The 72089-nt window shown below is 39.0% G+C and overlaps 1 protein-coding gene across 1 annotated transcript; it reads left to right on the top strand.

The window, feature by feature from the left end:
* The first annotated feature begins 18607 nt into the window (after nt 1-18607).
* LOC110209846 (all-trans-retinol dehydrogenase [NAD(+)] ADH7-like) lies at nt 18608-47728 on the top strand. The gene is made up of 9 exons (XM_020988572.2): nt 18608-18726; nt 22817-22918; nt 28185-28323; nt 30784-30871; nt 30957-31173; nt 35665-35925; nt 39837-39972; nt 45158-45296; nt 47121-47728. The coding sequence occupies exons 1-9, from the start codon at nt 18709-18711 to the stop codon at nt 47143-47145; spliced, it is 1125 nt and encodes a 374-aa protein (XP_020844231.1). The 5' UTR covers nt 18608-18708; the 3' UTR covers nt 47146-47728.
* Nucleotides 47729-72089: the final 24361 nt, after the last annotated feature.

The raw sequence follows: 72089 nt of genomic DNA on the forward strand, positions 1-72089 counted from the left end.
GCCAAGCTTGTTCTTGTTAATTTTGCAACATTCTTTCTTTGCACTTTCGTTATTGTGGTCATTGTGAATATTGTTTTCCTGGCTCTGCTTAATTCACTTTGCATCAGTTAATACAAGTGTCTTCATGCTTCTCTGTATGTATCATATCCATATTTTTTTTTTTTTTTTTGGTGAGGTAAGTGACTTGCCCAGGGTCACACAGCTAGTGTCAAGTGTCTGAGGCTGGATTTGAACTCAGGTCCTCCTGACTCCAAGGCCGGAGCTCTATCCGCTGCACCACCTAGCTGTCTCCATATTCATAATTCCTAATGACACTTATTGTTCCATTATATTAACATACCAATAATTTTTTAAACCATTTCTCTATCAATAGGCATTTACTTTGTTTCTAATTCTTTACTGCCACATTACGTCTAGTCCCTCTTTCCTGTCCTTTACATTAAAAATGCTACTGTAAATATTTGAGTGTATATGGAGCCTTTCTTTTTGTCAATAAACTTCTTGGGGTGTATGCCTAGCAATGGACTCTCAGAGTCGAAGAGTCTGAGTATTTTAGTCACTTTATTTGCATAACTCTAAAGTATTATACAAAATAATTGTACCACTTCATAGCTCCATCAACAATGTACTTGCATGTGCCTTCTTTCCATAATCCTCCCGATATTGATTATTTCTGTACTTTGTCCTCTCTTCCAGTTTGCAAGATATAAGTAGAACCACACATTTCTTATGTTATTAGTGATTTGGAATATATAGTTTGCCATTTTTGAAGAGATGTTTATTTATATCATTTGACCATTAACTGATTGGAGAATGGCTTTTGCTTTTATGTATTTCTAATAATTGTCTATATTCTCAGATATCAAATTTTTATCACATGTATTTATACAAAGACTTTTCCCCCAACCAGTTACAACCCTTCTTATACTAGAATAGTTTAGTTTATGAGTTCTGTTGCTTCTGATTCTGCCTTATCTTGTCTATTCCATTGATCTACTTCTCTACTTTAAAAAATCTAATCCCAAATGGTTTTGATGATTGCTGCTTTAAGAAGTGTTATTTCTCCTTCAATACTACTTTTTTTCATTATTTCACTTGACATTTTAGAGATTTTGTTCCAAATGAGTTTTGTTACTATTTATGAAATTCCATAAAGTATCCCTTTGATTGATTAGCATTAAAGATTAGCATTTGATTATCATTAAAACTGTAAATTAACTTTGGTTATCATTTTTTATTAGATTCAAGTGTACCATGTGTCAATATGTTAATCATCAACTTCCCAGGAGAGTATAGTAGGAATTATGAATTATTGTGTTATGTCTTTGTCAATATTCACTTTGGATTTTTTTTTTATTTTAAACATTTCTCTGTGTGTGTGTCTGTATGTGTGTATGTCTATGTGTGTGTGTGTGTGTGTGTGTGTGTGTGTGTGTGTGTGCGCATGGATGTGTAGGAAGTAAATAACTATGCCATACCTAATCTATACTATACCTTGAGTATTTTTCTAATTCCTTTTTTTAAAATTGAAACTCAGCAGCCAAACCTAAACTTATAAAAGTTATTTTGGAGAGTCTGAGGTGGAGAGAAGGGAATTTTAAGAGCCAGATACTATGAGCAAAGAGCCTGCTCCTTCTCTTTAGAGGCAAGGTTCTCCCAAGACTGATCCCAGCTCCACGTTTATGTTTAATGCTAGGGTGCTTAGCAAGAGATTGCATTGCCAGCCTCTTGCCTTAGCTGTGATCTGTTGTCATAATTTATTTCCTTAATATTGCTTTTGTTATCTCTGCTAAGAGAATAAACAGATAAGCTTACCACTGACCTCTGGCACATATGGGTTATAGTCCATGTTTAGACTATTTGCAGATAAGTATTTCATGATGAGAGGCATGATAATGGCAAAGAAAGCATTTGGTATGGTTTTTCCTCTCTTTGCTCCAGGATTTATTCTTCAAAAACCTACCCATAGATCCCAATGCCTCATGTATCTATGCATATGGAATCATTACTTTGACATTATTTACAGGGATGAGTCTGGCTGATCATTAGCCGTTACAGGTATTTTCTCCTTCACTCCTAACTGATTCTTAGATTCATAGAATCTTAGATAGGCAAGAAACATCACATATTATTTAGTCCAACCCCTCTCCAGATCATAAATCCTATCCAGGCTCTTCTTGAAGTCCTCCAGAGATAGAGAGTGATAGAGAGTTCACAATGCCATCCCCACCTTTCTCTCCCTCCTCTGCAACCATCAGTTTACTGTTATTTCTTTTTCTACCTTTTTTTTTGAGGCAATCAGGGTTAAATGACTTGCCCAGGGTCACACAGCTAGTAAGTGCCTGAGGTCAGATTTCAACTCAGGTCCTCCTGACTCCAGCGTTGATGCTCTATCCACTGTACCACCTAGTTGCCCTGCTGTAATTTTCAACAGCTTTGATTGTTAAGAGAAAAGCAATGGAGTATGGTGGAAAGAACCAGCCTCAGATTTAGGAAGACCTTAGTTCACAAGTCCTGCTTTTGACCCAGGCTACTCTCCAAGAACATAAGAACAGATGCCATCCACATTAGTAGGAGTTCTCTCACCAGAAATTCTCCACACCAATAAAATCACAGGTTTGATCCAAAGAATATGTTAGGAAGCCTTCCTTCCTTCCTTCCTTCCTTCCTTCCTTCCTTCCTTCCTTCCTTCCTTCCTTCCTTCCTCTCTGTCTCTGTCTCTGTCTCTCTCTCTCTGTCTCTCTCTCTCTCTCTGTAATTTCTGCTTTCTGATTCTACATTTGCCATCTGAAGAACCCAGCAGAATGTGAAAGGAAATCTGAGAGAAAGGGATGCTGGATTTGAGAGAATGTGGATTCAAATATCATCTCTGTTATATGTGTGACCTTGGGCAGGTAACTTAATTCCTTCTGGGCCTCAATTTCCTCATCTGCTAAATGTCAAGGTTGGATTACTTGATGAGCCAGAACACAAATCTGTGCTCCAGTGATCCTAGTTCTGTAATATGACCCAATGATACTGACTCTAATCTCTCTTCCAACATATTAATCCTTCACATATTTGAAGGCTGCTGTCTTCAGCAGCAATGGCTCCCCCCCTTCCCCCAATCCCTGGCAACTTTCTTTTTTTCCAAGACAAACAACCCTAGTTCCTTTAATATATGACAATCCGGTGTGAATTGAATTGAGTAGTAAGAACACTGGTCTTGGAATCAGAAGAACTGAGTCAAGTGCTGACTATTATATTTACTAGCTGTGTAACTTTGAGCAAGTCATTTAATATTTCTAAGTCTATTTGCTTGCCTATGAAAGTGAGGTAATAACATTTTTGTTACCCCCTTTGAAGGATTTTGGTAAGGAAAATGTTTTGGAAGCCATTAAATGGAATATTATTTTGAAATATTATAATGTACCCTTCACAAATTATTAATAAATTTTGTTTCACGCATTATAAAAAACCCCCAGTGTACTCCTGGTTGAATTTCACTACAATGTGCTATCTCTCAAAATGGATAATCAAAAGAATGTTAAAAAGTTATTGTGACTGATAGTACAGATAACCTTAAGGTTTAATAGTCTTCTACCCCTTAAAAGACCCTTTATTGTTTGTTCTGGAAGAAGACCATGACTTGAGGAAGGTGATGCTGTGACTTGCAAATGAATTGGATTTAAGTGAGGCAGGGCTGTGCAAAGTCACCAGCCTCACTTTCTTCTCCAGAGCCATCTGGGTCCAGTGGCAAGATAAAGACCAGGATGATTGGAGATGGCCCAGGATGCAGCAGGGGACCTCGTCCTTTTTAGGCTAAAGTCTTTCCCAGGTCTCAGTTTGACTGAGGTAACTCTCATCCAGTGATTAAGACTATGTAAGAAATGAGGCAAAGAATGACCTCTTTTACCCAGTCCAAAAAAAAAAAAAATCATCCAGGAGGGGAAGACCCTCAGAGTTTCTGGTCAAAACAGAAACAGTTGCTAGTTACACTCACTCTGAGCTATCAGAGCCCAAACAATAACCGAGCGAGGCTTTAGCTGGGGCCTATTGTTGGCCAATCAATGAGAGCCAGAGTGCAGGAGTGATTTGAGTTTGTGGAATGGATGAGTAGCCAGGAGACTTGGGTTATATCGCTCGGGTTCCAATATTAAAGCACTAAGAAGTGGTAACAGACTGCAATAGAAACAGATCCCTGTGAGCAGCATGTCAATAAAATTAGTGAATATTATCTATTAACAAAATAATTAAATTTATTGATTAGAATTTATTAATTAATTTACTGATGTTAATATATAACCAAATTAATATTATCTATTTTATATTTCATTTATTTTGTGAAATATTTCTTATTTACATTTGAATCTGGATCTGTTCAAACTAAGGAGTACTGCTGTCAATTTGACACCTCTGAACTAAGTGATCTTAGACAAGTCATTTAACCCCTCAGGCCTCAGATTCCTCATCTGTAGTATGAAAAGGTGAGGTTTTATTTCTAAGGTCCTTCCCACTCTAAATTTCTCGCTATAGGAAAACCCGGGCTATAAGGAAGGCTCAGGGAATTGGAACATTCTGTTTATCTCAACTTTCTTGCTAACTGGCCAAATCATAATTTTATGATTTTTTTATATAGCCAAGTGTAGAATCGTAGAATGTCTCATCTGTAAAAAGCACTTACAACGGGAGTTCTTGATGTAGCGTCCAGGGTCTGCGTATAAATTTCAGACAACCAGTGCTCTTGGATGGAGGGAAAAAAATACATCTTTATTTTCACTAATTTCTATACGAAATTTAACATTTCTTCCAATTATTTAAAAACATTATGCTGAGGAGGGGTCCAAATAACACACACACGCAAAATTGGGAACTCCAGGCTAAGAGGTTATCAAGTACAACACTCCCATTACACAGATGAAGAAACTGAGACCCAGAAAAGTTAAGGCTCAAACTAATTCAATGGTTTGAGGTCTTGCCCCAGAGTAGCCAATCAGTTTTTAGGACTGTAAACACGGATAATGTTACTGCCTACCAAATACCTTTTCCTTTATTTTATTTTATTTTAACCAAATGGCTAGCCTCAACTTATCTTACGCTAACCTCAACCTATCTTATGATTTGCTCCTCTTTTCCTGAAATTTTATTTAAGTCAATAAACATTTGTGAAAGAGGGAAAATTTGAATAATTTAAGGTTCTAGTTATTTGGAAATTTTATTATGCTCACAAAATGCAAAAAAAAAAATTTGCAACGGAAATTATGCTTTAAAAAGCGCCACACATTTGCATAGGTGTAATCCATCCAGTCTGTGTGTGTGCCACTATTGTAAATTGTCTTCACATCTGCTTTTATGTGAAGTTGTATTAATAGAAAGAATTTGATCTTAGAGTGAGGTTCTCAATAATAATTTCATTTTCATAGCTGCAGGAAGATAAAAAGAAGGCAGTTAGTTAGACCAGTCTCAGTAGTTTTATGAACTTTATTTTTCCTAGAAAAATCAAGGTGATACTTTTGTCACTTCTTGAGCATAATAAATAACACAGCAGGTTCCTTACACACCTAAGATTTGCTATCTTATGATCTATGATATTTGCAGATTCAAACATATAGTAGTATTTTGAGGGTTACATCTCTCTTAGGCCAGAAAAATAAAATAAACCATAGCATATCATATATGTATACTATCAATTGTGCTACAGGTGGCAATATATTCACATATATGTTTATAGCTCTTTGAAATGCTTTAATTTTTCAAAGAAGAGCTCTTAATGCTTAGGAGCCAGTAATTTCAACATGAAATGATTTCAGTGCTGTTGGGAAACTCTTGCTTTGGATAAATTAGAAGTAGAAATATTCCTGTTTCATAGACAGAGAAACTGATTTATGTTAATTATATTACAAAATGGTAACTCTTCTATACTCCCTTACATAAATCTCTTTCACATATTCCTCATTCCTTAAGATGTTTTGCTTGTATTGTTTGAGAACTGAAGAATTCAGTATTCGAAGAAATGTTAGGAAAGAAATGCAAGAAACATGATTTCATTGTGAGCAGAAATTTGCTAAATTTTATCTCTTAAAAGAAAGGATGAGTGGATGTTTTATCTGAATTTCATTGCAATCTAAAATTGCCTACGTTTATTTCAAGGGCAGTTAGGTGGCAAGTGGATAGAGAGCCAGACCTGGAGGCAAGAAGAGTCTTCTTCTTGACTTCAAATAATTTTTTGCTTGACTGTAGTCAAATTGATATTCTAAGAGGGAAGTGCTCCAACATCACGGTTTCCTTTGCCAATGAAATCACAGGCCTGCGTCACATCCCCTGTTCTAAATATATTAAATATTCAAATATTAAAGCCTTCCCTTGATGCTTCAACCTGGAATAGAGGTAGCCCTGGGTTCACAAAGAGCTATGTCAATAATCTGCAGGTCCTGGGAAGCTTAAGGAAACAAGAAAGGCTTCGCGTTTAAGCCTGTTGAGGGATTATATGTCTATAGTCCGAGGCCCAGCCTAGCTAAATCTGGAGAGCATCATTATCAAGCTGGCTGAGATACCTGAATGGAGGGAGTACCTACAATGATGAAATCCTAGATCTCTGAAGCTTTTATGTAATTAGAATGACTTGTTTTTTGAAATCTTGGATAAATTCCAGTAACTACATTGAGGGCAGGTGCCATTTTAAAATATGCTTTTAAATCCTTTTTGTGGCTATTGGTTTATCCATACTCTGCTTCCTGTTGCATCGATTTGGGCATTCTGTATTTTTTATAAGTAGTTACCCTGTTGTATTTGGTTATTGTTTATTAGCGTATAGTTAAAAATATTTTTCCTGATGAAATAAAGTCTTTCTTCGTTGCCACATTGCCTTTCTCATTCCTAATTTTATTGATTTAAAGTTTTGGTTTTTCTGATTAATTGGCCTTTATGAATTTGTTAATTTTAAAAAGCTATTGGATTTTTATTTTTCTTTCTCTTTTTTTCTTCTGTTTTTAGGTTTATTCATAGGATTATAGATGTGGATCTGAAAGGGACATCAGGGGAGGTCATCTAATCCAACTGCCATTTTATGGTCAAGGAAACTGAGGTCCAGGGAGATTAAATAATTTCCTCAAGGTCAAACGGTTAATAAGGGTCAGCTGAACACAGAGCCAATGCTTTTTCCTATGCACCATCAATCTTTCCTATTTTTATTTTTTTCCTTCATTCTTCTTCCAAGTTTTTTAAGTATAGACATATTTCATTATGTTGCTCTTGTCTTCTTACTTTTTTTCCAATTAAATAGCACTTATTTTCTCCCCTTCCCATTCCCCCAATCAAAAAAAAAAGAAAGAAAGAAACAGAAAAGTAAAGAAAGAAAACTAAGCCCTTGTAAGAAATGTAGGATAATGTATATTGTTCACATCAGATATGAATATCCATGCAGGTTGACTAAATGTGGTTTGTAACAGGTATTGGTAGCTATCTCTGCAATCTTTCCTACCCCTCTCCAAGGGAGATTGTGATTTCTGCATTGAGTAGGAGCACAGGAAGGACCATTAAATTGCACATTCTTTCTTCCATTGTCTGAGAAGGGTATTGGACTAGAATTCTATCTACTGGCACCCCTAAATAGTACTTATATAGGAATATGATTTTAAGATTGAAACAAAAACTGTTTCCCTGGTCACTAGCCCTTAAGAAGGGAAGATTACCTCAATCTACCCACTTGGCCCATTCCCACAAAACTATTACACACATAATGAATAATGAATGAATTATACAAATAATGAATAAAGCATAAACCCACTTACCCAAGAAGATCATAGAAAGAAATCAGAGGAGTCATATAGATTAGAATATACTAGAAAATACCCAAAAGTGAATGAGCGTTTTAGAGGAGGGGGGGAAATGAGATTTCAGTTTAATCAAGATGGAGGACTCAGTCTCACCCTAGGGGAAATTCCTCAAAGTCTCTAGGGAGGCAAGCTGGAAATCAGGGCCATGTTGAGGAGCTGGCTTCCCCTATACATCTGAAGTTCTCAAAGACTTTCTCCACAGGTCTGGAGCTGATTGGAAGAGCATCTATGCTCATACATCATGTATCCTCTCTCAGAAGAATATGTTTCTTCCCTAAAGCTCTCTCACCAAGTCCACCCCTTACACATCATGGTGTGGTCATCATTCTCTCTACTAATTCATATGTAAATATATAGCACACCAAAAACTGTATATTGTAAATACAGTACAGAAAACCGATCAAGGTTTAGTTGGATCATTATTGATTAGAGAAATGCAAATCAAAACAACTCTGAGGTACCACAACATACCTATCAGATTGGCCAACATGACAAAACAGAAAAATGATAAATGTTGGAGAAGATGTGGGAAAATTGGAACACTAATGCATTGTTGGTGGAGTTGTGAAATGATTCAACCATTCTGGAGAACAATTTGGAACTATACCAAAAGGGCTATAAAAATGTGCATACCCTTTGATCCAGCAATAGCACTTCTAGGGCCATATCCCAAAGAGATCATGCAAATGGCAAAAGGACCCACATGTACAAAAATCTTCATAGCAGCTCTTTTTGTGGTGGCAAAGAATTGAAAAGTGAGAGGATGCCCATCAATTGGGGAATGGCTAAGCAAGAGTTGTGGTATATAAGCGTAATGGAATACTATCATGCTATAAGAAATGATGAGCAGGTTAACTTCAAAAAAACCTGGAAAGACTTATATGGTCTGATGCCGAGTGAGATGAGCAGAACCAAGAGAACACTGTACACAATAACAGCCATGTTGTGCAATGACTAATACTGATAATCTTAACCCTTCTCAGCAATACAAGGATCTAAGACATCTCCAGAGGCCTCGTGATGGAAAATGCTATCCACATCCAAAGAAAGAACTATGGAAGTCGAATTGCTATTTTTTTTCTCTTCTGTTGAGTTTTGTTTCCTCTTTCTGATGGTTCCTCCTATTGGCTTTAATTTTTACTTACAACACCACCAATGTGAAAATATGTTTAATAGGAATGTAAATGTATAGCCTATATCAGATTGTGCGCCATCTTGGGGAGAGTGGTGGGGAAGAAGGGGGAGAAAAATGTTAAACTCAAAAGCATATGGAAGTGATTATTGATAAATCAAAATAAATTAATAAAATTAAAAGAAATATTCATTCATTTCTTCTCCCCATGGTCCAGCCAAAACTGACCTCCTTGCTGTTTCTCACATTCATACAAAGATAAACCTAAAACAGCTTAAGTATGAAGAGGAAATTTATGTATGATGCCATCCACTTAGCAAAAGCACATAAGGAAATAGTCATTGATTCATATTAAAAACATTCTGCTGCTTTGAAATCAAAGTCAATTCATTTTTGGTGTTTTTTAAATTGTGATTGAGGAATGTTTACATACAGAGAAACAGGGCTTGTTAAAAAGTTGTTAAGTTCACTGACTATTATGACCTAGTATTTGATTATAGTGAATCCCCAATAGGGTGAATAATGAATTCTGTCAAGAGGCCTCATCTGTTCAAATTTGCATTATTTGAAATTATAATTATGTAAAATGCAGTAATTTGTTCCAGCCCAGTGGAAATATGCAATGAAAGTTCAAATAACATGACAACTTCATGGTATTCATTATTCCTACTAATCAGGATATAGATGTAGTGTATTCTGTCTCTTTCAATTAAAAAGTGTCTTTAAAAAAAACATTCACTTGCTTGACTAACTACATTGACCACATAACTTGAACAATTAATTACTGATGTATTGGGAGGACTTGCCAATGACGACCCCATTTTTGAAGCACGTTCAGATATTTCCCCAACTCTTTTTAATCCAAGTGACCACATGAAACTTTGGGAGCCACTTTCCAAAGGTGATGGTGGTTCTATGTGATGATGAAAAAGCTTCTAATCGGCTGTGCAGATAAAAGAACTGGTGACTCAGGAGTGGCTGGTCTAAATTATGTATGCATATAAAAGGCTGGATTGCCCACATCTGAGTCTCTTCTCTGGTGGCTTTCAAGTGAGGAGAATTGTTTTGAATGAACTTTTCCTTGACTGTTTGTCATCTGTACCTGAGAATATGATGCCTTTGGGGTGTGTGTGTGTGTGTGTGTGTGTGTGTGTGTGTGTGTGTATATTTATTGTTTCCTTAGGTTAATTAGTATTTTGAGATGATAATGAAGAGATTACCATGAGTTCAGGAGATCCTGAAATTTTATCAAAGATCCCACTAGAGCCACTGGTGACAGCAGTCAGGTCCAATGAGGTAGCACAGGACCTGAGTGGTCTCTTTGACCAGTCTAGCAATGAACCGCCCATCAGTGGAAGCAGCCAACTTAAAGGGAAGACAGACCTGCTGATAAAAGGAATGACACCCAGAAGCAAAGTTGTGTAAATGCCACAAAGGGAGAAACTGACTCCCAAAGGTAGGAGTCATAAGGCATCCTTTGGCCTCACAAGTCATCAGTGCATTATATAAACTGTAAGTAAATGCTTTATGTATTTGAGATATAAGACCTTTGTCTGAAACTGCTTATAAAATCCCCCCCCCAATTTTCTGCTTTCTTTCTGATCTTGGTTACATTTGTTTTATTTGTACAAAAACTTTTGAATTTAATGTAATCAAAATTATCCATTGTACACCTAACTTTGCTCTCTATAACTCTTGTTTATTCATACATTATTCACCTGTCCGTAAGTCTGATATGTAATATCTTCCATGTTTTTCAAATTTTCTTATATCTTTCTTTGTATCTAGGTCATGTATCCATTTTGACTTTATCTTGGTAAATGGTGTAATTGGTCCATGCCCAATTTCTGCCATACTGCTTTCCAGTTTTTTCAACAATTTTTGCCAAATAAATAATTCTTATCTTAAAATCTTAAGTCTTTACAATTCTCAAATACAAGGTTATTATATTTATTTGCTACTGAAAAATGTATGTCTACTCTGTTTCATTGATCTACCCTTCTATTTTTTAGCCAGTACCAGATTATTGGCCAATCACTTAATGGTTCTTTTTTGGGCACTGATGGGGCCCAAATGTAAATGTGAATGTAAATAGTAATTGTTTCTGTTTTGGCCAGAAACCCTGATGGTCTTCCCCTCCAATTTTTTTTTTAAATTAAAGGGGCCATTCCTTGGCTCACTTCTTAAATAGCCCTAATTGCTGAATGGGTGTTACCTCAGTCAAGGAGAGATCTCGGAAGGTCTCCCCTTGCATCCTGGACCATTGCCAGTCATCCTGATCTATATCTGGCCACTGGTCCCAATTGACTCTGGAGGAGAAAGTGAGGCTGGTGACTTTGCACAGCCCCCTCTCACTTAAATCCAATTGGCTTACAAGTCATGGCAACATCTTCCTGATCCTCTTCAAGAATGAAGGACAAACCATAGTACCAGATAATTTTGTTAATTACTACCTTATAATATAGTTTAAGATCTGGTATTGCTCCATATATTCTAAAAGGTTTATAGCAGCTACCTTTGTGATGGCAAAGAAATGGAAATTGCAGAGATGCCCATCGATTGAGGAATGGCTGAAAGAGTTATGGTATATGATTGTAATGGAATGCTACTGTGTTATAAGAAATGATGAGCTCAGTGATCTCAGAAAAACATGAAAAGACTTGGACAAAATAATGAAGAGTGAAATGAGCAGAACCGACAGAACACCGTATCCAATAACAGCGATATTGTTTTAAGAACGACTTTGAGTGATTAAGTCATTTTGAATATTATAAATGCCTGAATTAACTATAAAGGACATATGAAGAAAGACACTATCTGCATCCAGAGAAAGAACCGACAAATAGAAGTATGTATAAAACAATTTTACATATATACCTGTTTGTGTCCAATGGTGGCCATCTCTGGGGGGGGGGAGAAAAAAATTTACATGATAACTTTGTTGTGTATTTAAAAAGAATAGCAGGTTGTACATAGCAGATTTGCAGTTTCATGTACCATCATCTTTTTTTATTGTACTATGTTATAGAAGTGCTTGTTTTATTCCATAAATTAAAAATAAAATAAATTTTAAAAAATTTTAAGTAAGTAAATGCTCACAGACTGGGAATACATACTCAGAACTTTAAAAAAAATAACCAACAGAAGTGTTTTATCAAGAAAGTTTGGAGACCACTTTCTTAAAGTATCAGAACTTAATGACTTTATGTGTTATTCTCTCAGAGCCCTGCTTTCTACTAGGGCTTACCTGATAAATTATTTGGAGTTAAGATATTAATGACTGATAATATCTTACTGTATTTTCCTTCCTAAATGACATTTGCATGTTGCAATAGCTTTGAGTATCTTGACCCAAAGGAATGAATAATGAAAGGAATTTTAGATCCATGAGGGAGATATTTTTAATTAGGAACAAAGGACTATCTAAATGTCAACTATGCTTCTTATTATTTGTAGAAGAAGGGTTACAGTCTTTGCACTGCTTCCTTCCCAAGAACATTGTGAGGAATGAGGTGAGGACTCAGCTCAAAGTGTTACGGAGATGTGAATTAGAGACAATTTGGTCTTATTAAGCAATGCTTAGAAGCCACCCCCTCCAGTGGGCTCTGTGAAGAGCCTCGTCTGGCCTCCTGCCTGGTTGGCAGTATGAATCGTGGGAAGGCTTGTGAGGAGCAGCTGGGAAACCTTTGGCTTGTTTTAGAACATCTGCTCTGGGTTTTCTGCATGGGCTGGTTTGCTTGTCAAAGGAAGATTTTTGAGGAATGCCAAAGTTTAAGTATAACCTTACGATTTGGATCTCAGCATTGGCAGTCCCTCCCTAAAACTGGATTAACAGAAATTTGACTCTGCTGGAGTAAAGCTTTACTTATTCCCTTTTGAATTTTGCCTTCCTTGTGAAGAGATCCTTGTTTTGGGGTCATGGGGAAGAATATCAGAGATCATGGGGCTAGAACTAGGAAGGATCTCAGAGGCCTTTTAGTCCAACCACTCATTCTGTGGAGTAAGAAAAAGAAGAACAAGGAGTTCAAATGACTTACCCACAGTAATTGTCAGATATGAGATTTGAACCTAGGGCTGATGCTCTTTCCATGGTACCATGACATCAATCACAGGAGGCCATCTCCAGTCATCCTGATCTTTATCTTGCCACTGGTCCCAGATGGCTCTGGAGGAGAAAGTGAGGCTGATGACCTTGCGCAGCCCTCCCTCACTTTAATCCAATTCACTTGCAAGTCATGGCATCATCTTCCTGTTGTCCTGGTTCTCTTCTAGAATGAAGGACAAACAACAATAACAACTTGTGATATCAATCACAAATTACCAGATTGTTTCTTGGGAAATTAGAGAATAAGGCTAGCCTTGGGGGTGGTGGTGAGGGAGGGGTAGTTTTCTTTGGTGGTTCTCAATCTCCCATTCTGTGTCTTCCATTCAACAGTCTCTACTCCTGTAGGTATCAGATTCCCTTGGGGGGAAGTAGGGAGGGAAAAAAGCATTTGGAGTCAGAGCCAAGATGTCAGCCCCACCCTCTCTCTGTGCCATATTGCTGCTACAGTGACTGGGTGACTCCACAATTCTACCAAGCTCAGTCATTTCAACAACATCATTATTCAGGATGACTTAGCATAATTGTGCTAAACCAGCACGACTTTCACTGAGACCACAAAGGAGAGTCCTTTCTCACCACCCTAGCTTTAAGGATAGTGCCTATTGCATGAGGATGGAGAATATAAGACAACATCTGACCGCGGGTGGAGGAGAAGTAGGGGGAAATGGTGGGGTCACTTTTAACTTAATATAAACAAACAGCAGTTTTGGACGTGCCAGATTACCTAAAATGGAGGCACTCTGCTTGAGATGAAGACATTTGGCATGCTTCTACCCCATGGCTAGCAACAGTTTCTTTCCACTGGCTTAGGAGCCAGAACAGATTGAGTCTTTAAAACTACGAGATCGAGACAAAGTCTTTTTTTCCCCCATGATGTCCAGAAAGCTTGAAGATTCAAGTTCACTCACAGCATGAGTATCATGAACTGAGTTGGTGAGGTCAGAAGGAACTCCTTCCCTTCAGCTCCCTTTTACTCTATGGCCCCAAGAAATGGAGTGAGGGTTGGGATTTTGCTTTGATCTGTTTCATGTGTTCTTTTCAGTGCTGGGCACAGATGGTGGAATCCCCACTGGACCTTGGAGCCAGAGATATGATTGCTGTGGAGGCAGGATTCCAGGTTAAATGTGTGGCCAGCCAGCCCAGAGGAGTATGGTAGGATCGTGCCATGTAGGAAGTGAACTAAGTCCTGAACCTAAACCCTTCTCCTCTGCCCCACCGTATGAGGTGGTAAAGAGGGAGACGAGTATGAAGAGAGAGCAGTGGAAGCTGAGAGAGGAGGGACTCTGTGGGAAGAAGGGGTGTTTATCAATGTCAGAAGTTGAAAAAGGTTCAAGAAGAAAAGCAAGTAGATTTAAGAGAAATAAATATGCTGCCTAAGGAGGCAGTGGAAAATAGAAGACCTCATTTAAGGTCTGCAAGCAAAGCTTCATGTCTAGTTGTCAGATATGTTGTGAGCAGGGGGAGGGATTTTCCTTTGGATAAGGGTTCCCTTCCAACTGTGATTTGCTGAAAAGAAGAAAGATGGAGGATAGTAGCTTGAGGGGATGGTTAAGTCAAGAGAAGTGTGTTTGGTTGGTGGTGGTTTTTGTTCATCTGTGTTTAAGATGATTGAGATCAAGATGTAGGGTTGTGGGCAGCAGGAAAGGAGCCAGTAAGTAAAAAGTGATCGATGGTGAAGGCCAGAGAGGCAATGACTGAAGAGGCAAGCTCCCAGAGGAGAGAGTGAAGGACGAGACAAGGACCTAAGTAGAGGGGTTGCTTTTGCTAAGAGAAAGGCCACCTCATTCTCAAAGCCTGGAAGTAAGGAGTAGAGAAGAGCAAAGGTGGGGTAGGGCCACATAAAATGATTTGGAGGAGTGGTGTAGGGATGAAGAAAGCATCCGTAATGGAAACCCTCCATTTTGTTCAGTAAAGTAAGAAGCAAGATCTTTATCTGAGAGGGAGAGGAAAAGAAGTGAGTCATATGGCACAGGGTCTGTGTAGGGTAGAAGTTTGGAACAGCTGCAGCTGGTGCTGTAATTGAGGCAGGGAAGAAGAGAAGGATTGCCATGTAGCAAAAAGGGTCTTAGTGAGATTGGATAATGTAAATTTGTAGTAGACCACGTCGGGCACATTCTCTTGATTTTCTGCAGCATGAGAATAAGAACAGAGAATGTTGGTGGTACAATTACTGCAGGCCTGAGATCTGGCAGAGTGTGAGTGGTCACTGGCCAGGGGAGCAAATGTCTGGAGGGCCCAGTAGAATATATAATTGAACCAGTCTTCTCTAAGGTCACAGCAGGGAAGGGAAGCCAAGACAGGGATGGTTGGGCAGAGAATGGTCCTTTCAGGTCTTTCAACTTAGCCTTTAGCTGATTCTCTTAATGCAAGAATTCTTAAATTTTTTTGTGTCATGCAGCCATCTAGCAGTGTAGGAAAACCTATGGACTTTTTATTTTCAAATACATAAAATAAAAGGCACAGGAATAGAAAGGAAACCAATTATATTGAAGTACAGTTATCAAAAACTTTTTTAAAAGTTCACGGTCCCCAGGAAGCAACCTGTTCCAGGAAGGTCAGACCACCACCCCTACCTTGACCATTCTCTCCTCAGGCCTCATGGAGACAGCTCCAGACCCTGAACCCAAGATCTTTAAGAATAATGATATTTCCAGGTCAGTACCCATTGCCATCATTCTTGGGGGGAACTCCTATAATGACACAGCTGGCAACTGCCCCTGAAGGTGCTACAACCGCAGTAAAAGCTCTTGCCACCTAAATCCTTGGCACTGTCAAATGGCACAACATTAGAAACTAACATGAACATGAAAGAAGAGATATTACCATCTGCTTGCCTCCTGTACCCGAAGGACCATGAGATCTTTCCATCTGACTTGTAGCTAAAGCTCCCATATAGTTTTCTCCCCCATTAAAAGGTGACCTCCCTGACACCAGGGATTGTCTGACTTTTCTATTTTTATCCCCAGTGTTTAGCATAGCTCTTCCCATATACTAAGTGTTCAATTATTGTTTTGGTTATTAATTCATTCCCCAGGTTATGAACCCTTGTTTAGAGGATAAATTATTACAATATAGAAGAATTGTTCTGCAGAAAGGTTAAATGTTGTCTCTGTACCATTCACCCCTCCCTATTTTTTGTATTTGACCTAGTTTCCAATGTGCTGGTTAGCTTTGCCAGTTTGTCAAGAGAAAATAGCTTACTTAAATCTTTCTTTCTTTGTGTTAACACCACCCACGCTGGCACCATAGCACCTTTGCTCATAAACAGCTTTCAGTAGCTAAGATGAATTTGTATTTCCAGATTAGCAAAGTGATTCCCTTCTTGTATCTCTCTCTGTCTCTCTCTGTCTCTCTGTCTGTGTCTGTGTCTCTGTCTCTCTGTCTGTCTGTCTGTCTGTCTGTCTCTCTCTCCCTCCAACCCTGCAAGAAACTTTGGGCTTGGGCTGCCTTTATTTTTAAAATAATGTTGCTCACATATAAAAGCAGCAAGTTTCCTAAAGCTCAGTTTTAATCATTTCACTCCTTTAACTAAATAAACTCCAGGGAATGGGGAAGTAGATCATAAGGTTAAGAAGATTGAGAATTAAATTGGGAATTGAGGAGATGTCCATCAATTGGATAATGGCTGAAAAAGTTGTGGTATATGAATGTAAAGGAATGCTATTGTGCTACAAGAAATGATGAGCAGGTGGACTTCAGAAAAACCTGGAAAGAGTTGTACAGACTGATGCTGAGTGAAGTGAGCAGAACCAGGAGAACATTGTACACAGTAACAGCCATGCTGTGCGATGACTAATATTGATAGATTTAGCCCTTCTCAAGCAATGCATGGATCTAAGACGTCTCCAAAAGACTTGTGATGGAAAATGCTATCCACATCCAAAGAAAGAACTATGGAGTTTGAATGCAGATCGAAGCATACTATCTGCTCTTTTTTTCCCTTCTGCCTTGTTTTGTTTCTTCTTTCTTGTGCTTCCTCCTAAACCTCTATGTAACACATCCTGAAGATCTACTAATGGAACACAAATGGCACACGAAAGCGTATCAGTGGATTTCAGCAATAATGTGGAGATGGCCTGACCTGTTGTTGTTCAGTTGTTTTCAGTCATGTCAGACTCTTTGTGATGCCATGTGGGATTTTCCTGGCAAAAATCCTGGCATGGTTACCATTTTCTTCTCCACTTCATTTTACATATGAAGAAACTGAAGCCAACAGGGTTAAGGGACTTGCCCAGGGTCACACAGCTAGTAAGTGTCTGAGTCCAGATTTGAACTCAGGAAAATGAGACTTCCTGATTTCAGGCCTGGTGCTCTATCCACTGTACCACCTAACTGCCTGAGCTAGATACCTCTAAACTGATCTAAATTTCAGATGAGCCCTTATAATATATCACAGGGGTCCCACTGACTCTTCCCCCAGCCCTAATGGAATTGGCAGCAGCTAGGTGGCACAATCAATAGAAAGCCAGCCTGGAGTCAGGTAGACCTGAGTTCAAATCTAGCCTTAGACACTTACTAGCTGTGTGACCCTGGAGAAGTCACTTAACCTTCATTTGCCTCAGTTTCCTCACATGTAAAATGGGTATAATAATAGCACTTAACATCCCAGGGTTGTTGTGAGGATCAAATGAGAAAATCATTGTAAACAGCACAGTACCTGACACATAGTAACCACTCTATAAATGTTAATTAGTTATTATTGTTATTAGGTTCAAATGTGGAGACTTTTAAATAGTATCTTATCTTTTTGGCTGACTTCCCCCCCCCCCCAGTTTTAAAAACTGAGGAAAATCTGAAGTTATGTCATGTCTCTGTGAGACTTGCCATGTTAAAAGTCATGAGTGCAGAAGAATACTGAAATGGTCAAATATATAATCAGGGCAGAAATGGTTTATAATGGCCACTGCTTGTTCCTGAGTAAGTACGCTTTCAACTCCATTCCCCCTGTCCAGAGAGTAGCTTGGGAAGCAAACTTAACCAGTGCCACAATGGCGGAGTTGGCTTGGGAAAATCTGAAGTCATGGTCAAGAGAAATCCACATTGTTCACCCGTCACTGGACGCAGCAGATCCATCTTGAAGATGAGCACTCTTCTCTCTCCCCGAGTTAAACCATCTTCCTGTGTTGAGCAGGATTTCCCTCTATGACCCCCTTTTCCTGTTTGGAAAAACATGTTATAGTCATATGTTCATATATAGTCATATATTCATTTAATCATATAGTCCATATGTTATAGTCAGTGGGAGTTTGAGGTGAATGGCTAGAACAGAAAGAGAAGAAATTGCTCTGAACATCTGATGCCTTTAAAGAAAACAAACTGTTGAAGAAAATGCCAGGGTTTAAATTCTCAGGGTGTGGTCTGATCTGTTTTGACTTCGTGTAGCTACAAAGGTAAAAACAATATTTACACCGTTCTTCACTATTATGATTAAAATCTCGGTTCCCTTAGATGCATCACATCTCTGTTAGTTTTGTTTTCTTTCTTTTCAAAACTTCAGCATTTCAAGGGGTGGGACCAGATTGTGAGAGGAAGGGCTTGAGGGCTCTGAGTCATGTTTTTGAAGGCGTTCCTTTGAAACAGAATATTTACCTGAAGGCATGCTAGTTCACACACAAGGTCAGAGGACTTCTGAAGACCAGAACTAAAAGAGAGGCAGGATGATCAGTGCAGGAAAAGTAAGCAAAATATTCCGTATCTTCATCACCAACTAGGGAGATGGGTAACTCTGCAACCTTCCAGCATCTGAATTACTTATTTAAGGATGTAAATTTTAGGAGAGGAGAGGTTTACCTAGGCAGGCAAGCACTTAGCATATGTATTACATTACATTATATTATGTTTTATTTTAATATATACATGTATATAACTATATATGTAACTATATGTATATATATAGTATGTATATATGAAAAACAGTGTGTGTGTGTGTGTGTATGTGTGTGTGTATGTATATATACTGCAGAACTTTTCATTGCTGCAGGATGAAAATGGGGACTATGAATGGAATGACTATGGGGAAGGGGGCCCTTTCTCTAGGACTTTGGCAGTGACTGAAGGAATATACTTTAAGTTGATTTCGCTAGAATGTTAGCACCTTCTGCTCTGACAGCTGTAATTTTATACAGTTAAATGATGGAATGCAAAAGGTAGAAGTTAAATCTGTAACAGCACCAAAAGACTGGGCATGCCCATGAGTTATTTAAGGATGTGATTTATATCAATTACCAGTGTGAGGATGAGAAGTAAGAATGGCTCTCATTAAAGACTTACTTATGTGGGCAAAAAAATAACTGAGTGTGCAGGTAGAGAAGAGGATCTTAACCTTTTTTGTGTATTGTGGACACTTTAGTTGTCCATGGACTTCTTAGAATGATGTTTTTAAATGTATAGCATAAAAATATATAGAATAACAAAGGAAACCAATTATATTGAAATATAGTTATTGAAATGTAAAAAAAAATAAATAATTATCATAGACCCCCAAGTTGAGAGCAATTGGTAGAGTTTTAAAGTTTGCAAAGCTTGCTCAGATATAAAATATAGTTCTAAAAATAACCATGTAAAGCCAGTAAAGGTCTATTTATCTCATTTCACAGATATGCAGCTCAGAGAGTTTAAGTGATTTGCCTAAGGGCAGGCCAATGCTTTTCTAAAGCAAAGTTGTGTGTTTTTTGTTTTTTTAAACCATACCATACTACTGCTTGCAAGTTCATATAATTGGGGGGAAAAAGATGCTTAAAATTCTTTAAATGTAGAGATTGGGTCCAGTTTAAAAAGAGTTTGGGTCTTTACTTCATTTGGCAAAATGGCCCAAAGAGGTCTAGAAGAATCAGAATGTAAAAATACCTCAAAAGACCAAATCATTTTTTATACATCAGTTGGAACACCTGTTTTTATGACCAAAGCTATCACTAAAGCAAAATCAGTTTAATTAGTCAATTATTTTTTCATTTTGACACGGATCTATTATTTGCAAAAGTAACTTGTATTTTTTCTTCATAAATGCTTTTTATGTCATAGATGACATATATTGGCAAATATAATCCTAACCTGAGGGCTTGAAATGCTGAGAATGGCTTTGAATGGAGGATGTACTCAGGAGCATTTGAATTTGGTTAATTTTGAGACCAGCTGGTTCGTGTAAAGACTAGATGAATCTGGTAACTGCACCTCCAATGCTAACTTTCCTGAGCTAACTTGAGGTGTTCTGAATTCCATCCCTCTGTGAATGAATGGCTAATATGAAGTCCATAGACTTGTGAGCAGTTCCCCTGATAGCCCTTAAATCTCGCCTAATCTTAAGTTTCGGTCACCTCTGCCCAAGGTTACAGACAAGCCAATGAGATGTTTTTCCAGAGCTCAGGCGGCAAGGCTCCCTGGCTTTCATGTTGGATCCACCTCAGCAGTAGGTGGCAAAATGTGGAAAAAGTGAGTGTATGAAGGATCTGCATAAACAGTCCTCATGGGAGAAAGTCTCAGAGCATCCACTGTGGCTGCTTTCTATGCTGGCCCCTAGGGAGCTAACCCCATAGTCTCTCTCCTGAAAGCCAGGGAGCCTTGCCACCTGAGCTCTGGAAAAATTCTCATTGGCTTGTCTCATCTTGTGGTCACTCAGCACAGCTTGTCTCTTTAGATGTATCTCACCACATACCTTTCATGGGCACAAATAGCACTTATGGCAGAAAGAGACCAGGGGACAAATTGGAGGGGTCCTTATTTAGGTAGATCAGAAGACAGAAGAACTAGAAAAATGGGTGAAGATGAGGACCAGAGATTCAGGCCTGTAGCAGCGCCACTGACCCCAGCACCTCAAGGACAAGTATGGAGAATTGGTATACCAAGTCATCTACTGTCTATTCTAACATCAGCCAGATTGCACCAGATGCTTGCTTCAAAATAGTGTGATAATCATCATTTTCTCCTGAGACCCTATTTCAGGGTTTCTTCCCAGACTCCATGATGTAGGGCTGGCCCTGGTAAAATTCCAAAGTAGACAAAGTAGACATCATCTTCCTGCCTCAGTTTCAGACTCCTTCTTTGTCGTCTTTCTCTCACATTGCTGCCTTTGTGATCCCAACAGAGTCACCCACCTAGGCCACCCTATACCACAAAACATTCCGGGGTGCAGAAAGAGATGTCAACACTTTGCAATCAAAAGCCTAGTTCCTTTAAGGCTGCTGACTCTACCTGGGAGCTAGGAGGCAAGAAAGCTGATTGAGTGAATTCACCCTACTGCGCTGTGTCGGGACTTCTCTGACTTTCCCCCAAGGGTCCAGGAAGCTCATTTTGGGGGAAAACCTCACGATCATTCAAGATCCTGTCAGCCTTGGGATTCCACGTCATCATTATCCTCTGTCCCTCTTATTGGAGAGTGGGGCTTCTAAACTTTTAGCCTTCCATTTAAGGAGGTGGTACAGTTCAGAACACTTCCTCATTTCTTACCTGTCTGCACTATCTTTGAACTTCTCTGACTTTTCCACTACACCCCAATGTTGGGTACTTACCCGGCTCCCTCCACTCCTTTGCTTTTCAGCTCCTTTTATGTGTTTTCTTCCCCCTCCCCATTAGATCATAAGCTCCTTTAGGGCAAAGACTGTTTTTCTTTTTTTCTTATTTCTATCCCTACCACTTACCACAGCACCTGGTACATAGTAGGCACTTAATAAATGTTTATTGACTGACCGACTCTAATGTTAGTGACTGACAGTCAGTATTTGCATTTTTAAAAGGTTTCCTTTAACTCAACTAAATGCCTAATTGGTGAAGTACTGTATCAGGTGATGGAACATAAGGAAGGGAGGAAATGCTGGCTCAGTGGGGACAGGGGTTAGGGTGAATCCTTTGGACGTGGAGGGGGCGAGCTGGTAGACCAGCTTTCTTTGGGAGTCAGTTCACAGTTTCAGCTCCTCTAAGATATTTCTGATTTGCAACCTCTTCCTTTCCTTTACTTCTAGACCCAGAATTTCACTGAAACCTATGAGTTCATTTTTCCTTTCTTCCAATGCTTTTCGTGTCAATGTCTCCAGCCTTCAGAGGGACAAGTATTTCTACAAATGTAGTAGTTTTGCAACTTAAACTTGCAAATGCATGGAAAAAGTCCTGGTCTTGAGGAAGGTTAGCTGAATAGCCCACCCTGACAGAATGCTTCTTTTGTTAAGAAACATTTTTATTTATTTATTTTTAATTGATGGAATAAAACAAGCATTTCCATAACAGTATAATTTTTTAAAAAGATGATTGCGCATAAAACCGCAAGTCTATTATGTACAACTTACTATTCCTTTTAAATATATAATAAAGTTATTATGTAAATTTTTCCCCTTTTTTTTCTTCCCTCCTTCCCTACCCTAGAGATGGTTACATTAGACACAGATATGTGTGTGTGTGTATATATACACATATATAAAATCATTCTATACATACTTCTATTTATTAGTTCTTTCTCTGGATGCAGATAGCATCTTCATTCTTATGCCCTTAGTCACTCAAAGTACTTAAAACAATACTGCTGTCATTGTATACAGCGTTCTCTTGGTTCTGCTCACTTCGCTGTCCATTTTTTCATGCAAGGCTATCCATGTTTCTCTAAGGTCACTGAGCTTATCATTTTTTATAGCACAGTAGTATTCCATCACAACCACACACCACCACTTGTTCATCCATTCCTTTCTTGCAATGGACTTTCCCATGCTTACGCTAGTCAAGTGCCAAGATTTATGGGTTGATGAATATGTCACATGAATATGTTCTTGCTATTTTTTCTAGGTGATTAAATGCAAAGCTGCTGTGTTGTGGGGCCTGAAACAGCCCTTTTCCATCGAGGAGGTGGAAGTTGCCCCACCAAAAGCCTATGAAGTTCGAATTAAGGTACTGACGTTTGTAATACAGACTATTTTTTTTTCCTTAAGAGAAGGCCTGAGACAAAGATGGCACCAGCCTTAAAGGTACATGACTTCATTTTTCTCCACTACCCCAGCAATTAAACTTGAAATCACCAGAACAAAAAAAAAAAAAGAGAGAGAGAAGGCCTGAGATTTCTTTCTGATAGGGAACTGTCAAAGAGAAAACTCTTGCAATGCAGATCAGTGCCTGTTCTTCAACTTAGAGACTCAGAGTTGCCTGGAGACATTAATTAGTTAAGTGACTTGCCCAGACTCAAATAGCCAAAATGGGTCAAAAGTGGGACTTGACTCCAAGTCTTAAGTGATATTGTATCAGTCGACACCTAAGTGAACACCATTCTAAACATTTGCTGGGAGGGGCAGCTAGGTGGTGCAGTAGATAGAACATCGACCCTAAAGTCAGGAGGACCTGAGTTCGAATCCAGCCTCAGACCAAACACTTGACACTTACTAGCTGTGTGACCCTGGGCAAGTCACTTAACCCCAGTTGCCTAAAAACAAACAAACAATAAAAGAATATTTGCTGGGCTTGTAATCCCATGATGTTAAGGGTCCCTGATGTAAAGAAACAGCATTCTTGGAGCTATACCACTGGCATGGCTAACAAGTTAAATAGTTCTGCATCATGTTCTTGCCCTCATGACATTAGGCATGGCCTCAACTGTAGCTGCCAATATTGCTGTTGTTCTATTCTTCAAAGATTCCTTTTAGGACAGTTCTCTTAGAAAGGTGTTTGGATCCCCATAGCTGAGATAAATACAACCAAACCTACAGCATCATCACCCCCATAAGGACTTTGGGTCAAAGCTTCAGAAATGCATTAGGAAGGGAATATGAGTCACCCAGAACTAGATGTCTCTAATATCATCTTTTGAGAATCATATTCAGAAGGCTGTAGATTAATGCTTCCTAATCTATTAATTCTATGCCAATTTCATTTTATGTCAATTTGTAATTTTGCAGTTTTGGAGTTGTGATGCCTACTTAGGTGCTCATCTTCCTTTCTCCCCCCCCCCACCCCCACCAACCCTGGTCTCTCCTCTCCTCTCCTCTCCTCTCCTCTCCTCTCCTCTCCTCTCCTCTCCTCTCCTCCCCTCTCCTCTCCTCCCTCCCCTCTCCTCCTCCCCTCCCTCCCCTCCCTCTCCTCTCTCCTCTCCTCCCTCCCTCCCCTCCCCTCCTCCTCCCTCCCCTCCCCTCTCCTCTCTCCTCTCCTCCCCCCTCCCTCCCCTCTCCCTCTCCTCTCCCCTCCTTCCTCTCTCTCTCCTCCCCTCTCCTTCCTCCCCCCCTCCCCTCTCCTCCCCTCCTCTCCTCTCTCTCCCCTCCCCTCCCCTCCCCTCCCCTCCTCCCTCCCTCCCCTCTCCTCTCCTCCCCTCCCTCCCCTCCCTCTCCTCTCCCTCCTGTCCTCTCTCCTCTCCTCCCCTCTCCTCTCCCCTCCCTCCCCTCTCCTCTCCCCTCCTCTCTCTCTCCTCCCCTCCCTTCCCCTCCCCTCCCCTCTCCTCTCCCCTCCTCTCCCCTCCCCTCCCCTCCCCTCCCTCCGCTCCCTCTCCTCTCCCCTCCCCTCCCTTCTCCTCTCCCCTCCTCTCCTCTCTCCTCTCCTCCCCTCCCCTCCCCTCCCCTCTCCTCTCCCCTCCTCTCCCCTCCCCTCCCCTCCCCTCTCCTCTCCCCTCCCTCCCCTCCCTTCCCTCCCCTTCCCTCCCCTCCCCTCCTTCTCTCCTTCTCTTCTTCTCTTCTCTTCTCTTCTCTTCTCTTTCTCTTCTCTTCTCTTCTCTTCTCTTCTCTTCTCTTCTCTTCTCTTCTCTTCTCTTCTCTTCTCTTCTCTTCCCTTCTCTTCTCTTCTTTTTTCTTTTCATCTACGAGTCACAAAAGATTAGAGGCTCAGAAGAATTTAGAATAAATATTTCTGATAGGAGAATTCAAAATGGATATCAAGTAGAGGGCAATGGAAAGATGCATGTTGGCTGAGAGCAAAGGATCTCTGAAATAAAGGATGTCCTCATGGAAATGTTTGCTTCAAAAAGATAGGCAGATCACTCAATGAAAGCAAGGCAGACAGCCTCCAGGGGCTCCTATAGGACTACAGCACATTCAATGGGGAATGTAGGAAGTCACATAAGAAGGTGGGCAGACTTGAATGGCTTCTAATCTACATGGTTGGAGGCAACATCTGGATCGATGAAACACAGATTTCACTTGCATATTTGTGCTGGACCATGGCATCTTTCTTTCCCTTGTTAAATATTTATTGAATGAGCACCTTAATAATAATGAAAAGTAATGACTTTTTTTGAACAAAATCTCCTCAGACTCAGCTAGCTATGAAATATTTTCTATTGATTGACATTAGGAACATATTCACACTGTCCTCTGTGCTTGAACTCCTTGCCCCATTATCCAATCATTAGTCATCTTCTTCTAGATAAGGAACACTGGGCTAGGCCAGCTTTGGCTTCTTCTTCCTGTACTCTCATGCTTTAAATCCTGGCACAAGGAATCACACAACTCTGCTGACTGAGGCCTCTCCAAATTGCTGTTCTCTATTCTTAACTGCCCCTCCCCTTCTGCACAACAATTCATTTATTCTGCCTTCATTGACTCTGTGCTTTTTAAAAAATATTTATCCTCCAAGCCATCTCTTTTGTCCGAGAGCTACCTATAATACAGCATCCTACTCTCTCAGCAGAGGATGCTTTTGCTTTATACTTCACTGAAAATAAAAAGCCTTATACTGTATTGAAAATATTGAGCCTATTTTTAGTACACTTTCTCTTGTCCTTGATTCTATTCCTCAAACACTCTCCACACTGTTGCCCATTCTGGCTTCCTTTGCTATGGTCCACGAAGAGGTTGCCTTTCTGCTCGCCAAGGCCTATACATCCTGTCTCCTCTGAAAACTTGCTGCTCCCATTCTCCATTCCTTCTACTATTTTATCATCCAGTAGTTTCTTAGATGATGCTTGCAAACATGCCCAGGCTTCCTAGTCCTTTAAAAACCCAAGCTTGACTTTTCTATTTCTCTTTGTCTCTGTCTCTGTCTCTCTTCTCTCTCTGTCTCTGTCTCTCCCCTCCTTCCCTCTCTCTCTCTGTCTCTCTCTGTGTTTTGTCTCTCTGTCTCTTTGTCTCTTTCTGTGTCTGCCTCTCTCTGTTTCTGTCTCTCTTCTCTGTCTGTCTCTCTCTTTGTCTTTCTCTGTCTCTGTCTCTCTCTCTGTCTGTCTCTCTCTGTCTTGATATCTCTGTCTCTCTCTCTGTCTCTTCCTGTTTCTCTGTCTCTGTCTCTGCCTTTTTGTCTCTCTGTCTCTGTCTCTCTCTGTCTCTGTCTCTCTCTCTCCATTTCTCCTCCCTCTCATAATCTGTTGCTCCTAGTTGCTTCTATCCTCTCATATCTTGCCTCTTTCAGCTCTTCACACTCCGACCAACACAGCATCAATGATCTCTTTTAAAAAAAATCCAGTTTTTCATTATTGATCTTCTATTTTCAAATGGATTTCATTAATCCCTTTTGTTTCTACAGCAACTTCCTTTCTTCTGTATCCCTTTCCTCGGCTTATTGAACCCTTTGCATTTGGATATCACATTAACCTCTCAAATTCGACATGTCCAAAGCTGAACTTATCTCTTCTCCTCCCAACCACCCAGTGCCACCCTTTCTCCTAATGCTTCTATTTCTATCAAGGACATCACCTTCCTTCCAACCACTCAGGTGTTCAAACTCAAAGACAGGTGTAATTCCTCACTTTCCCTTCTCCCCCATGAACAAGCTTTGATTCTCCCTCAATAGCATCCCTCAAAATTGTCCCCTTCTCTCCTTTTGCATGTACCACATAATTGTTCAGACTTTCTTCACCTCCCGCTTGGACTATTGCCATAGTCCCATTATAGACACAGTCTCTCCCTTGACTAGTTCTTCCTCCAAACAGTTGCTTAATTTACATTTCTAAAGCCGTGGTCTGACCATGTTACTGTCTGGAAGACGTTTTAGCCTTTATGATACATTCTTCTGCTTGATATTTAAATCCCTTCACAATTTGGCTCCAAACAATCAATCTGGACTGACTTCACACTGTTATCTTTCACATATGCTATTTTCCAGCCAAACTGATCTACTTTCAGTCCTCTTTATATAATGTTACATCTCCCATCACCATGCATGTATACGGGATCTACACCTGGAATGCCTTCATTCCTCACCTCCCCCTCTTGAAATCTTGAGCCCCCTTCAAGGCTCAGCTCAAGCACTACCTTTCCTGATCACCCCTCCCCAGTTATTGTTGGCCTCTCCATCACCTCAAATCTATTTATATTCACTTAGCATTTTGTATTTACACATTTGCTCTCAGTGGAGCGCAAGCTCCTTGAAGACAGGGACAGTTTGGTTTTATTTTTGTACACCTAGTACTTAGCATTTTGTTTTGTATACTTTAATAAATTCTTATTGAATTGAATTGGAATTTATAAAATAATAAAATAAGATATGCCCTCACAATTAAAGATATGTACATTTTTATAGTAAAAAAATCAAAATAGAATCACATGAATTTATACCATTTTTTCTCATTAACAAAATATTTAGAAATTCTGTGTGCCTTGAATAATGACCAATTTCCTAAAAACCTTTCTTATTTCCTTTCCTGGCTACTTCCCATGGTTCATCCTCCAATAATCTAGCCATAGCCCTTTGCATTTTCCCTAGGGTTGAGATTCACCGTAAATTTCAATTTAACTTTTCTGTTACCTTAAAACAATGTTTGAGATCAAAGAATCTTCTGCAGCTTGCCAACCTTGCGACAAATAGTTCCTCACGCCTACCACTGGGATAATCAATACTAGTAGGAGCTTTCAGAAAAAGCTCACTTTCTTTTGACCTACTCTTTGAGATCATCCCAGGCGAAAATGTTTTGTGAGACGTAAAAAGCTAAAAAAATCCCAAATCATGTAGACCTTTGATGAGATGATCACACTTGGTTTAGTTCTTCCATTTGAGTACTGCATGTCACTTCATATGACATGTCACTGCCCTGCTGGGTCATACTCCCTCATGACGAAAATTCCCTTGGCACAAGAACCTTAGAGTTGGTAACACACCCAACACAATGGAAAGCACTGATATATTTATAAGAGGATAGTCTTTAAATATAAGATGCATTTCACTTAAGAATGACCCAAATAGTCCCTTCCTTCTATGACCAACATGTCATGTTACCCCAGAGTTCAGTCGTCTTTCTCTTTCCATGTAGATCTTGGCCACAGGGATCTGTCGTACAGATGACCATGTCGTCAGTGGAGCAATGACTACTAAGTTTCCAGTAATTGTGGGACATGAAGCAAGTGGCATTGTGGAGAGTATTGGAGAAGGGGTAACTACAGTGAAACCAGGTGAGGCAGGGGTCTTTAACTGGGGTCTATGAATTTGTTTTTCATAAACAATTTTTATAACTATATTTCTTTTCTTTCCTTTTTAATTTATGGGATAAAACAGGCATTTCCATTATGTTATGTTATATTTATTTTATTTTATTTTATAAGCTATGTTACAGTATAATTAAAAAAAAGATTACACATGAAACTGAATTTCAATATAAGTGGTTTCTTTTGTCATCCTGTATGAATTTTTTTATGCATTTAAAAACCTTATTCTGAGAAGGGGTCCACGGGCTTTATCAGACTGCCTGAGGGGTCAAAGACAGATAAAAAGATTAAGAACTTCCTGAGGTACAGGAATATTGAGTAATGCAACTACTTAAATGTCAGAGCAAGAAAAGTAGGTACAACACAACCTTCTTCTGCCCATAAACCTGGGGCACACTCTCTCATGAATAGACACAGTGCCATCCATGGTAAGAGTGGGTTCATGCTTAGAATATAGTACCAATGAGGCATACGTGTAGGATACACATGTGACAAAGGCAATTCTTAACTCTTGACACTGTAGGGCCTGGAAGGCTTTTCTTCCTTAAGTCTTCATGCACTTCCTCTTGGGTTCTGCACCTTTGTTGGGCAGATTACTCAGCTGGGATCTCAGGGACTGGTCTCCATCTTTCTCCTACTTTCTTTTCTGCTGATAGGGTCACACTCCTTAAAACTGCTTCCTCCCCAGCCCCTACCCCGATTAAGTGACTCCCTCCCTATATCCATATCTGTCTGGAATGTGTGTCTCTTCAGAGACATAGACTCTGACAATTCCTTTTTCTCCCTCTCCCCCACCCACCAGTACCTACTCCATAAGCAGCCTGTGGTTGAGGGGAAGGAAGGAAGGAAAGAAAGAAGGAAGGAAGGAAGGAAGGAAGGAAGGAAGGAAGGAAGGAAGGAAGGAAGGAAGGAAGGAAGGAAGGAAGGAAGGAAGGAAGGGAAGAAGGAAGGAAAGCAAAAGGAAGGAAGGAGGGAAGGAACAAGAAAGGAAGGGAGGGAGGGAGGAAAGGAAAGGGAAGGAACAAAGAAGGAAGGAATGAAAGGAGAGAAGATGGGAAAGAAGGAAGAACAGAGGGATAGGAGAAGAAGAGAGGGAGAAAGGAAATAAGCATTTATTAAGCACTTACTATGTACCAGGGACTGTAATTAGCCCTTTACAAATATTATGTCATTTGATTCTTAAGGGGTAGGGACTGTTATCATCCATTTTGCAGTTGAGGAAACTGAGGCAAATTAAAGTTAAGTGATCCATTTCAACACCTAGCTGCCTCAGTGTGGCTAATTTGTTTGTTCATCCAATCATTTTACTCCCTTCTAGACTTAGTAAGACAGGTGCTCACATCTCATAAAGTGATCAGGGTGTAGATTCATCTCTATGGTCTAGGGAACATATCATTACTATTTTGTGATTACATTCTGAACCATCAACTGAGGTTTGTTTGTTTGTTTTGTTTTTTGTTTTTGAGGAGGGGACTCTCTTCTCTTACCTAGATATTTCCGTATTTTTCTAAATCCCCATATTCTTCATTTCTTATAGCATTATTAAACTCTCTTATATTCATATACCACAGTTTGTTTAATCACCCCAATCAAAGGGCACCCACTTTGTGGCCAGTTTTTTTTGCTATGGCAAAAAGTGTTGCTATGCCTTTGAGAATTGGTAGATAGAGGTGGCCAGCCTCAGCGTTGGGATGTCCTGAATTCACATCCTGTCTCTGATATATATTTGCTGTGTGACTCTTTGCAGGTAACTTAACCTCTCAAATTCTCTAAAAATATAAGTTGTAGAATTTGTAGTTGTAGTTTTCTCTAATGGTGTAACATCCCTCAGGGCTATTCTCCTAACTCACATTCATGTGTAGTTTCAGGTGCCCAGAGTACGGTTTCTTTTTATAATCTATCTATCTGTGTGTCTGTCTGTCTGTCTGAATACATTTTATTACTTAGATGATTAAGCTAGAAATCAGTAGAGATCATTATTTAGAAATTATTGCCATTTCTGTTAATTCACATTCATATGTATGTACACCCCATATATATGTATATATACATACACACACATGTATACCATTTTAGGTAATTCGCATTTGTTTATTTGCTTTGTTCTATGAGATGATTAGGACCATGTGGTTCACAGCATCAAATTAGGAGTCAGAGGACTTGAGTGTTAGATACAAGTTATGCTGCTTATCTAAATCTTACTTATTTTATTCTGAACTTAATGAAATAAAGCAAGCATTTCCATAACATAGTAGAATTGTCTATGCCCCAGAGTATGGTTTCTTATAGACAGAACCCACATTTCATACTTCTTTATATCACCCCAAACACACACTCACACTCCCCAAACACCTAAGATAGGTGCCTGGCATGTGGTAAAAGATGGTTCCTAAGCAATATTTCACATCATAATCTTTTCTCTTCCAGGAGATAAGGTTATTCCTCTCTTCCTGCCACAGTGTGGAAAATGCTCCTCTTGCATAAATCCTAATGGCAATTTCTGTGTGAAGGCTGAGTGAGTGTCTTTTCTACAGAGATTTCATTTTGATTGTCCCATTACTGCTGCATTCATTTATTGATGCCTTTAATATATTGAATAGTGTTACAGGTAAGGGGGTATTGTCTGATGGCACCACCAGATTCACCTGCAAAGGGCAGCCTGTCTACCATTTCATGAACACCAGTACCTTCACTGAGTACACAGTGGTGGAAGAAACTTCAGTGGCTAAAATCGATGCTGCTGCTCCTCCGGAGAAGGTGTGTTTGATCGGCTGTGGATTCTCCACTGGCTATGGGGCTGCAATGAACACTGCCAAGGTGAGGATATGAAAGACTTAATTCTTATGAAAGATGCTTTTCTTGGCATGGTAGAGATTTGTGCAGATGCTAAAAGTTTCAAAACACAAGCTACATTCAGGTACTGTCTATACCATACCAGATAGCTGAACAAACAATGAAATATCCATTTAATCACCCAGAAGCCTCTGGCTCCACAAATATGAAGATATAGGGACAAAAACATTCAGACAGTCCAAAATTCTTATTCCTCATTCAGATGCTTTTGGCATTAGGAATAGTCTCTAATATGTTATATCAATGGTTTGGATGAATTCCCATTGGTCACAATAGAAATGAATGCATGCATGCATGAATGAATGAATGAATGATAAAACATTTATTAAGCAGTCACTATGAGCAAAATATGGGGAAACAGAAAAGAATGTTCATCCTTGTCTTACAGGAGCTCATATTGTAATGGAGGAGTCAACACCTATAACAGCTACAAGTCAAAAATATGGCTCAGAAAATGAAAAGAATGCACAATAAAATCTCCTCTGTTTGGGTCTCACAAAGTTATATTTTGTGTAGATTAGGAACAATGGGCATAATTTTTTAAAACTAAAAATCTCCTCTATCAAATCTATTGCAAAATTTCTCTTAAATTTGGAGGTAACTGTGGGTTCTTAAGAGTTATGCCAGCAGAACTCAGGTCTGGTAAGTTTTACCAACACACTGATTAGCTTTTCCAAAGACCTGCCTATCTAAGTGCAGAAAATCTCATCGCCAGTAGGCCCACCATTTGATGATGAATTATTTTGCCATAGTAACCTTTGGAAAAAAAAACCAAAACTTTTTTTAATACAAAATGGTGGTTATCCTAGTATGGTAGCTATCTGTTTCTTCAGTGATGGTGTGTCAGTGGTGAACACTGGGGCAGAGAGTGCTAAATAGCCCACAGTCTTTAGATACTCTATAAATGTCAATTTGGGTATTGATACATGATATCCTGATCAATAAGGAAGAAAGGAAATAAGCATTTATGAAGCATCTACTATGTGCTAGGCATTATGCTAAGCACTTAACAAATATTATTTAATCCTTACAACAACTCTGAGAAGTAGGTGCTATTAAGATCCACATTTTGCAGTTGGGGAAACTGAGGCAGACAGCAGTTAAATGGCTTGCCTAAGTTCACACAGCTAATAAGTGTCTGAGGCCAGATTTGAGCTCAGATCTTTCTGACTCCATGCCCAGCACTTTATTTATTGTACCACCTAACCACCTTAGCTAGGACAAATGGATATACTAATGGACTTACTGAATCTGAACCTTTTCAATATCAATGAAACCAGAATAAAGAAAAAAGTTGCCTCTAAATGGAAGAATGAATTTCACATTCTCCTTGAAGAGACAAATGATGGAGTTTGTGAAGTTTGCTCTAGAATGAACCTAAAGGCAGCAAGAAACATCACTTTGGGGTGTCCTGATTGAACAGGTGCTTTTTTGTCTGCCTATGTGCAACATCAGTGGATATTCATAGTCTAATGAGGAAATGGGAAGTATACCTCCTTACTAGGAGATATGAAATGTGAGGAGTGGTGCCACTCAGAGCATTGCAAAATGGAATTGCCTCAACTTGAAAGTAGTAAATAAAATATTACACCAAGGTCTCATTGGGGTAAGAGGTGGCTGGCCCTGGATTTTCTTTTTTGTTTTTGTTTATCCTCATAAAAAGTTTTTTAATAATACTCGAGGAAGTGTCAAATCCTCAGAATATTGCTTGTGGCATCCGGACAACCTTTTCAACTTCTTTATCAGTGTGTTGTACTGTGCTTTTTTTTTTTTCCAAAATTTTTTTTGTACTGTGCCTTTCTTAGAAATGTAAATCCCATCCAGAAATTTTCTGATATCCTTCTTTTTTTTTTCTTTTCTTTAACTGTTATGGCCTGTTAAGTCAGGGCAGCCGAGATTAATACAAATTCAATATCATTTCCTTCATGAATTAACTCATCTTTGGGGGTCTGAGAAATAGCACAAACTATGCTTGGTCTCACAAGCACTCTTTGGATCTATTTTTCACCCAAAAAATTCTGATTTCAATAAGTGAGCTATTATCTTGAATAACAATTTTAATGAGGAAGTAAGCAAGCACATATAAGCTTCTCTTACCGATCACTCAAGGAAATGCCTTTGATCGTGTTTTGCACATGTCTACTGATGTTACAAAGAGTGGAGAGTTCTTTTCCCCATATTTGTCAACCTGGAGCTTTTCTTCTTCTTCCCAAGGGTACTGGAATCAACATTGTTATGGTTGAAATCTCTTTGTAGGATGCTCCATTTCTCTGGAGCCCTTCACAATAAGTGCCTAACTTTGCAGAAAGAAGTCAATGTCCTCTAGGATGTCGACAGTATGGTTGTTTAAAATGATCTTCATTCTGGTCATAGATGGGCCAAAGAGCTATCCCTGGGCTTTCAGAGTCTATGTCCCACAGACCAGAAACCCAAAAGTTTCAGGTCTGAACCAAATCCGTGATACTGGATGTTCAGGACTGGAATGAAATAAGACACTTGCGGAACGTCTAACAGTTAACAAAAAGAGGTTTATTTAGTCATAGCGGAGAAAAACTATTTTTTCAAGGATATAGCATTAGTTCACTTGGGTGTAGTTTCCCTCTTCCTGTATTCATCTGCCAATCAGAACCATGAAGGAAGAGTTGGTGACTCCTTATGCCTTCTTTATTTATTTTTTGCCTTCTTTATTTTGTGCCCTTCTGTAGGATACAGAGGATCTATATCAACTGTCCCAGGCTTAATCTACTGAATTAATTAATTCTTAAAGACCTCCCCCCTTCTTTAGGGGTAAGGCAGTCAGGATAAAGTGATTTGCCCAGGGTCACACAGCTAGTGTCAAGTGTCTGAGGCCGGATTTGAACTCAGTTCCTCCTGACTCCAGGTCCAGTGCTCTATCCACTGGGATACCTCACTTCTCTTAAAGACACTTTCAATGTCTTTTAAAGAATAACTAGCATAGTCTGCATGGGATAAAGCTTTAAGAGATTTCTCCTACCATAAAGGACCTACCAATGAAACTACATCTTTTAAAATATTCTGTTATTATTATTTGCCATGTATTCAGATGGGACTTCTTCCCTCATCCTCTGTACCTTTAAAGTAACAAGGCTACATGGCACCTATGAAGCATATTAATGAAGTAGAACATTGTGGTGAATAATAGTAGATAGGGTATAATCCACTAAACTGGGGTCTTGACCTGGTTGATGTTTGGGAAGGTGGTCCAAAAGAATATTTTGTGGGTATCTCAGTTGGCATATCTGCTATGGCCAGTGAGACCATGAAGCAGAAGAGTACTTCTGAGGCATATTTTTGTTTCAAAATTCCGTACAGTACATTCTAAACGACATAACATGGTTAAGATTTTTTTTAATCCCACTATTAAGTGTTCCTGGAGCTATTCTAAAAATTTTTGGTCCTATAAATATACTAATTGTTTACTTCAGAACCATCTTTTATGGATGGTACAATGTTAATGGCTATTCACTTCTTAATGCTATAGAGAACAGCTCTAAAATCATTTTAGAATAACTCAATAATAATCTATTCAGTTATCAAAATGAACAAAACTCCTTTGCTTTCCATTTTCCCAAACTGTCTTTGGTGCCTTCCATATAGTTGATGTTTAATCAATGTTTGTTGCATTTTAATTTGTTGGATTTTGTTCAGTTGTGTCCAGTACTAGTGTAAAAAGATATATGACTGAGAAAATTTATGATTGGCAAAGAAAGTAGGCTAGTTACATGGTGAGAGAGGTTGATTACTGGCGGCTGAAGGGATGTACTGGTCTCTACTGAATGTAAACAGACCTAGAAAAAGTCCTTCAGGGCATTAGGTAGATTTTCCCATACAGACTCTATGAAACAAATACGACAAGAACCTGGCAGAACGATTGATTATAGTTGTGCTGTGGTACCATAGAAGTACCATTATTATTGAGTTTATGGATCCGTTGAAATATTTGGACAAGCAGAAATCAATCAATCCATCCACTTCTATTAAAGGCCTGTGTGCCAGGCACTGAGATATAAAGAGAAGAAGTGAAATCATCCCTGCCCTGAAGGAGTTTACCTTCTATTAGGGGAAGTAATATATTCAGAGTAAATATAAAGATTTGGGTGGGGGAGGGGCAGGGAGACATTGGGATGTGGAATCAAGGAATGTCTGCTAAAGACATAAGTAAGTTTACTTGTGATAACATAGTTATGAATTTTTCCTTTCATGAAAGTTTCTGAGGTAGCAGATAGAAGGGTGTGCAGTACTCTGTCTCTGATATCTGAACTGCCTATATTTTTAATCTTTTCAAAGTATCACTATCAGAATCAGTTTACTAGTGGCTACAATAAGCTAGTTATGTTTTTGATTTCATGTTTCCTAAGATTCCAGACTTACTACAGTATCACTTTTACTGGTACAATTGAATTACTAAAGTCCTGTATTTTTACATCACCACAGGTCACCCCTGGATCTACTTGTGTTGTCTTTGGGCTGGGAGGAGTTGGCCTCTCAGTTATTATGGGCTGTAAATCAGCCGGTGCTTCCAGGATCATTGGAATTGACCTTAATAAAGAGAAATTTGATAAAGCCAAGTCTGTGGGAGCCACAGAGTGCATCAACTCTAAGGACTACACAAAACCCATCAACGACGTCTTGAGTGAAATGACTGATAATTCTGTTGGGTATACCTTCGAGGCTGTTGGACACCTTGAAACCATGGTAAGTAATCAGCGGGTATACAGGATTTGGGGGGAGCCACAGCTGAATAGTCAACTTCAGGTCAAAGCTAAGCAATGACAGAGTTCACCTCTCAATAGTTTGATTTATTTAAAAGAGTCCTTAGGACACAGCTATTACCCAGACTAAAGCTGCGTTTGTAGAAACCAGTTTCGATTGGCCAACGAGAATTAAGGAAGCATGTGCAAGTATTGGGCTAGTTTCTGGAGTTCCAAATCCAAAAGTGGGACAGTGCCTGTCCTCAAGGAACTTATATTTTACTAAAAGGAGATAATGTACATATGAGAGTGAGAGAAGGGAGTATTGGTTAGCTGAATCACAGGGAGTAAGAATGGAGCCATAGATTGTCACACCATTTCCAGTGGCAATGGTAGTATTGATAATGATTATTGTTCTTAAAACAAGAGCAAAAGACATAAACCTGGAAATATGGGTAGAGTTAGATTCTTGGGGGCAAGGCAAATGCCAGGATACCTGAGCCAGGTGGGCCTTAGTATCCTGATAGAGGGCTAGATACAATATGAAGCATGGTCTAGGGCTGGCTAGATACATTAGTTGAGGGCAGTTCTCATTCATTCAACCACTGACCAGTATATTTAGAAACTGAACAAGACTATTTGAAGTGTAAGATCAGCTTTATATTATTGAAGTAGAGGACTGCAACATTATCTTCTTTTTAAAAATTTAATCTAATTTTTATGTAAATTTTATTTTATTTTTTTCAATTACATATAAAGATAGTTTTCAACATTCATTTTTAGAAGATTTTGAGTTCCAATTTTTCTCCTTACCTCTTTCCCCTTCCCCCTCCCCAAGAGGGCAAACAATCTGAAATAGGTTGTATATATGCAATCATGTTAAACATATTTATTTCCATATTAGTCATGCTACATTATCTTCTATGAGTTAGAAGAGACATTAGTCTCAGTAATTAGTACTCAGTAATTAATCAGTAATTCAAAGAAAATATGTACTTTCCTGAATAATAATAATAATGATAGCTAACATTTATATAGTGTTTACTATGTATTGGGTATGTGCTAAGCACGTTACAATTATTATGTCATTTGATTCTCACAACAACCTAGGAGATAGGTGCTATTATTATCCCTATTTTATAAATGAGGAAACTGAGGCAAACGATGAAGTGACTTGCCTAGGGTCACACAGCTAGTAAATGTTAGAGGCTGAATTTGAGCTCAGGTCTTCCTGACTCAAAGTCAAGTACAAATAACTTTCAAAATACTATTGCCTCATTTTATTCTCACAACCACCCTGCCAGGAAGGTGCTATTCTCATTCCCATTTTACAGATGAGGAAACCGAGACTAAGAGAGATTAAATGATTTTCCTTGTGTCACACAGCTAGTAAGAGGCTAGATTTGAACTCTGGTCGTCGTCGCTTCAGGTCCAGCAATCTATCCATTGTCTAATGAGGAGAGAAGTAGACCCATTCATGTGACTTGGAAGGACTTAACCAGCCCAGTGATCTACCTGAAGGGCAGAGGAGGGGAAAGGAGAAGTCAGGTGGCCACCTAAGACTCTTTTGGTGGTTCTATGTTCTTCCCAAGGAATCCTTGCCCTTTCACTCCTCCTTACTTTGCCCATTAGGACTTCTGCTTGCTCATGTGTAAATCAACTTAGACAAATAGACCTTCAGATTAGCACAGTGGACCCTGCTCTGGGATTACCAAACAGAAATTACAACCCTCTTCTGGAAGCTGCTCAGTAAATATGCTTGTTCTGACTCCCACCATGAAGGGGCTACGGTGCTGACCCCAGGGTGGAATTTGAAGGGAATGCAGGAATTGAGAGGGGATGTGCCAAAGTCCCCACTGATCGTTGTTGGCTAGGAAATCAATTTCCAATCTCATTGTTGATGCTGTTCAGTGACCTAGGCATAAGTAACTCCTAATTAATAATGATTGTCTGTCATTGATGGACTTTGCTTCACCTCTTACCTAATTCCATTTAGATTTATTGTGAGGGCAACTGATGCTTAATTAAGCTTTTACATTAGTAATATGTTTGCACTAGGTATTATTAGCATTCAAAACAACTCTAAACAACTTCTGCATAGTCCCTAGTGAGCATTGAAAAGAATGGTATTACTGAGATCCGTAACCTAGTTTTGGCAAATACATGGAGAGAGACAGAGAGAAAGACAGAGACAGAGAAGAAGAAGAAGAAGAAGAAGAAGAAGAAGAAGAAGAAGAAGAAGAAGAAGAAGAAGAAGAAGAAGAAGAAGAAGAGAAGAAGAAGAAGAAGAAGGAGGAGGAGGAGGAGAAGAGGAAGGAGAAGAGGAAGGAGAAGAGGAAGGAGAAGGAGAAGAGGAAGGAGAAGAGGAAGGAGAAGGAGGAGAAGGAGAAGAAGAAGAAGAAGAAGAAGAAGAAGAAGAAGAAGAAGAAGGAGAAGAAGGAGAAGAAGAAGGAGAAGAGGAAGGAGAAGGAGAAGAAGAAGAAGAAGAAGGAGGAGGAGGAGGAGGAGGAGGAGGAGGAGGAGGAGGAGAAAGAGAAGGAGGAGGAGGAGAAGAAGAAGTGAGGGAGGGAAGAAGGGAGGAAGGAAGAAAGAAAGAAGGAAGGAAGGAAGAAAAGAAGAAAAGGAGGAAGGATGGGAGGGAGGAAGGAAGGAAGGAAGGAAGGAAGGAAGGAAGGAAGGAAGGGAAAAGGAACTAATACTTAGAAATGATCTAGGGGAAGCTAGGTTGTGCAGTGGATACAGCATCAGCCCTGGATTCAGGAGAATCTGAGTTCAAATCCAGTCTCAAATCCACAACACTTATTAGCTGTGTGACCCTGGGCAAATCACTTAACCCCGTTGCATAGACCAAAGAAAGAAAGAAAGAAAGAAAGAAAGAAAGAAAGAAAGAAAGAAAGAAATGATCTACACTAGTCTCAGTTTCTTTATGGGAAGCAAGAAGTTTCCTCTCTAAGTGTACATGTGGTTTCTTTTTAAATCTTGCATGAAAAATCAAACAAAAGAATTGCTCAAAGAGTTTCAGTATTGTTTTACTGTTGGTTCATCTTAGGTGGTGTGGTTAGTGGCACTGGTGAACAATTGTGAAAAAGTTAAAAAATCCCAGTCTGGTGATATAGAAAAAGAGCTGAACTTTGGCCCACCAGACTTGATTTTAAATCCTGGCTCTACCACATGCTACCTTGGGACTTTGGGAGAGCTGCTTACCTCTCTGAACCTCAGTCTCTTCATCTGTAAAGTGAGGAGCTTATTCTCGAATGATCCTAAGGCCTTTTCTAGCTCTCAATCTACAATACTATGACTCTACCTTCTGTCTCCTGCCTTCAGGGGGAAAATGTCTGCAGCAGGAAGAGCAAGAACTACAGGATCTTTACAATATTCAAAATGGGTTTCATGACACAAGAAATCAAAGTTATGTAAATACGTGAGAGCATGCTTCAATTTTTAACAGATGATTCCTCATACCTGGAACAGGTACCCTCCTTGCACCTGCCTCGAAGAAATGCAAGTTTCCCTCAAATCTCAGCTGAAATGCAACATTTTTCATGTAACGTTTCCTGGTTCCCCTAGCTCTTAGCACCTTTTCCCTACCCCAACACCCAAGTTATCTCAAATTACTGACTTTCCAGATTTTGTATACTTAGAAGCAAATGTGTCCCTCCCCATCTCCATTCTCCCCTCACCCCCACCCCATACACACACCTTGAAGACAGGACCTGGAAAGGCAGGAACCATTTCATGTTTGATGTACTCATTATTTAGCCCAGCATCTGGCAAATAGTAAGTTCTGAAAAGAAGCTTGTTGATACATTAATTTGGGAGCCTGTGCTAATTGGTGGCAATGGAGCAAGGCACAGACCTCTTTCTATTCTGATAGATACTATAAGAAGCACATTTTCTCCTTCATTTCCACATCAGGTTGATGCCCTGGCTTCCTGTCATATGAGTTATGGGACCAGTGTGGTCGTAGGAGTTCCTCCATCATCTAAAATGCTCACCTATGATCCCATGCTGCTGTTCACTGGACGAACCTGGAAAGGATGTGTTTTTGGAGGTATGTGGTCAAGAAATGGGAGGTATTCATTCAGACATGTATCTGAACTGAACTGAGCACTGGGAATTTCAATAGAAAAGGAAAGGGGAAGGGAAAGGGAAAAGGAACGGAAGGTAGTCCCTTCTCTCAAGGAACTTATATTCTAATGGGGAACGATAACATATAAAAGAGAACTGGAGAACAGGGAGGTTCAGAGGTAAGGGGTAATCCATAGAGTCAGGAGAGAAATGAGTGTGGATGCATTGCCTCTTTATAAATAGTGGTCCTGAGCAGGGAACTCCCAAATTAGAAGAGGGGTCACAGACATAGAGACATCATTAGAATGAAGAGAATGTTGGCACGTAAATGGAAGAAGCTTGACATTCTGAGACTTTCTATACATTCTGTGATCTCATAATATTTTAAGAAGCATGTCACTGACAAAAAAAGGAAATTGAATGATAGTTAGAAGACTAAAAGAGAAGTATGAAGAGGATATCAAAAAGGAAAAAGAAATAGCTAGATCTTACACTGGTTGCTATCTCAATACCATCACTTCTAACTCAAGTTCTCAAAAGGTTTAGTTCATTCTGAGTTAGTCCTTAGAAATATTTTCCTAGAGGGCATTTTTTGTGGCTATAAATAATGTTCATGTTAATTTTTATTGACTTCTTTTGCCTCAGTTTCACAACCAAGTATATCCCTACCAGCCCATAGCCAGAGATCTTTCTCCCATAGTGAAAAAGAAAAAAGAAAGGGGGTTGGGAGGTTCACTAAATCAACATATTAACCAAGTCTGACACTATAGGAGATGTTCTACACTCGCGTTGTTCAGTTCTGTCCAACTCTTCATGACCCTATGGTCCTAGGGGTTTTCTTGGCAAAGATACCGGAGTGGTTTGACATTTCCTTCCCCAAGAGATTACGGCAAACAAATTAAGTGACTTGCCCGGAGTCATACAGCTAGTAAGCATCTAAGGCTGGATTTGAACTCACTTCTTTCTGACTCCAGGCCCAGGACCCTATCCACTGAACCATCTAGCTGCCTCAATACCCATGGTCCTCTACAAAGAGGAAGGAGAGCTGTGTTTTCTCACCTCTCTTTTGGAACCAAGCTTAGGCATTTTAATTATAAAGCATTTCATTTTGTATGTGTATATTTGGGGTGGGGTGGGAGGTGTTCTTTTCATTTGCATTGTGATCATTGTATACGGTTTTCTTGTTGCTTATTTTGCTTTAGTTCATGTAAGTCCTAACATGATTCCCTATAATCTTCATATTAATCATTCCTTACAGGGCCATAATATGCAATTACATTTATGCTCATGGCTGGAAGTTCTGGCTTGCTCTATCATTCTGTGCAATGTCTATAGGGCCATGCACACACATTTCCTAGACTGCTAAGCAGCACTTTTAGTTCCTGAATTAGAGTAAATAAGAAATTACAGAAGCCTGTAGATGCATCCTAAGGGAGATGAGTTGACCTTCACAATAGTAACTCCCATTTATACAGTGTTTAAAAGTTACAAGGTTCCTTACAACCAGCCCATGAGATAACTAATAAGAATTGTATTCTCTTTTTAAAAATGACACAACTACAGCTCACAGAGGTTAAGCAACTTGCCTATTGTTTTTATAAAGAACAGGTCCTGTGTTCAAAACCAGTCTCCTGTCTCGGAGATCAGCATTTTTCTCACTTGTCTATTCTGTTGTCCCTCATAAATCAGAACAGGCTGAGCTTTACTTTGCTGCTGCTGAAGGTGTGGTGGGACTGACAGGAGGTGTCATTTAACATGGAACAGGCCATATTGTAAATCCAGATCACTATTCAGTACCATTTTAAAAGTACTTATGTCACATTATCTTCCCCATCAAATGTACCACCTCTCCTACATTCTCTATTTCTATTAATTAAATATTTCTATTAATTAATTTCTATCAGTGTGGGTAGTAACCCACACTTGAATCTCAGAGAGGCAGCATGATGTAGGGGATGCAGCACTGGACTTGTTTTGAGAAGATTTTGGTCCCAGTTCTTGCTTTTCTAATAATTAGTCGAGTCATTTTCATCTTCAACCCCTAAGAGACCCCAGTTTCTTTGTAAAATGAGAGAGATGACGTCTTCATTCTGTTTTAACTCTAAAAATTCTATAATTCCAGGCAACGCTTTGTAACACACATAGAAAACAGTTTACATGCAAAAAAAATAATAATCTATACTATTAGAAATAAATGATAAAATGGGAGAAAAGGGAAAGTAAGATACATGAAAATTCAACTAACTCTACTCCCTAGTTACCTGTCATTATTGAGGCTCTGACATTCTCTGAGTTCAGTATGTTGTTAAGTGAGGCATTTATGGCATCCCTACCCTTGAGAAACATACAAATTCAACATGTGTCAGTTTCCCTAGACATAAGAGTCCTGGTTATATACTTCAGGGACCTCTGTGACTCAAATCCCCACCTTGATGATCGGGGAAATTTAGTATATGAGAGGCCCAAAGGGTAGTCACCAGCTACCCCTTACAGGCACATAGGCTTACAAGCTTCAAACATTAATATTTTGTTTTTAACAAATCAATGAAAATTTAAGGACTTGCATTTGAGTCTAAAGAATAAAACCAAAGTGAAGTAACCTTCTCCCTTAGGAGATCTGTGTAGTTCTAAACTCAGCCAGTATCACCAGTGACTCCTTCCTATCAATGTTTCCAGTTCCTGTCTTTCCTGCTGCAGCTCTCCTAAGCTTCCAGCAGGTAATGGTCATTTGATCATTGGCTCACAGTCCCTAGTGCTTAGTTTTCATTCTATTAGCTCATTACCTTCTATAGTTTGGCAGGTCTGTTGTCTTCCAGCAGATGGCACTGGTCTCCTTTCCTAGGGGACCGACTCTATAACGTTGGATTACACAAAAAGTCTTAAAATTTAACTTAACATCTCAGAAAACTGATCCTTCCATTATTCTTAAGTTTTCATTTTTACACAGTTTCCTCAGTGCCAAACTTCACGTAAGAAGGCTCTGGTGAATTGTAACAGAGAGAAGAATTCTTTGTTCTTCTGTTTCATGGGTGGGTCTCTGCTTTCAACCCCTAGGTAGGCTTATGGTCAGTTGTTACTGTTTGCCTTCTCTCTCCTTTAGCATCCAGGCAATATCTCTCCTCATCTTATTTGCACTTCTTACTTAATTTCAAGGCTTAGGGTAGTATCCTACTTTCTCCTCAATTATTCTTATATTTTCCCACCTTTTAGGTTAGCTGGTGGCACAGTGAATTAAAGCACTGGGCCTGGAAATGAAGACCTGAGTTCAAATACGGCCTTAGATACTTACTAACTCTATGACCCTGGATAAATCACTTAACTTGTATTTGCCTCAGTTTCCTCAACTATAAAATGAGGATCCCAATAGGTCATACCTCACAGGGTTATTGTTAAGGATCAAATGAGATAGCATTTGTAAAAAGCACTTAGCACAATGCCTAGCATATAGTGGACACTGTATAAATACTTATTCTCCCCCACTTCTCTCCGTAGCTAAAATGAGTTGTTCAAATTATCCAGGAATCCTTTCTAAAAGAGCTACAAGAAATTCAGGGAAGAATTCCTCTCCAGCAATCATGGGAAGGAGAGATTGAGTTGTAGTCTCTGTTATCTGATATGGATGGGGGAGAAAAGAAAAAGCTAATTTTCATCTCTACTAAATGGTGTTGATATTGCCCTAACTTACAAGATTATTGTAAAGATCAAAGTTTAAGTAGAGCACTTTGTAAATTATAATGCATTATATAAAGCACTACACAAAAAAGGAAACTGGAGACAAAATCCCCAAAATAATGTCAGTTCATAAGAGTCTGGTGCCATTTAAGAGATATAGGATAGAGTCCTAATTCTGCCATTGTCTAGTTTCACGACAGGGCAAGGAACTTATCTTTCCTGAACCTTAGTTTTCTCAGCATTAAAATACTTGTGCAATCATTCAGTCAACGAATAACCTTATTAAGTGCCTAGTACATGCCAGGCACTGTACTGAGAGCTGAGGGCACCAAAAAAAAAAAAGGCAAAGGATAGTGTCTACTCAAAGAGGTCACCATGTATGCTGAATAAATTAGAGCTAATCAATAGCGGAAAGGAACTAGCATTAAGCACAATATGAAGAAGAATCAGGAAAGACTACTCAATAGAATATGAGATCTTTGCTGGAAATTAAGGCAGCCAGAGAAATCAGGAAGCAGATAGGATGAGGGAGATTACCCCTGGCATGGGGAAAGGCCAGTGGAAAACACCCAGATGGAGTGCCTCTTGGGAGGAACACTTAGGAGGCCAGTGTTACCTACCAGATCACGAAATGGGGGTGGCTGCATAAAGGGGAGTAATCACTAAATATGTTACCAAGTTGTTTTACTATAAGCATTTTGTACATTATAAAGATTGATACAAATATGAGCTGTTATTTCTATTTCCTAAGCTCCAAAAGGACATAATCAGTAGAGAGTGAAGTTTCTTGGATGGAATAAAACTTTTGTTAGTTGGTAAAGGACAGTATGGTCCTCTCCACTTTACCCTTTTCTTGCCAAAAAGAAATTTTGTATACTTCAAGAATGTCATTAGATTTTTTTATTCAAAAAGATATCATACAAAATAAAGGTTATCACATTTAAGTCTAAAGGGAAATATATTTAAATATTCAATAGATTGTTAGTTCCACTCATTTGGGTATGAAACCAGTACAGATGGCAACTACCTCTCCCCACATGCACACATACACACATTCTCATCCTGTGCAGTTCTTTTTTTTTTCATTCTTTTTTTTTTGGGGGGGCACAATTAGGATTAAGTGACTTGCCCAGGGTCACACAGCTAGTAAGTGTTATGTGTCTGAGGCCAGATTTAAACTCAGGTCCTCCTGAATCCAGGGCCGGTGCTCTGTCCTCTGTGCCACCTAGCTGCCCCTTATCCTGTGCAGTTCTTACCTATTTAATTCTATAAGTCTTACTTAGCCAAGCCACTCTGAAGGACTGAAGGACCTGAAGGTCCTTGGACATGTGAAGTCTTTGTGCAGAGACTCATTGCATTCCTTTGTGCTTTCCCCCTCCCATGCCTGACACATAGTAAGTGCTTAATAAATGTTTGTTTACTGACTGATCTTTAAAAATCATATAAATATATGAAATATATAAATATAAATATACTGATACTTAATTTTTTTTAAGGCTGGAAAAGCAGAGATGACATCCCAAAACTAGTGTCTGATTTTATGGCAAAGAAATTTGACTTGGATCAGTTAATAACCCATGTTTTACCTTTTGACAAAATCAACGAAGGATTTGATCTACTCCGCAAAGGAGAGAGGTATGTGTTTTGTATGTTGGTCATACCAAAAAAGTGCAATTGGTATAATATATTTATAAATCTGATCATCTTGTACATATGATATTTTTTCCATTTGAGCCTTCCACAAAATAAAAATACTTATAAGATTAATATTACATCATCCCAGATGAACATATATTTTCCTTGGTATTTTGTACTTTTTTTCATTCTTTGGGTCTATTAAGTCCTATTTCTTTCACAAAATTGGAGCTCACTTTGATGATGTCACCTGGATTCAGTGTAGTAGAAAAGATGCTGTAGAGTCAAATGATCTGGGTTCAGATGTCGGTCCTACCCCTTACCAATCATGTGACTTCATGATTGGCAAGTCACTTTATGTCTCTGGGCATCACTTTCTTTCTCTGTAGAGTGATGGGGTTGGCCTTGATGATGTCTAAAGTCTCTGAGCTATGCTCTTATGAGATAACTTCTGATAAGTATACTAACTCTGAGAATTATTGATGTTATACCCTGATATTCCTAGGACAATTAACATAAGCATGGATGCAAGTGGTGAATGACTTGGATTTCATTTACATTTTAAAAAATTAATTCAAATCTGCTTTTTCTCCTTGTTATCTCCCCACCCAAAATCGAAAAAGAAAAGTAAAACAAAATCCTGGCCACAAATATGTAGGGTCAATCAAAATCAATTCTTCTACTGGCCACGTCCAAAAATTTTGTTTCAATCATTTGTACTCTGAGTTTATCACCTCTCTGTCAGGAAGTGGGTGGCATGTTTCATTATGAGTTCCTTGGAATTGTATTGATGACAGTTTTTAAGTCTTTCAAAGTTGTTTTTAACAACATTGCTGTTATTACAGGAATTGTTTTCTTGGTTCTGCTCATTTCACTATATGCCAATTCATAAAAGTGTCCCAAAGTTTCTTTGAAACTATCCCCTTTCATTGTTTCTTACATCATGATGCTATTCCATAACATTCATATACTATAACTTGCTCAGCCATTCCCTGATTAATGAGCTCCAATTTCTCTTCCAATTCTTTGCTACTACAAAAAGTGCTGCTATAAACATTTTTGTACACAAGGGACCTTTTCCTTTCCTTGGGGTGTAGACTTACGAGTGATATCACTGGCAGAAATGGTATGCACAGTTTAGTAACTTTTCCCAGTCCCTTCGTTTTACAGAAGAGGAAACTGAGTCTGTGGGAGAGTGGCCGAGCCTGGTCTTTCTAGTCTAGCTAAAGGCCAGCAATTCTGGGGACAAAGGTTCCCATTTTGAATATCAACACTCCACCTGCATTTAATGTCATCTCATGTAGGAGACTATTATCTCTTATTTGAATGAGAGAAGAGGAAATCAATTTTTATAAGAGTACTGATGTATTCCAGTTTCTCTTCTTTGCCAAGAGCATCAGCAACCATGCATTGTATTTTCCTGGAGAGCAATGGCTCATGGGATGATAGATTTAGCTATGGGATAGCCTCTAGACTCATCTGTTCCAAACCCTTCACTTTACATGTGTGGAAACAGCCCTAGTTTTGGATCTAAAATGTATCGCTAGTTACAGATCTTGAGACCAGTAGAAAAGGCGTCAGGCCTCAGTGACCCCTACATCTCTCAGGCTTCTGAAGCTTCCTATTGGACTTTTTCAGTTGATCTTTCAGGTCCACCATTTATTTAAAAAAATAATAAATTCACCATCTATGTGCATATTAGTTAGAAATTTTAAATTTTTAAATTTTAATTTAATAATTTTAATCATGACCTGGTACTAAGTTACTCTTTATTAGAAGATAGAGAAATAAGATATTAACATGGTCTTACATTTTCTATTTCAGCATTCGATCAGTACTTCTGATGTGAGCTCCTAAGAGACAGGAGGTACATGTGGATCCATCAGCATCTGGCTCTTTCTCTGATATTTCACTTTCATATAATTATGATGGGACATGTGTGTTATCTCTTCTGGGTTTAAAACAAACCAGAAATTAAGTACCTTGGAATAAATAAGCTTTTCCAAAATAAGGGATTAACATGTCACTGACACAATTCAATTTACCTGGGGTAGTAGCAAGGTATTAATGTTATTTTTTAATTTGTAGAAAATAGGTTATCCTGGATTGGAACACCAATAAAAGGCATAAATTCATTACTTTTAACTGAAGTATGAATTTTAAGTGGAATCCCAATTTTCTTGGGTAAAAAAGCAATAAGAGCTTAAAAGACTATTCCTTCAAGGATTCCCATCATCTATTTCCAGGAAGCTAGGCTAGGCATTGGATGGAGTTGGACGGCACTACAATAAAACTCTGGAAAGACTTTTAAAGTTATATTTACTCCACAGAAAGCCTATACCTGACTTCTTTCTTTTTTCGCTTTATGTATCAAAGGAGATGGATACTTTTTTAAATACAGCTTTTAAAAATAAATTTAGTCTGTTAAGAAACATTGTCTTATCATATCACAGTTTATTTGCTTCCATTTGAAATATGTGGGTGTATGTATATATATGCATATATGTATATACACACACATAATACATACACAGATATATGTATGTTTTAATTTAAAGAAAGTATATGATACATTTCAATTCTGTTGTGTACAACTAATTCAGCTCGCCACTAGAGCCAGGATCCTAACTTTGAAGGAATAAGACCAGCTTAACCTTCTACCTCGAATGCGCATTGATGAGGTGGGAGACAAGATGGAAGCAACTCCGTTTATTTTAAGCAAAGCACTTACTTATATAGTTACAATGACATATAGCCCATGCTGTGCTCAAGGACAGTGCATGCACGTCCTGTGCACTTATCTGACTCCAATCCCAGAATAGACTGCTAATGACCATACAATAACTAGCGGAGTTAAAGACTGTTACAGATCCATAGAATGGAGCACTGAACCAGGCGACCTTTGCTCAAAGATCAGCACCCGAAAGGGGCCTTCACCCATCAGTGAGACCTCATGAACAGCCTGTGGCCCTCTACATCCTTACAGATCCCTAACAGTTCCCCCTTTTTTGTTTTTGTTGGAGACGTAGCATATGAAGCTCAGTCCCAAAGTCCTTTATCTGATTAGCTATGCACCTGAGCAAACACGGTCCAAAGCACAGCATGGCCAGCAATAGCGAACATAGTGCCAACAAAGAAGACAATAGAGACATAAGCCAATGTCCAAGGTTATACAAAGGGTTAGGGAGTTCATCTAGCCAATCAAGTATATGTTGGGCAGTTTTATCTGGCATCAAATCTTTACCAGCCACCCTTGCAATATCTTTAGCAATTTTGTGTAAGTCATCAATATCCACTGCAATAGTAGAATTTCCAAACAGCCCATTTAGATGCCTACGTATTCTTTGCCAATCCCATTGGGATTTATTGTATTTAACATTGGTAAGGCAAATGAATTCATACCTATAATCACATTTCAAATGTGTTCTATATCCTAAAATATCCAATTCATCACCTATTTCAATAATGGTTTCCTTCATTCCCTCAAGCATATGGTAAAATTCATCATCTATCCTCTTTTGTGTTTGAAAACCTTTAGATACATTGAGAGCTAATTGATTCATAAAATCAGCTTGAACCATTTCATTTATTGCGATAGATATAGATTGAGATAAAGATACATAAGCAGTTATGATAGCTATAAGTGAAACAATTCCTAATGCTACACATGAAATACATCTCTTTTTCCTAGCAACTGCTAATTGATTACTTTGGTCTATTATTCCAAAAATATGATCAGAACGTGACTCATACCAATCTTTGCTTTTCACAGGCACCAAGGCAAACTTTTGTTGTGTAATAACAAAAATAATTTGGTCTCTAATCTTGGTTCCTATACATTCAGACATCCTGCAATTAATACAAGTGACATTATATTCCCCTGAATCCACGGCCTTATATTAACATTCTGTGCTCTTCCCCACATAAATGCATGATTACCAGTCAAACAAGCTCCCATTTCAATTCATTATGGGCCTAAGGCTGCCCACGCCTTCCACAACTGATTTTCAACCCCTCTGTCATGAAGGGAAACCCACTGAGGAAATGGAAACCCGCCAAAAGCCCAAGTATGATTGTTTTTCTCCCTAGTATAATTGTGCCAGGATTGTAACATAAAATTCTTTTGTAACACAACACAATGACGTTCTGAAGTATGACAAGATAACCAAGGAGGATACCCTAAGCTCTTGCTAATCGGTGTCACATGATAGCATGGCTTTGAATTACTTGGACGTCTGATAGGTGTCATTAACACACTGTGACCCCAAGATGCCCGTGTAAGACCTTATAAAATTGAAAAAAGACAACAGTATAAGGAGGGGGTGCCGTGTTATTAAACACATACCCATCAAAACGGTGGTGACATTAAATAATTGTAAACACGTGGAGTCTTTGGTGTCATTGCCTTTTGTAACACAAATAGGGCACCAAAGCCACACCAGTAAAGTTCATTTTTACAGTGTGTTGAGACCGGTTCTTAGGTGATATGAAATGAAATTCCTTGCCAAAACCTGTGGAGGCATTTCCTTGCAGAATGACCTCAGGTATTGTCTCTCCCCATGTAACTAGTCTGGGCCATGGTGGTTTTGTCACAAAGGCCCATCGTGTTGTATTTCCTGTCTCTGCTGCTGCTGTATTCTGTATCCCTGCTGACGATAACGACAAGAGGCACAGCTTGGTTAAAAGTTCTTGTAGTGCCTTCTTCTTATTCTTTCGGCTCCTTCAATTTCCTGGCCGGCCTGTGTTTTCTCTTCTGCTTGCCTTGTCCCTTCTGAATGGATAATGCGGACATCCTTGTTCTGACCCAGAGTTCTCCATCACCTGTGAAAATAAGAACAAACCCTTGCCCCCAGGTTAACACTTGCCCTGGGCCCTGCCAGACACCGTCAATGTCTCTCCACATAACTTTCATATTATGTTTAGGAGAAAGGAATCTGTTTGATTTAGTGGTGTCACTAGTACTGTTGTCATTTCCTGCCAGATATTTCATTGCAGGAGAGAGGTTACAACTATCGAATTTTAAATAATTTATAATGTAGAATGCAGTGTTCAGTTGATGCCAAGGGGATCCCTTAGCTCCCCCTTTTTTGTTTTTGGAGCACCATTTTCAAGGTACGATTGGCACGTTCAACTATGGCCTGACCACGAGGATTATAGGGAAGGCCAGTAGTGTGACTAATAGAGAACTCAGTACAAAACTTTTTAAAACCTTGCGAAATATATGCAGGACCATTATCAGTCTTTAAGCATTGGGGTGGGCCAGTGAAGGAAAAACAATGAAGCAAATGATTAACAACATTGCGAACAGCCTCACCGCTTGAGCAGTAGCAAAAATAAAGCCTGAATAAGTATCAATAGAAACATGAACATATTTTTGTCTTCCAAAAGGAGAATAATGAGTAACATCCATTTGCCATAAGGTGTTAGGTGTAAGTACCTTGGGGTTATGGACATCAACATGGAAAGGGGTTGAAAAGGCACACAATTAGCACAGTGCTTAACAATTTCACGTGCTTGTGATTTTGTTATGCCATATAAAGTTCTTAAAGACCTAGCAGATAAATGTAACTTATTATGACTATTCCTTGCTATTTCCACATTCATTGTTAAAGACCTATCAACAATATCATTACCTTCAAAAATTGGTCCTGGGCAAGAGTGTGGGAACGAACATGCAAAACAAAATTTTTCTGTCCTATTCTGTATCATAAGTTGTATAGCATTAAGCAGCTGACATATATTGTTACCAGTATTTTTTATTACAGCAGTCTCTAGATGTTTTAGAATTCCTTCAACATATTTACTATCTCAGATAATATTCATTGGCTCCTCATATTTTTGAAATGCACAATAGACAGCATATAATTCATTCTGTTGTGTGGATATAAAGGGTGTTTCAATCACATGTAACTCCTTTCTTTTAGGGCACTAGATAGAGGCTTTATTCATCTTTGTGTCATTAGTAAAGACATTAATCCCGTACGGGTTCACCTGCTGTAAGTGTGGGTTGTATCCAAGGCCAATTCTCAAAGATTGCATGATATTTAAAGGGTTTTCCATACACAATTTTCAAATTATTCACTTGCCAGTTAGGCATTGTTTGTATTGCTGTTTCAATCATTTGTTGAGAAAATGGAAGGTGTATGACTTGATGTGTGCCACATAATGTTAAACACCTGTTGTCAATTTTATGTATTAAGTCCCCTATAGGACCATATAATTACTTAAAGTATTTTTTGGCTGAGATGGTAAATATACCCATTCTAAAAGCCTTTGTTTCTGATGTATCACTGCTGTTGGAGAATTTGGGTGTTAAATATAGAAGCCTCCACACTTTCATGCCTATCAATCCTGTTTGTGTGTGCCAACTACTTGTTCCTGAATATACACAATGTGTGTTTGCCTCAGGGGTCAGTATTCGGGTGAATCTAATTGAGGATCACCTCTAAGGCAATCATATAAAGGTATCAATTCATAATTTGGAATGCCTATCTGTGACCGAAGCCACTGTATATCTCCTATAAGTTTCTGAAAATCATTAAGTGTTTTCAACTTTTGTAGGTCTATTTTTGGAGGATGTAGAACTATTTTTTCTTGAAGTATCTGGTGACCTAAATATTGATATGGAGGAGTTTTTGAATTTTTCTGGGGCTATTTGAAGCCCATGACTTTGCAACAAATTTTGTATTTTTAACAAGATTTCTTCCAACACTTCAGGATTGGGATGAGCACATAAAATGTCATCCATGTAATGTATCATTTTTAGCTTTTTGTAATGGAATAGTAAAAAAGCAATCTTTTAAATCAATAACTATCAAAGGCTAGGAAGTCATAAAGCATCGTTAATTTTCCTGACTTCTTTGCAATAATAAAAACAGGTGAATTTTAAGGAGCCCAAACAAGTTCATTGGATTTCATTTTGTATTTTGTCAGTTTTATGGATAGAAAAAGCACAAACAGTGGGCAGGAGAAAATAACAGCTCTCAGTAAATGTAAAATATCGCCCACAAATTAGGGGAAATGAATTGAGTTTTAGCTATCTGTTATCCTAGTAGTTTAACTTCATCTTAAAATAATTGATTAGTGGTGATTTATTAGGCAAGCTAAAAGTAATTAATATCGTAAAAAGTCATGTAAACTTATTAAAAATTATCAAGGAATCTTGATTAATTTGTAACATTTTGGTGGTATACCTGCAGACTGCAGAACAATACACCCAAAGTAAGCAAAGGGTGACACCCTCTGTACCCTTTCGGGTAATTATCTATGAGATTGAAAGGCTTGTTGACTGAAAAGCTTGTTAAAACTTGGGCATTAATAAGGAAAGTTTGGTGGCAGTAGGACAACTGCAAAGTTTATCATCCATACAATAAATTACTTTTGTCTGACTAACAAGTTTAATAGTGTGATGAACAAAATTTTGGCACATGGTAAGAAACATTCCTCCTTAAAGGATCATAATAGGGAAAATGGGAAATACTGATTTAATGAGACAACCATACCCAAATTCAACTCAAAACAAAGTTAATTATAGTTCTAAGAGTCTTTTACCTCAAGCAGTAAGTTTCAGTGATTATGGCTTAAAGCCAGATACAGTTAATTATTTTCATAGAAGTGTAATAATCAATAAAGATTTACTAGGACTCACATATATAAGAAATTTTACTTAACATCCTTTCTTTCCCACATTTATACTTGTCTTGGTGAAAAAGCCAATTATTAGAAATCATTTATATAAAGTTGCAATTTCTCAGTAAGCTAAATGAATTGTTTAGGAACTCAATAACATAAACAAATTCTTCTCTCAGAGCAGACGACCTTGACACAGTTGGTAGGAGCTTTTGGCAAGCTTACAAAGTTAAGGGAATTGCCTTGTGTCCCTCCTTTTCACTCAGAAGTAATTAAGAATTCTTCTAGGTCTTAGCTTTAAAACAGTAACTTCAAATAACTTAGTTAACAATTTTGGTAATTTTCATGAGTGATAGTTAAAATTTTAGCTCTAAGCTGTTCTTTTAATCATAGGTAAAGATAGAAATACCTGATTTTCTAAATGATAGTTATAAAACATCATAGAACAAGATTAACGGACTTGATAAAATAATTTAGCTGGATTTACACAGTTATCTCACTACCTTTCAGTTTCTTTTAGTTCACATTTTAATAACATCAAAATTATTAAAAATTGCTTGATATAACACATAAAAGTGTACCAATTTGTAATGAGACTAGATTTTTAAAACTTGAAACATGCATATTACTAATGTGAATCAACTAAATTATCTTTAGATTGTGTTCCAATACTTAAAAACTTTTCTTTTTGATTTGAAGAGGAAAACTCCTCCTTCTCCTTCTTTTCTCCCCCACCCCAACCTGGCCAGGGTTGGAATTCGAGAGAAAGGAAGAGAATATATTTCAACATAATCTTTCAATCTTACACCCAAAGCTTTGGCCAGAGCTTTAGAATGCAAAAAAGAAAGAATTTTTTCTCCAAAAGTTTCCAAATCTTTTACTCTCAAATCATCTATTCCTGCTATTCATGCAAACAGATTATATTATTCTTTCTATCCATACTTTTCTTATTCCTGTATGCTTAAACTTTCTTGCCTTTTATCAAATTATATAACCTAAATAATGAAGTACTTTTTCTCCCATTCTCTCCCCCATCCACCCGCTCCCGGGAAATGCGGCTGGTATTAGGGAGGGGGAAGGGAAGAACATCACTAACAGCATTTCGGCACAGACCATCATTCACACAGACACAGACAAACAGAACAAAATGACAGGGAGAATCCAAAAGTGAGAAACTTGTCAGAAATTCCCTACACAAATGAAATAATACTATTTTTATTTTATTTTATCTTTTCTTTTCATGGTATTCTAAAACCAGGCAAAATCTTTCTTAAGGTTTTGGTTTTTATAAAAGGAAACTTTTTCACTTTGTAATGCTCCACAATGTCCACAATATAGTGCTGCGACTACACATTTCTTTTCTACTTCCCCTTGGGGATTTTTGAAATTCCTCACAGAGGGATTTTTGAAATTCCTCATGGCACACGGCTGGAGCTTCCTTTGTTCTCACATCTCCTACAAGCCCATTTTTGTGAAAGTACCCAGAGGAACTGATTTTGGGCCTTTGGTATTATAAAATTCTGTTGATTGTTCTCCCACTATTTTCCATTGTTCTAAATCTAAACTCCCTTTTCTGGGGTGCCATGGAGATTTTATGTCAATAATATCTAGAAACTCTCTTATTTTCTTAGGAGTTACCGAGCACCCCTGTTCCCCAATCACTTTATATATTACTCTAACATTTTGTTCCTTATCTGAGAGTTTACCTAGATTTTGCCTCATGATAAGACTTTAACTTACCTCTCCGTAGTTTTGTGCCATGGGAATACGATTCGGAGACCTCTCACAAGGAAGCTGCCTGGCTTCCCAAAGACCTCGGTGTCCTGACCGTGGGATGATTTCTCTGCCTTTTCTCCGGCCCGGCCCTTCACTTTTCAGGCTAAAAGGTGTCCCACGTTGTGGATCGTGGGTTGTTTTCTCAGCTTCCTCCACTGCCTGCCCTTCAGTCTTCAGACTACCAAAGGGAGCCCCATGTTGGGCGCCAGTTTGTTGCGCACAACTAATTCAACTCGCCACTAGAGCCAGGATCCTAACTTTGAAGGAATAAGACCAGCTTAACCTTCTACCTCGAATGTGCATTGATGAGGCGGGAGACAAGACGGAAGCAATTCCGTTTATTTTTAGCAAAGCACTTACTTATATAGTAAAATAACAGGAACTCTTTCTCAAGTTACAATGACATATAGCCCATGCTGTGCTCAAGGACAGTGCATGCACTTATCTGACTCCAATCCCAGAATAGACTGCTAATGACCATACAATAACTAGGGGATTAAAGATTGTTACAGATCCATACAATGGAGCACCTAACCAGGTGACCTTTGCTCAAAGATCAGCACCCGAAAGGGGCCTTCACCCATCAGTGAGACCTCATGAACAGCCTGTGGCCCTCTACATCCTTATAGATCCCTAACACGATTCAATTCCACATGCCTTTATTAAGCCCATTCTTTGTGCCAGGTGCTATGCTGGGTACTGGGGATACAGAAGCAAGAATGAAATAATTCCTGCCCTCAAGGAGCTGACTTCATAGGCATTGCAGATGTTCCCAATTCATTCCAAAAGACATTGTGAAATAATTTGGTGGAAATGAAAAAAGAGAGTGTAGAATTGGGGTGGAATTATTTCTACAAGGACTGACTCCCACAGAAAAAAATATCAGAATTCTTCTCTGATACGATGGGAGGGCCAAAAATTTTATGCGGATTTTTCAAATCCTGGTGGTATCAAGCCCCAAGTTTCTAGCTTGGTGAGACCTACTAGGGAAGAAGCGATTATGGAACCCTAAGTCATTTTTGCACTGTAGTGAAGCATCCAAGTGGGGCTGTAGTATATACAGTTATCCCTTCCTCATCATGGGGGTTTGGGGCTGGATACCAGCTGAGGACCATTCTAGCTAACCATCATCAAAGGATTGTTAGTCCATAGAAACCAATACAATGTCAGATGAGTGTGCTCTCATCAGTGAAGGAAGCCTGTACATTAATAAAATGCCATATCTCTCAAAATAGGAATGCAAGAAGGTACTTAAAATTATCTATGGCACATAAATACTATGCCCAAAAGGTGTTAGGGTGGATTTTCTTTTTCTTTTCTTTAGGCAGAGATAAAGTTTATTAGAACACAGGTTGGGGTGGGTGAGATTTTAGGAATCTGAACTATTGTGACACTTGTATTGACAAGCGGGACAGACTGAATCTGAGGCAATGGCCAGACCCTTAAGGAATCTAAGCAATTAATGGAGGGGACGGGAGAAACAAGATGGACCTTATATACAGAAAGATTGCGCGCAGGATCTAGGAGCGGCCAAGTAGTCTGGGGTGACTGAGAGGTAACAGAGAAGGACCCAGAAAGACCAGGTGCCCGGGGGAGTGCCAGGGACCTGAGCAACGTGGAAGGGTAGATAGAATCAAGGAGTGGCACTCTAAGGTGAGGCCAGGTGCAGATAATGAGGGCTGGGCTGGGTTACAAGTATTTGGAGATAGGGGCAGGGTCAAAGCCTCAATGAAAGGATTATTAACTGAGAAGGGCAGGGTGACCCAGGTGAATGTCAGGGACCTGGGCCAAGGGGAAAAGTCCGGAGACTTTTCCTTTTTTGGGATCCAGATACCAAAGATATGGTCTTTTCCTTTTGGTAGTTAAGATCCCATCCCCATCATTTCCACCTCAAACAAATGGGACCTAAATTCTTTTGGGGTAAGGGTGAAGGTCTTGGCTTCTGGAATTGCTTCCTGTTGGCAAGGGGCATAGAACCATACCTACTATGAGGGGGTCTCAAATTGGAGATTGACTGGAACCAATCAGGGAATTGATGGGGGGACATTGGCTGGTACCCACTGTCTGCTACCAACTGTAAGTGAATGGTCTGTAGTCTGGAAGACACAAATCTGGCAGAAAAGACTGAAGTAAAAGTGCACGAGCCCTCTCAAAATCATTTATATTTGATCTGCAAGACTATCTGTTCATGTTACTTTCTCAAAAGTTTAAGTAACACTTTTGTAGGTAGAAGTTTTCCACTCTTGGCCAGGGCCTGCCTTTTTTTTTTTTTTTTTTTGCTTTTTGGTGAGGCAATCAGGGTTAAGTGACTTTTCCAGGGTCACACAGCTAGTAAGTATCAAGTAATTGAGGCAGGATTAGAATTCAAGTCCTCCTGACTCCAAGAAACCAAAAAGTGCCTGCAGTTTTCCCAATTCCGTGGCACTGGGAGAATTGAGAGAACTGACAGTACTGAGCATACGCTTCTGGACAGGGTGACCGACTTGTCCTCTATCCTGTGGAAGGTGTGCTCAGGTCCATGCCCTCGCACTGACCCACTAGACCCAGAGCCTGAGAAGGTAAGGTTGAGCTCCAGACAGCCTCGTAACTGTCTGCCCTAATGGGACCCGAGAGGTCAGATCCAGAAAGCATCTCCAAACCTTCCTAGCTGTTTGGAGAGTGACCCCAGCTACAGGGTGAGAAAGGGATGGGGTGGGGGGAGGCTTACCTTCCAGGGACTTCATCAATGTGGGGAGTTCCCTGAGATGGAAATTTCCTTTTCTGAGGCAGATAATAATTAATTCACAACTTAGACTATCTTCTTTGTAGATTTTCCTGAACGTTCTCTCCGTCTCATGTCTTTCTGAGTCTAATTTCCTGGATCACTCTCCACATCCCTGTCCATATGGGTACTCTTCAGGCTCTGTCCTGGATCATCTCTTTTCTTCTCTATATTTTCTCAGTGTTGACTTCGCCTTCTCACAGTTTCAATTAATATCTCTACGCACATGACTTCCTTTTATTTTTTTTCTTTTTGGAGGCAATCGGGACTAAGTGACCCCGCAGGATCACCAGCTAATAAGTGTCTGAGCTGGATTTGAACTCAGGTCCTGCTGACTCCAGGGCCAGTGTTCTATCACCTAGCTTCCATGACTTTCTAAATTTGCACATCGCACTCTAGTTTCTACCCTGAGCTCCCTCCAGTCTTACATCACTAAGTAACTACCTCCCGATCATTCCCAACTGGGCATCCCGCAGTTATATCGAACTCAACAGATCCAAAACAGAATCTATTATCTTTCCCCCAAACCCATTCCCTCTTCTAAACTTAGTTATTATTGTCAAGGACAGCACCATCCTATACTGCTCAAGGCTGTTGAGGTTGGCACCTTCCTTAACTCTTACTTTCCCTCTCCTGACATATTCAATCAATTTCCGCATCTTCTCTGTCCTTCCCCCACAATATCTCTTGCATAGGTAATCCTTTTCTCCTCTCCCTTTAGCCAGCGCTAAGTCGGTCCCTATTCCCTCTATGCTGGACCAGTAGCTCGCTAACTATTCTTCTTACCTCGTGCCTTACCCACCTCTAACCCATCCTCTGCCTAGCTGCGAAAGGGATCTAATATTTGTAGAGCACTCAGTGCAGCGCCTTACACATAACAGGTGTCTGTTCCTTCCTCGTGAAACAAACTCTAGTCTAGCGTGTACATGGTTTGAATCCAAGCCAAAGATGAAATGTGAGAGATTTATGAGATAGTTGCTTAGGTATGAGGCCACTTCTGGTTATTTAATGTATCTGGATAGCGTAGATTGCATATCATTTGGGGAAGCAGGGAATGAAGACGAATGAATAGAACTGTCTATCATTTCTCTTGGATCCCAGCACCTTGAACAAGTAAAGCCTGAGACCATAGCCTTACAGAAACTGAAATGACTCAGATGACTTGGGCAAGTTATTTTTAACTCTGTGGGTTCAAATTTCCCCATGCGAAACATGAAAAAGCACAAATCTGACCATGGCTCTCTCCTATTCAGATAATCTCCAAATGGCTGACTATTATTTCTAGGATCAAATGCAAACTCTATTAATGACTTAGAACTTTTTTTTTAACCACTTGACCCTATTCTACCTTTCTAGCCTTACACACTGTAGCGAGGTGGCTTCATGGGTAGAGTTTCAGGCCTGGAAGTCAGGAAGCCCTAGACTGAAATCCAGCCTCATGTACTTATTAGCTGTATGACCCTGGTTAAGTCACTTATCCTTGTTTGTTTCAGTTTCTTCACTTGTAAAATGAGCTGGAGAAGGAAATGGCAAACCACGCCAGTATTTCTACCAAGAAAACCTCAAACGGAGACCTGAAGAGTCAGACAGGACTGAAACGACTGAAAAAGAACAAACAAACAAAAACCTTAGACATTACTGCTCTTCACATGCTCATATACAGCACTCCATTTTCCATCTGCATGCCTTTTCCCTGGCTGTTCCCCAAGCCTATAATGCACTCTCCTTCCTTATCTCAGCCAATTAGAATCCTTTGTTTTCTCTTAATGTTGCCTCTCAGAATGAAGGGTTGGAAGAAGGTTGTAATTCTTTTAAACTTTCACTTTGATATAGACAAATCACCATCAAAATGCAAATTTTACTTTGCAGAGAAGGGGCAAGATGAGTATAGTAAGGATCTGAGAAATACTGGTGGTTTTGGCTAAGGTGACCCAAGTAGGCTGGGACAGTCTGGATTCACCTGGACTGTTAATATTGACCTGTGCCCTAAAATTGTTCATGTTCCCCAGGGAAAAGTGACTTCAATTTTGATGAGCTGATGGATTCTTTTTCTCAGACTTTTTCTGGGCTCAAGGAAAGGGGGATCAATTGCTGAAGGACCTGAGAAACATCAGAAACTGTAAGAACAAAGAAGAAAAACCATAGAGCTGGGAGGGGCTTTAAAGACCAGTCCAATCCTTCTCATTTAATATATGACGAGGCTGGGCCCCAGAGAAATACATGACTTGCCTCACTGAGGTTACAGTTTACCCAAAGCTGAATGGAGGAGCAACCTTATGGATGGTTGGGCCTATAACCTCAGCTCAGGGCTCCATTCTTTGTGGCCTTTAGATATGGTCATTTTAAAAGCACTTTCTTAAAGGTCTATCGACAACATTCATTTCCCTTTGAGGGCCTGCCTTTGGCATGGCTTCTTGCTTTAATAACCTGTCCACAGCTTGGAGGCTGGGACCTTATTTCCTGAAGTAGCAATATACAGTAAACATTCTTTACTAAAAATAAAAATACAGCTCTCCAAGTTACCTTCATGAGATTATGGGAGGGGGGGGATGCCAGTAATTACTCACATTATTTTACATTCAATTAAAATATAATTAAGATGGAATACAAATTGGATCTGTGATTGTGCTGGTGAGAGAGCAATTGGGTAAAGAAATTCCACTATCATTTCAAGTCACCATCTTCTCTATATCTTTTTCTAATATTAGGCTGTTTAAGTACTTTATTTCTTCTGTTAATCTGGGTAATTTATATTTTTGTAGGTATTCATTCATTTCATTTAGATTGTCAAATTTATTGGCATATAACTGGGCAAAATAACTCCTAACAACTGTCTTAATTTCTTCTTATTTGGTGGTGAATTCACCCCTTTCATTTTTAATACTAGTAGTTTGGTTTTCTTCTTTCCTTTTTTTTTTTTTTATTAAATTAACCAATGGTTTATCTATCTTAGTGGGGTTTTTTTCCTCATAAAACCAGCTTCTAGTTTTATTTATCAGTTCAATGGTTTTCTTACTTTCAATTTTATTAATCTCTCCTTTGATTTTCAGGATTTCCAATTTAGTGTTTAATTAGGGATTTTGAATTTATTCTTTTTCTATTTTTTTAAATTGCATGTCCAATTCATTGATCTGCTTTTTCTCTATTTTATTGATGTAAGCAATTAGAGATATACATTTTCCCTTGAGTACCATTTTGGCTGTATCTCATAAATTTGGGTATGTTGTCTTGTCATTTTCTTTAATGGAATGATCAATTGTTCCTATGATTTGTTCTTTGACCCACTTGTTTTTAGGATTAGATTATTTAATTTCTAGTTAATTTTCAATCTCTCTTTCCATTTTCTGTTACTGAATGTAATTTTTATTGCACTATGATCTGAAAATAATGCAGTTACTATTTCTATTTTTTTATATTTGGTTGTGAGGGTTTTGTGTAATAATAAATGGTCAGTTTTTGTGTAAGTGCCAGATACTGCTGAGAAAAAGGTATATTCCTTTTTATTCCCATTCAATTTTCTCCAGAGATCTATCATATCTATTTTTTCCAGAATTTTATTTACCTCTTTAACTTCTTTCTTGTTTATTTTTTGGTTAGATTTATCTAGTTCTGAGAGGGGAAAGTTGAAGTCCTCTGCTAGTATAGTTTTATTATCTATTTCCTCTTGTAATTCATAAAACTTCAAAAATTTAGATGCTATACCATTTGGTATATGTATGTGTAGTATTGATATGACTTTATTGTCTATGGTGGGTTTTTTTTTTATGTTTAGGGCTCAAATGGTAACCAAGGGAGACTTTTCCTAGCACAGGGCTAGAATCTATATCCCCACCCCTCAACCCACTATTAGAGAATTTTTCTCCCCAGCTGCTGGGCATTAGCATCTTTTCATAACTACCCTTCTAAGTGCAGAATCACTATGAATGCAGGCTCTACATTATAAATCTACCTTGCAGACATGAGTCAAGGTTAAATTATGATTCTATGATCTCTAAGATTCTGCATGGTAAAATCAAAGGTTCTTCCATAACTGATGCTGAGTGAAGAGAACAAAACCAAGAGAACATTGTACACAGTAACAGCCACATTACACGATGACTAACTTTGATAGACTTAGCCCTTCTCAGCCATGCAAGGATCTCCAAAAGTCTCATAATGGAAAATGCTATTCACATCCAGAGAAAGAACTATGGAGTTTGAATGAAGATCAAAGCATACTATTTTTTTTTCTTCTGTTTTGTTTGTTTCCTCTTTCTGGTGGTTCCTCCCATTGGTTCTAATTCTTTTTTACAACATGACTAATGTGAAAATACGTTTAATAGGAATGTATATGTAGCACCTATATCAGATTGCACATCATCTTGGGGAGGGAGGGGGAGAAAAATTTTAAACTCAAAAGCATATGGAAGTGATTGTTGAAAAATAAAAATAAATTAATAAAATAAAGTAAAATAAAATAAAAAGATTCTTCCATATCTGGGATTCTGTAATCTAGTCCAACTGACTCTCTAAATGAGGAAAAACTAAGGCCCCTTAAAATTAATGATAAATTCTCTATGAAGGAAATTTGCCTAAAAAGGTCCATAATGTTGTTGTTGTTGTTTAAATCAGCCAAGTGAAAAATTGTATTTCCTCTGAGGTTATCGTAAGAAATCTTTTTATCTCAGTTACTTACTTCAGTTTCATCATGTACTTTTTTTTTTTGAGATAATCAGGGTTAAGTGACTTGCCCAGGGTCATATAACTAGTTAAGTGTCTGAGGCCACATTTGAACTCAAATCTTCCTAACTTCAGGATCAGTGCTCTATCCACTGTGCCACCTACCTGTCCTATCATGTACTTAAAAAAAATCCTTTCTAGGGGGCAGCTGGATGGTGTAGTAGATAGAGCACTGGACCTGAGTTCAAATCCAGCCTCAGACCAAACACTTGACATAAGCTGTGTGACCCTGGGCAGGTCACTTAACCCTAATTGCCTAAAAAAAAAATCCTTTCTAATTATTCATTTTGATTTGGAGACAATGTTAATTTAGAGGGGGAAGTTTCTGGTTAAGTAAACCTCTCCAGCATAGCCTCATCTGGCTCTATTTACTCCAGTATTTCCCTCCCTTCACTCTAGTCTTATCTATTTGCCATTCATCTCAATTCCTAACAGTACTGTGGAAATCTTCGTAGAGCCAAACACATAAACCACGGTCCACTCAAACCCATGATATTCCTTAGTGAAGCCTGAACCAGATTAAAATGTAATTGGGAAATATTGAGCAAACTAAATAAAAATATAATAAAAATGAAGATAATATAATACAGTCAATCCTTAATTTTTGCAGGGTAATGTTCTTAGAAAGTGGTGCAAAAGTAAAAAATGTAAATTTTGGAAAATAGGGGGTTAGATTCCTATAACACCAAAAACTACTCTTTTGCTGTAGATCACTGAAAATACAGTTTTTGGCATACAATCCTTAAAACAAAATATTAATTCTTGTAATATGCACTTTTCACAGTAACCATGGAATCATCTGTAAAATATAGGGGAGAGGAGAAGCAATGTAGGACAGGACAGGGAGGGATGGGGTGGTCAGAAGGTAAAAAAGGGTAAGAGGCCAATGAACATCTCTAATCTCATTTTTGGCTCTGGGGTTGAACTGTCCTGGGATGAAGAGCACATGCTTTGAGGTACGTGCCTAGCCCAGGTGCACAGGCAGCAGGGTTTAGAAGCTCACAGCATCTCATTTACCCACAAACTTCACCTCTTTTCCTTTCCCCCCCAATTCCCTCATTTTACACTTGAGAGATTATATTAGCATTTTCTGGAGTGAATTCAGGAGCACTTTTACAAATATTTTCCTCCTTTTTGTGGGTAAAACTGATATAACAAATCACTGATTAGTTATTCGCAGCCACCAGCAACTGCAGACATTCCAGCATGAAGTTTACCTAGCATCTTTATTTTTCTCACTAAGCCATATCACTGACTTAGCACTTTTGGACTTAGAACCCAATCTTGCACTAGGCTTTGGGGGCATCACTGCAACACAGAAATTGAGTTGGAAAAGGCAAACAATGAATTGAAACCCAGTCTTTCCTCCGCTCATGGCTTGCTTTACCTGCGTCCCGGGAATACCATGAGCAACCAGCTTGTTCGAGACAGTAATCAGTCCTGTCCTCGATGACCGAGACCCAGGCTCCAAGAAAAAGGCCCTCTGCGGTTCCTGGTCGAAGCTCCGCTCATGGGGGCCCTCATAGGGATGAAAGGATCGAGGATTCGGGCAAGAAATCTCCCTTTGGGGAGCTCAGACTAAAATAGATTTATTCAATCAAGAGGAAGATGGTGAAAAGCCTGAAAAAACAGGTGGAAGTTTTTGGCAGCAACCACTGTAGGGTTAGAGCGAAATTGGTTGAATGTATCATCAGATGGTATCCCCCAGCCTCCCCTGACAGATGAAGCACAGAATGCTATCACCCAGATGTCCATTCAGGAAAATAAGTAATGTGCAGCCCAGCTGGTTTTTGTTAATTTTATACAAATAAATTATGTTTTTAAATTTAAAAAAAAAGAGGCAAACAATGAAAATCTGCAAGGAATGCATGGGGAGCTCTTGACAATGGTAAGGTGAACAAGACCTGTGGAGCACCTAGTTAAGATGCCAGCCTCTTGCCATATTTGCACACATCAGGCCTCTCATTTTTTTCCTCTGCTGCACAGAGCTGCAAATGTGTGTAGTTACCAACACAAAAGTGGAAATGAGGTCATTAATAATATCATGCCAATGCTTAAAGTCGGGAAAGCTAACCTGAATGTGGTTTTCTAAGTCACCACAGGCAAGGCCTGTAGGTATTCTTATATATGGTTTAGTGGCTTCAGTTTCTATTTGAATTTGACACCACTGACTTAGATCATATATTTGTCTCCATCTTGCATTTTTTTATATGTAGGCAGTGGCCATCAATGGAGAGTCAGAAAGATCTGCCTTCAAGTTCTACATCAGGCTATTGGGCCAGGGGCAAGCCGCTTAGCAACTCCCTAACACTCTGTTTCCTATATTGGTGGAGGGAGTTTCCACACTGGGAGTTCCCTCTGATAATGAAATCATGGGTCTTTAAAACTGCTTTCTTCTCCTGCCTCCAATTCCTCTTAATTCTAGTTTTCTATATTGATTATTTCCTATTTATCCTGTATATAGCTTGTTTTCTTGGCAAAGATACTGCAGTGGTTGGCCATTTCCTTCTCTAGCTCATTTTACAGATGAGGAAACTGAGGTAAATAGGGTTAAGTGACTTGTCCAGGGACACACAGAAGTGTCTGAAGCCAGATTTGAAATCAGGTCTTCCTTACTCCAGGCCCAGCATTCTATCCATTATACCACCTACCTCTCCAAGCCTGGCACACAGTAGGTGCTTAACATATGCTTATTGACTTAACTGCACGGGATTAGATTACCTCCATTAAGAAGCCTGGCAAATGTCCATTCATGCCTCTAGATCTAGCTTCTGGTAGTTCACCTTATCATTTTTTTTTCAAAGTAGAGACCACAAAACACTGAGTGTTGCTTCCTACCTGCCTGCTGAAGTCAACCAACTTTGTTACTCTTTTTAATTTTAAGCTCCCTAAGGATAAAGACTATATTTTATTTCTCTCATTACTTATTAATTACCCATTGCTTAGTAATATGTTCTACATTCAGTGGACCCTCCACAAGTACAGTTTCCTCACTGTTTCTTCAACTGATAAGAGTTAATAAAATATCTTTGGCCCTAGTTCAAGGGATCCACCCACTTAATAAAGAAACTATTTAACTGAATAAGTAGTAAAATTGCCAATCATTGTCCTGACAACTGAAACCTTTCACTGGAAATTGAAAGTCTTGCTTTAGTTTTAAGTTAATATTTTAAAGAATTTTTAAAAAAACAACTGTTTACTTGATTCAGCAAATTGCAGCTTGTATAAATAGGAACTTAGCTCTACTGGCAAGTTGCCAGTTTGAACTTGGCAGCATATTATTGTTATATAACCATTAGGCATATGCTACATGGACAGCTATCCAGGCAGTAGGACTTCAAAATGGAAGGCAAAGAGTGACAGTGTGGTACACTAAACAGAGTGCTGGCCTCAGAGTCAAGAAGACGGGAGTTCAAATCCTATCTGTGAAACGTGTATCTGTGTGACCCTGGACAAGTCACTTAACTTTTCTCTTTCCTAAGCAGGTCTCCAGCACTAAAAATTTCGGGGCAGGTACAGGTTTGCATGGGCAGAAGGAGTTTATCAATTGATGCTACCTTTGCCAGTGAAAGCACAAGTCCGCATGAAAATTATAATTACAATTATAATGAAAGAATCCACATGCTATGGTAGAAAGAATATAAATACAAGAGTGAAAAAAATTGGCTACATAACCTTGGACATGTCCCTTAATCTCTCTTGGCCTAAGGTTTCTTCACCTGTAAAAATAAGCTGGAGAAGTAAACGGCAAACCACTCCAACATCATGCCCCCCAAACCCCAAATGGAGTTACAAAGACATGACTGAAATGACTGAATAGTCCTAGATATACTCTCATCTCTGATGACCCCCACTCCCATCTCATTCAATTAAATTTGGTTCCAGCACCAAGACTCCTAGTAACTGCTCAGAAAACAGTGCAAAGACACTCTGGGTAAAAGCAGGACAGCGCGGTGATGCATTGATAATCAGTACATTTGAATTCATTAATTCAATAGAGACTTGGGATGTGAGCATACTTATCTTTCCATGAATTTTGTGACCATGGTGGACTCTTTCATATTTCTATGTGCTGTGGATTCCTGTATCTGTCTCTCTATTGTCCAACCATTCAAGCTCTGGCTCTGGTACTCTAACTGCCCCCTAGACATTTCCACTTAGATATCCTGGCGCCATCCAAGCATAGGATAAAACAAACAAATGAAAAAAATGGTATAAATAGAAAGAGCCTTAGAATAGGAATCAGAAGACATTGTTTCTAGTCTGGCTCTATTGCTAATTAGCTTTGGCAAGACTTTTGTGAGGGGTCTCTGTTTACTGGCCCTCTCCTCTATATAACCTTTAAACTCCTGACATAAAAGACTCAGGTATATTTTGGTGACCTGTCAATTTTCTTCTTCACCTAGATGATCAGAGAACTTTAGTATCTGATGCTCCCCTAAGGGTAACCAACAGCTCCTTTTAAGGTTCACTAGCTTCATAATATGAATAATTATATTTAAAATTCATGGAAATAAATAGGATCTGCACCTGAGTCCATAGAAATTTACCATATTTAGGCATCTAGGTGGTACAGTGGATAGAGCACAAAGTCAGGAAGATTGGAGTTTAAATCTAGTCTCAGGCACTTGCTAGCCTGGGCAAATCACTGAACCTCTGCCTGCCTCAGTTTCATCAGCTGTAAAATAGGGTTAAAAATAGCACCTATGAGGATCAAATGAGAAAATATTTATAAAGTGCTTAGCACAGTGACCAGTACATAGCAGGCACTTAATAAATGCTTGTTCCCTGTCCCTCTCCCAGGGCAACCTAATTTAATTTATACAAATTAAATGACTATATGAAACTGTTATGAACATTACCTCTCTGGGATTCAGTTTCTTCAGCTATAAAATGAGAGGGGAAGGCCAGATGCTTTTGATAAATTTTTATTTTAAGCCTCTAAGACACAAAATAGCAGCCTTAGCTCATACAAAAACAAATGCGTTTTTATGATAGCAGACAAGGTTCTGAGCATGCGGCAAAGGAGAGTTAAAGAGAGTGAGGTTTCTTATTCATATGCATTCTTCTCTAACGCCTAGATACCTAAACCCCAATCTCACATGTTCTCTCTAGGTCCTTCTAGTTACAGTGTTGTAAGATAGAATACTGATACTCAGAATAGCTAATTATTCCATATTGGCTGAAATATGGAATGCATGAAGAGTAGTAATATGAGGTAAATTTGGAAGAGCAGATTGGAGTGGTTGGAGATTTGGGATTTCTTTGCAGAGATAATAGGAAGCTACTGAATATTTCTGAGCAGTTTGTTGTACTTGGAGTTGGGTCTTAGGAAGATTACTTCATTTATTTATTTATTTATTTGTATTTTGCTAGGCAATGGGGTTAAGTGACTTGCCCAGAGTCACACAGCCAATGAGTGTTAAGTGTTTGAGGCCAGATTTGAACTCAAGTCCTCCTGAATCCAGGGCTGGTGCTCTACCCACTGCACCACCTAGCTGCCCCAGAAGACTACTTTAGTGACTATGGAAGATGGGCTAGAGAAAGGAGAGACTGGAAGCAGGGAAACTGATCAGGAAGCTATAACAGTTGTTCAGGAGAGAAATGATGAGGGCCTGAGTCAATGGGATGGCTGTAAGTAAAGTTATTGTTTGTGTGAAAGCAATAGGACTTGGTAGCTAATTTGATGAGGAATGAAAGAGATGAAAGAGTCAAGGACAAATCTGAATTTTAAAACTGGAAGATTGGAATGAAAAGTGGTACTTTTAGATCAAATGCCTAGACGGAACGGATTATTGGTACCATTGGGTGAAACTTTCAAACCAAAACTGCCCTGAATTACCATGCCCATACAATCTGGATTCCTCAGAAAACAAATGGTACTCCTAAGAACCACTTCGTATCAGAGAAAAAATGAACTTGAGAAAGAGAAGGTGATGATTCAGAGAGATTGAAAAGAAAGCAAGCTAGAAAGGGAGATTTACAAAACAGAAGGGCTGGTGTATTTTACTATAAAAGAAAAGAACACTTTAAGAGATTTTGCTGGCAAATAAAGGCCTCTAGAAAAGGGTAACTTCCTCTAAATTATTAATGGGGGGGTCATGAAGATCCAGCTGAATTGTGGACCACCACCCTTACCCCACCTGCCCTGATCACCTATAGTTCACCCTACCCTGTCCTGCCCCCTCTCACTGTCTCCCTTTGTCCACACCATAAGCTGGAGCCACCAGCCAGTCTAAATATATTTGCATTATGGGATTATTTGAGGAATTTTTTGCTCAGTTGTTTCAGTCATATCTGTCTCTTTGTGACCCCATTGGAAGTTTTCTTGGCAAAGATACTGGAGTGGTTTGCCATTTCCTTCTCTAGCTCATTTTACAGATGAGGAAACTGAAGAAAACAGGGTTAAGTGACTTACCCAGGGTCACACAACTAATAGGTGTTGCAGCAAGGTTTGAACCCAGGTCTTCCTGACTCTAGGCCCAGAACTTTATCCACTCCACCAACAAGCTGCTAGTAAGTTTTGTTAAAGACATAATTCTATGAAAATTACTCCATATTGATCTTGAATGTAACCAGTACAGAATGTTAAAAATGAATGATTCTCTGTGTAAGTTAATTTAGAAATGCATTCAACTTAATTCATGTCATCTGGGGGGTGGAGCCAAGATGGCTGCATGAAAGCAGTGACTTGCTTGAGCTCTCCCCCAAACCTCTCCAAATGCCTGTAAAAAATGGCTCTAAACAAATTCTAAAGCAGCAGAACCCACAAAAAAACAGAGTGAAACAAATTTCCAGCCCAAGACAGCCTGGATGGTTGATCAGAAAGGCCATATTGTGGGCGTGCAGGCCACAGTGAACCTAGGGCAGGCCTCAGAGGACTGAATCATGGGCAGCTGTGGCGGCTTCCAGACTCCTCAATCCACGAACGCCAAAGACAACTTAGAAGGTCAGTGGGAAAAGTCTGTTTTTGCAGTGAGAGAAGAGCTAGGTCAGAGCCAGTTCCAGAGTGCAGAGCATGGGTGCCGGGGCAGTGGCTGTGTCCTGAGCTTCGGCCCACAGACTGGGGGGGAATCAAGTGGCTGATCAGAGGGGGACTGCAGGGATCTCTTTGCTGGTGCTGAGGTAGGAGTCTCTTGCTTTGCCTGTGCTTTGGTCTGGGTCACAGTTCTGGGTGGCGGTCCTGGGGTGAGGAGGAGCGCTGGCGCAGTGGAGCTTGTAGTGGTGGTGTTGAGAAAATCCTCCTCACAGTTCTAAGAGAGAAAAGCCTGCTTGTGGCCAGTCACTCAAAGATCAGAACTCAGCCAGGAAAAGAATAAACACCTCGATCCTTATCATGCCACCTTGGAAGAACTGAAAATTTACAGGTCCCTACAAGTATCTCTGAAAACAGCTATACAAACCTCCGAAGCTTGGGACAGTACATTCTCCACATTGGAAGCAGACTTTTAACCTTAACAAAGAGTTTAAAACTCAAGTAATTGGCTGGGATCATGAGCAAACCTCACAAAAAGAGTCAGACTATATTATCTTACTTTGGTGACAAAGAAGATCAAAACATACAATCAGAAGAAGACAACAAGTTCAAAGCTCCACATCCAAAGCCTCCAAGAAAAATATGAATCATTCCAGGCCTTGGAAGAGCTCAAAAGGGATTTTGAGAAGCAAGTAAGGAAGTAGAGGAAAAACTGAGGGTAATGCAAGAAAATCATGAAAAACAAGTCAACAGCTTCCTAAAGGAGACCCCCAAAATACTGAAGAAAATAATATCTTAAAAAATAGCCTAACCCAAATGGCAAAAGAGGTCCAAAAAGCCAATGAGGAGAAAAATGCCTTAAAAAGAAAAATTGGCCAAATGGAAAAGGAAGTCCAAAAGAGTACTGAAGAAAATACTTCCTTAAAAGTGAGAATAGAGCAATTGGAAGATAGTGACTTTATGAGAAATCACGACACTGTAAAACAAATTCAAAAGAATGAAAAATTAGAAAACAATGTGAAATATCTCATTGGAAAAACAACTGACCTGGAAAATAGAGAGAATTTAAAAATTATTGGACTATCTGAAAGCCATGATCAAAAAAAGAGCCTAGACATCATCTTTCAAGAAATTATCAAGGAAAACTGCCCTGATATTTTAGAACCAGAGGGCAAAATAGAAATTGAAAGAATCCACCGATCCCCCTGAAAGAGATCCCCAAAGGAAAACTCCTAGGAATATTGTAGCCAAATTCCAGAGTTCCCAGGTCAAGGAGAAAATATTGCAAGCAGCCAGAAAGAAACAATTCAAGTATGGTGGAAACACAATCAGGATAACACAAGATTTAGCAGCTTCTACATTAAGGGACCAGAGGGCATGGAATATAATATTCCAGAGGGCAAAGGAGATAGGATTACAACCAAGAATCACCTACCCAGCAAAACTGAGTATAATCCTTCAGGGGAAAAAATGGTCATTCAGTGAAATAGAGGACTTTCAAGCATTCTTGATGAAAAGACCAGAGCTGAATAGAAAATTTGACTTTCAAATACAAGACTCAAGTGGAACATGAAGAGGTAAACAGGAAAGAGAAATCATAAGAGACTTATTAAGGCTGAACTGTTTACATTCCTGCATGGAAAGATGATATTTATAACTCATGAGACCTTTGTCAGTATTAGAGTAGTAGGAGGGAAAAATTATATGTATGGATAGATAGATAGATAGATAGATAGATAGATAGATAGATAGATAGATAGATAGATGGCACAGGGTGAGTTGAAGATAAGGGGTGATATCTGGAGAATAAAATTAAGGGGTGAGAGAGGATTATACTAGGAGAAGGAGAAAGGGAGAGGTAGAATGGGGTACATTATCTTGCACAAAACAGACAAGAAAAGGTTCTTACAGTGGAGGGGAAACAGGGGAAGGTGAGAGGAAATGAGGGAATCTTATTCTCATAGGATTTGGCTTAAGGAGGGAATAACATACACACTCAATTGGGTATGGAAATCTGTCTTACCCTACAGGAAAATAGGGGAGGAAGGGGACAAGAGAGCAGGGGAATGATAGAGAGAAGGGCAGATTGGGAAAGGGGGTAATCAGAAGGAAGTACTTCTGAGGAGGGACAGGGTCAAAAGAAAGAATAGAATAAATGGGGGGGCAGGATAGGATTAAGGGAAATAGAGTTAGTTTTTCACAACATGTCTACTATGGAAGTGTTTTGCATAACTGCACATGTATGGCCTGTATTGAGTTGCTTGCCTTTTCAATGAGGGTGGGTGGGATGGGAGGAAGGGAGAAAATTTGGAACCCAAAGTTTTAAAAACACATGTTTAAAAAAAATGTTTCCACATGCAACTGGGAAATAAGAAATACAGGAAATGAGGTACAGAAATCTATCCTGCCCTACAGGAAAATAGAAGGGGAAGGGGAGAAGAGAAAGGGGGGGAGAGATAGAAGGGAGGGCAGAATAGGGGAAAGGGTATTCAGAATGCATGCCATCTTGGGGTGGGGGGAGGGGCAAGATGGGGTGAAAATATGGAATTCAAAATCTTGTGGAAGTAAATGTTGAAGACTAAAAATAAATAAATTTACAAAACCTTTTTCTGCAAAAAAAAATCATGTCAATTGACTGGCAATAAGTTTTGTTTTGTGTTTTTGAAACATAGTATTTATGTTATAATTGTTCCTATCTTTGTTTTCTTGTATTGTGAGTTTGGGGAAACTTGCATATCAGAAATACTGTTAATTTAACAAATGACACCCAGACAGCATCGCAAGTATAAAATAAGAAAATTAATTTCTCTTATATTTTTTTCAAATTTTTAACATTTTTATTTAAATTTTGAGTTCCAAATTCTACCCCTCTTTCCCTTCTTCCCTCCTCTCCCCCCTTCTTGAGACAGTAAGTAATTGGATGTAGGTTATA

Source organism: Phascolarctos cinereus, unplaced genomic scaffold (assembly GCF_003287225.1).
Source record: "Phascolarctos cinereus isolate Bilbo 61053 unplaced genomic scaffold, phaCin_HiC Scaffold_9;HRSCAF=440, whole genome shotgun sequence".
Classification (NCBI taxonomy): domain Eukaryota; kingdom Metazoa; phylum Chordata; class Mammalia; order Diprotodontia; family Phascolarctidae; genus Phascolarctos; species Phascolarctos cinereus.

What these genes read in the sequence shown, in the direction of transcription:
- LOC110209846 (XM_020988572.2), top strand. An exon ending in GGTAACTACAGTGAAACCAG is followed by an intron (nt 28,324 to 30,783) that starts GTGAGGCAGGGG and finishes TTTCTCTTCCAG; the next exon opens with GAGATAAGGTTATTCCTCTC. An exon ending in AATTTCTGTGTGAAGGCTGA is followed by an intron (nt 30,872 to 30,956) that starts GTGAGTGTCTTT and finishes TATATTGAATAG; the next exon opens with TGTTACAGGTAAGGGGGTAT.